We start from the raw sequence: 72,089 nt of genomic DNA, 5'->3' as shown, positions 1-72,089 counted from the left end.
TCGACCCCGGTAACTCTGACCAGCCTTCTGCCTTGCTACAACGTATTTGGATTTCCCTTGAACTGTACTTCTGCCTTGTTTCATCCGCCCCGTTGTGTCTGTGTTTCCTCCCCCCCCAGGACTTCTGGACCACCAACCACCGGCGTCATCGGACGCATCGCTGCCACTGGGGGGGGGCACAGACCCAGCACATTGGACGGGATAACCCCTGGAGCCTTCACTCACTCCCTACTTCCCTTTTCCCTTAAGTTTTAATAAACTTTCTGGTGTGACGCAATTGTGGTCCTCTTGTCGTCTGTCTGAACCGTGACAAGGTCGTCTTGTAAATATAAAATGGTGTCGTCCGCGTATTGTGAAATTTTTGGAATATCCCCTCCAGGTAATATAATGCCTTTGATGTTGTAATTTGTCCTAATGGCACATGCGAAAGGACTGATAAGAACAGATTTTTTTTTTTTTTTTTTTTGGGAAAAATAATTTTTATTTTCATTTCACATTCAAATACAAGTACAAATTAAGTGCATAACGTTGTACATAACATGGGTTTACAAAAACAGTACCTTAACCATATCAAAATAGCAAAACTACTAAAAAAAGTGCTGTTCTGAGGAACCTGACCAGCTAAAAGGCCTACATTTAATAGGAGCATGTAAACAATTGCCTCTAACAATCTCCCAAAGCTGATCTTTCAAAAGAATAAAAACAATTATAGAAATAAAAACATACACATATATCAAAGGGAACTCTGAATAAACCTCAGTGTATATTGAATATTTACAAAGACTACATTTCAATTTAAACGACAGAATACAGTTATACATAGGCCTATATATAGGCTATAAAAAACGTTTACAAAGAAGGGTATATCCCTTTCCATCTATGTTTAACAGATGTGATGCCCCACTTATCTATTTCGAATTGTATTTTTTTTCCAAATATCTTGTTTAATAAATTTTACCAATCCTGTCGGTGACCACTTGATTTTTTTTTTTTTTTTTTGTGGAAAAATAATTTTTATTTTGATTTCACATTCAAATACAAGTACAAATTCAGTGCATAACGTTGTACATAACATGGATTTACAAAAACAGTACCTTAACCGTATAAAAATAGCAAAACTCCTAAAAAAAAGTGCTGTTCTGAGGAACCTGACCAGCTAAAAGGCCTACATTCAAGAGAAGCATGTAAACAATTGCCTCTAACAATCTTCCAAAGCTGATCTTTCAAAGGAATAAAAACGATTATAGAAATAAAATCATATAAACCTCAGTGTAAATCAAATATTTACAAAGGCTTAGCCTACATTTCAATTTACATGACAGAATACAGTTATACATAGGCCTATATATAGGCTACAAAAAAAAAAACGTTTACAAAGAAGGGTAGATCCCTTTCCATCTATATTTAACAGACTCTCCCTGAACCCATTCCCTCGTAAATTTCTCCAAATCATTTGGATCTTTTAAATGTACTTCTTGTAAAAAACACACAGAGAAGCAAATGGAGGACAAATGGGAAAAAACAGTCGCCCTTTTAACGGGGTTCCTAAGCCCTCTAGCGTTTATGCTAGCTATGTTAAAAAGGGACGACATGGGGAAAGGAGGGAAGCGGACAAGTATCTAAATATGACATTAATTTCCAGACTCACTTTAAGTACAGTTCCTCGTTAGGAGGCCTGTCTGGGAAACGTTGGTCCCCGGCGGGAGGACTGTCCACAAAGATAGGGTTCGGGAAAACACTTTCCTCCTCAGAATGTTCCTCCTCAGTCAGTGTGGGTGCTGGAACACCGCTGGGTGCCAGACCGCTGCTGTCGGTAGAGCTCGCGCCTGACAGGGAAAGCAGAGTCTCCTCTGCGCTGCCCGGGTTTCCCGCGCTTTTCTCCTCAGACTCCCCGCTTGCAAAACAACTGAAACGATTCCCCCCCAGGGCGGACTCCTCCGTCGCCTCCATGCGGATGAGTGGGGAAACAGGGCTCATCTGCTTCCTCTTGACAGAGCACTTCCTCCTCTCTCCCACCGTGGTCCAGCTCTCCCGGAGCAGAGGGCGCGGTGGGCTCTCCCGTAGCCTCCTCCATTTGCTTGCTCCAGCTCCTGTCCCCCGCTCCGCTCTCCTCATGAGGTGATGATGGCGCCTCACTCCCGCTCTCCTCAGACTCTCGCAGTTCTCTCTCCATCACTAGCTCCTTCACGACCTCCTCAATAGCGCGTAGCTCTATAACTTTTCCCTCATCTGCTCTTTTCCCGCTCACCGCTCTGGCGTAGGAGGGGGCTGCCTTTGGGCAGTGACGGAACAGGTGCTCCTCTGAGCTGCACAGACTGCAGCGCTTAGGCACGGTGCAATCCCTCATTACATGGCCGAGGGCCCCACAGTTTCTGCACCTTGTCTGGGTGCAGGCATCAGCGAGGTGCCCGTACGTGCTGCACTTCCTGCAAAAACGAGGCTGCCCAGCATACATGAGGTAACCCCTGTCTGCACAGATAGAAAAAGACGCGGGAGGATGGAGGTAGCCATCATGGCCGCTCTCGTCTTCCTTTAGCAGCACGCGAAACTGCCTCTTCTCTGTCCAGATGCCTAGGGCGTCCTTAATGTCTCTCACTCCTGGCAAGATGGTCACATACCGGCTGAGGTAGCACACTAACGTTTCTTCAGTGACCCATGGGTTGAACATGTGCACCGTTAGCACCCTCAGATTGTGCCTGCACAGGGACTCAACTTGAAAGCTACTGAGGGCGGGTGCTGTCGAGTTCGCTCGGAAGAGCCCTCTCACCTCCTCCAGCCTGGTGATGGTGTAGAACGACACATCATAAAACTTCTCCGGTGTGTTTTGTTGCAGACAGTGCACATCGTCTGCTGTCAGGCGTAGAGGTCCAAAAATAACTTCCTTTCCAAAATTAACTCTTTCCATCAACTTTTCTTTTCCAGTCCATTGAAAACGCAGCGTGTTCTTCAGTCCGGCGGCTGCCGACTGTGACGTGGACGATGACGACATCGCTCCACCTTCAGGATCTCCTTGGTACTGCAACTTGATCTTGATCTTAGCCAAAAGGCCGAGAAGCGATACCGCAATGCTTTCGGGAGGAAGGGGCCGTTCTCCGACACGTCAAATTCGAATATGGTTACACCAAAATGAGCTCGGTAAGCTTTCCGCCAAATTTAAAAGATAATGCTTTTAGAAAATGGTGGCATAGAATGGGAGTTGATCAACGTCGGGAATAACCACGTTTGACTGTTACAAAGTAACAAGTTGGTAGGTTCTAAAGTCACGTGGTGATCCGCCCTCCAATCGGAAATGAGAGAAAGCGTTGTTAAATTAAAACCAGATTAACAGCTCAATTGGAATAATAATATATCACGGGTGGGAGGGAAACAATTTGGAGATAATACTATTGACATAACATTTGATCTTGTATCAAATATCTCTGGTAGCATTGCTGCCACAACGGAACTGAAGCAATTGTCCACTTGGTGGCACCAGAGTTCCATCGACCGTCGCTTTTTCCAAGCTGTCCTGTGTGGTACATCAAACTGCATTTGAATGTTGAACCACTTGACTTCAATACATCATCAATGCAAATAATGTGAACAATAAAAATAGCCTAAGTCTTTTTATTATTAAAATCTTTCTGTAGAGCCTTGTATGATAAGGACATTGTGAGGAGGCCTTCATAAAGTTGCACTCCTAAAATACTAGAGGCCAAACTTCAATGATGTCCATGGCACTGGACTGCATTGCGAGCTAGGCCGGAGCGGTCCTGGCGTATGGTCCTGGCTGCCTAAATGTGTCCTCCACATTATAAACTGTACAAACATGGCACTTTTGAGTCTTACTTTTACAATTAGGCTTACTCAGTCACTACAAGAAATGTCATATCATGGACATAAAATGCCATTAGGCCTAATGAAGATACAGTATATGTAAGTTACTTGGTTGGTGACTTGTCAATCAATCTGTATGCGCATTAGGGTTCAATATTTTCCCGGTATTTTACAAATGTTCCATCCCGAGAATAAATGTATTTCCTCCCAGGTAACCCGGTTTTAACCGAGAATAAATCACTTTTCTCCCGCAAAAACCGAAAGTGTCATTCAAAAGCATTGTAAAATTGTAAACGCATATATATGTCTGGATTTGATTAGAGCTTTGATCAGCATGAACATTCAAACCTGATTCTAACTGAGCCTGATGAGCCATATATTAAATATATTTTATGAGCACTACATTAACGACATTTAATGAACCCAAGCCCCAAAAAGCCCAAATGATTTTGCCATTATCCAATAGGCTACATACATGATACACTGTAGGCACATTACGACTTTTCATGCTACAAAAAGGGTCAATTTGTCAGCAAGGCACATCAATTAACGTAGTCCCAATCAATGGCAATTGCTGAACTTCATTAGGCAACATTTTAGGTGTTTTGTAACAGATGTCTATTTCCATTCATCAAATGGCACTAATAGGTTATACATGCGGTTTGGATGCTGAAATAATTTTGGAGTGGAAGAACATGCACAGAAGTAGCCTACATTTTGAATTGATTTGTTTGACAAATCAGATGAAAATATCATGACTGGTTGTGTTTATGCCACAATAAAAAGGTAATTCATTTTTACCGTAATGTTTAATTGACTACTTTATTATTAGGCACATTAAATATGTTTTCGTGCGCCTCAATAGAGACCCCCGAATGCACTCTGTTTTCATCAGAACATAAATGTGTGTAATTAGTTCATTGAACCCATTCCCTCGTAAATCGCTCCACATCATTTTGATCTTTTAAATGTACTTCTTGTAAAAAACACACAGAGAAGCAAATGGACGACAAATGGGAAGAAACAGTCGCCCTTTTAACAGGGTTCCTAAACCCTCTAGCGTTTATGCTAGCTATGTTAAAAATGGACGACATGGGGAAAGGAGGGAAGCGGACAAACTATCTAACTATGACATTAATTTTCAGACTCACTTTAAGTCCTCTTTAGGAGGCCTGTCTGGGAAACGGTGGTCCCCGGCGGGAGGACTGTCCACAAAGATAGGGTTCGGGAAAACACTTTCCTCCTCAGAATGTTCCTCCTCAGTCAGTGTGGGTGCTGGAACACCGCCAGGAGCCAGACCGCTGCTGTCCGTAGAGCTTGCGCCTGACCGGGAAAGCAGAGTCTCCTCTGCGCTGCCCGGGTTCCTCGCGCTTTTCTCCTCAGACTACCCGCTTGCAAAACAACTGAAACGATTCCCACCCCCCCAATGGCGGACTTCTCCGTCGCCTCCATGTGGATGAGTGAGGAAACAGGGCTCATCTGCTTGCTCTTGACAGAGCACTTCCTCCCCTCTCCCACAGTGGTCCAGCTCTCCGGAGCAGAGGGCGCGGTGGGCTCTCCCGTAGCCTCCTCCATTTGCTTGCTCCAACTCCTGTCCCCCGCTCCGCTCTCCTCATGAGGTGATGATGGTGCCTCACTGCCGCTCTCCTCAGACTCTCGCCGTTCTCTCTCCATCACTAGCTCCTCCACGACCTCCTCAATAGAGCATAGCTCTATAACTTCTCCCTCATCTGCTATTTTCCCGCTCACCGCTCTGGCGTCAGAGGGGGCTGCCTTTGGGCAGTGACGGAACAGGTGCTCCTCTGAGCTGCACAGACTGCAGCGCTTAGGCACGGTGCAATCCGTCATTACATGGCCGAGGGTCCCACAGTTTCTGCACCTTGTCTGGGTGCAGGCATCAGCGAGGTGCCCGTACGTGCTGCACTTCCTGCAGAAGCGAAGCTGCCCAGCATTCATGAGGTAGCCCCTGTCTGCACCGATTGAAAAAGACGCGGGAGGATGGAGGTAGCTATCATGGCCGCTCTCGTACTCCTTTAGCAGCACGCGAAACTGCCTCTTCCCTGTCCAGATGCCTAGGGCGTCCTTAATATCTCTCACTCCTGGCAAGATGGTCACGTACCGGCTGAGGTAGCACACTAGTGTTTCTTCAGTGACCCAGGGGTTGAACATGTGCACGGTTAGCACCCTCAGATTGTGCCTGCACAGGGACTCAACTTGAAAACTACTGAGGGTGGGTGCTGTCGCGTTCGTTCAGAAGAGCCCTCTCACCTCCTCCAGCCTGGTGATGGTGTAGAAAGACACATCATAGAACTTCTCGGGTGTGTTTTGTTGCAGACAGTGCACATCATCTGCTGTCAGCCGTAGAGGTCCAAAAATAACTTATTTTCCAAAACGAAATCTCTCCATCAAACTTTCTTTTCCAGTCCATTGAAAACGCAGTATTCTTCAGTCCAGCTGCTACCGACTGTGAAGTGGCAGATGACGACATCACTCCACCTTCAGGATCGCCTGGGTACTGCACCCGATCTTGATCTTAGCCAAAAGGCGAAAAGCTATATTGCAATGCTTTCAGCAGGAAGGGGCCGACATGTCAAATTCGATGATGGTTAAACCAAAATGAGCTCGGTAAGCTTTCTGCCAAATAACAAAGATAATGCTTTTAGAAAATGGTGGCATAGAATGGGAGTTGATCAATGTTGGGAATAACCACATTTGACTGTTACCAAGAAACAAGTTGGTAGGTTCTAAAGTCAAGTGGTGATTCGCCCTCCAATCAGAAATGAGAGAAACCGTTGTTAAATTAAAACAAGATTAACAGCTCAATTGGAATAATAATATATCACGGGTGGGGGGTAAACAATTTGGAGATAATAATATTGACATAACATTTGATCTTGTATCAAATATCTCTGGTAGCATTGCTGCCACAACGGAACTGAAGCAATTGTCCGCTTGGTGGAGTTCCACCGACCGTTGCTTTTTCCAATCTGTCCTATGTGGTACATCAAACTGCATTTGAATGTTGAACCACTTGACTTCAATACATCATCAATGCAAATAATATGAACATAAAAATAGCCTAAGTCTTTTTATTATTAAAATCTATAATTTAACAGATTCTCTGTGTTCGTATTCCATATTAACCACTCTCCATTTGTGATTTTCTGTGTTCATATGCCATATTAAATCACTCTCCATTTGTGATTTTCTGTGTTCGTATGCCATATTAATCACTCTCCCTTTCTGATTTTCTGTGTTAGTATTACTTATTATCCTCTCAGGGTTTTGTTTATATTATGATAGCATCCAATAATAGAGCATCAATTTCCCTTTGGTTCACTGGAACAAATGTTCATGAATAACTGAATGTTTGTCCTTTCTATAGTCCAGTCCAGTGGCCTGCCTGTTGGTAATGCTGCAATGATGGATCGTATTCCATCTCGGTGGTTGGACTGAAAAGACACACTGACTGCACCCTGTCTGTCTGTACCCTGTCTGTCTGTCTGTACCCTGTCTTCCAGTACCCTGTCTGTGTCAGTCTGTACCCAGTCTGTCTGTCTGTCTGTACCCTGTCTGTCTGTCTGTCTGTCTGTCTGCACCCTGTCTGTCTGTACCCTGTCTGTCTGTCTGTCTGTCTGTCTGTCTGCACCCTGTCTGTCTGTACCCTGTCTGTCTGTACCCTGTCTTCCAGTACCCTGTCTGTGTCAGTCTGTACCCAGTCTGTCTGTCTGTCTGTACCCTGTCTTCCAGTACCCTGTTTGTGTCAGTCTGTACCCAGTCTGTCAGTCGGTACCCTCGGTCTTACTGCCATGTGAGGAAGGCTGTCAGTTCATCCCTTGCATGCGTTGAGTGAACCCATGCATAGCATGCAAAGACTGTGCACTGAACCAGGGGAAGGGTTCAAACCCCCAGGACCACAAGCCTGTGTCTGACTGACCCCTGAACCTTGACCTGGTGACCTTGCTGCCTGACCAATAGGGAGACACACCAACCTTGGGTGCCGGAGATGTGGCGGCCTGCAATAGTACATCCAGGTCCATATGGAGCAGGTTAATAACCCCTGCTGGGGCCAAACACTGCCACACACACACACACAGGACAGAGATAAGCACTGGGATTACTGGGATATGTTACTAGGAAGGTCCTGGAGATGACTGGCGAGGTGTTACCGGTTGTAATGGTTGCAGAGATATAGATAGGCAGGTGAAAAGGTAGGTGGAGGATGGATGAAGAGGGTGATGAGGGTGAGGAGAAAGGAGAATATGGATGAAGAGGGTGATGGACTGACCAGAGAATGAGAGGAGGTGAGATCGTCAGAAAGGGGTGGCTGGAGTGATGGATGGATGGAGAAAGAGAATAAAGAAAGGAAAGCCGAAAACAAGGGGGAGAGGAGGTTGGAGACCAGACCATCCCTAGGAAAACAAGGGGGAAAGGAGGTTGGAGACCAAACCATCCCTAGGAAAACAAGGGGGAGAGGAGGTTGGAGACCAGACCATCCCTAGGAAAACAAGGGGGAGAGGAGGTTGGAGACCATCCCTAGGAAAACAAGGGGGAGAGGAGGTTGGAGACCAGACCATCCCTAGGAAAACAAGGGGGAGAGGAGGTTGGAGACCCGACCCCTAGGAAAACAAAGGGGAGAAGAGGTTGGAGACCAGACCATCCCTAGGAAAACAAGGGGGAGAGGAGGTTGGAGACCCGACCATCCCTAGGAAAACAAGGGGGAGAGGAGGTTGGAGACCAGACCATCCCTAGGAAAACAAGGAGGAGAGGAGGTTGGAGACCCGACCATCCCTAGGAAAACAAGGGGAGAGGCGGTTGGAGACCAGACCATCCCCTAGGAAAACAAGGGGGAGAGGAGGTTGGAGACCAGACCATCCCTAGGAAAACAAGGGGGAGAGGAGGTTGGAGACCATCCCTAGGAAAACAAGGGGGAGAGGAGGTTGGAGACCAGACCATCCCTAGGAAAACAAGGGGGAGAGGAGGTTGGAGACCAGACCATCCCTAGGAAAACAAGGGGGAGAGGGGGTTGGAGACCAGACCATCCCTAGAAAAACAAGGGGGAGAGGAATTTGGAGACCAGACCATCCCTAGGAAAACAAGGGGGAGAGGAGGTTGGAGACCAGACCATCCCTAGGAAAACAAGGGGGAGAGGAGGTTGGAGACCAGACCATCCCTAGGAAAACAAGGGGGAGAGGAGGTTGGAGACCCGACCATCCCTAGGAAAACAAGGGGGAGAGGAGGTTGGAGACCAGACCATCCCTAGGAAAACAAGGGGGAGAGGAGGTTGGAGACCAGACCATCCCTAGGAAAACAAGGGGGAGAGGAGGTTGGAGACCAGACCATCCCTAGGAAAACAAGGGGGAGAGGAGGTTGGAGACCATCCCTAGGAAAACAAGGGGGAGAGGAGGTTGGAGACCAGACCATCCCTAGGAAAACAAGGGGGAGAGGAGGTTGGAGACCATCCCTAGGAAAACAAGGGGGAGAGGAGGTTGGAGACCAGACCCTCCCTAGGAAAACAAGGGGGAGAGGAGGTTGGAGTCAACGAAGGTCTGTGGCTGGGGGGTGAAACTGTAAGACAGGTAGAATCTAGACAACAGCATCACTTCCTCCTATCAATTCTCAAGGTTCATTATAACTAAGTGAACCCAGTCAAAGGAGCATCACTTTGGTTTGCTTAAGTTTTATTTTGTTCCTCTACTGAGTAAATAACGTTGCATTGTAGTCAGGTGGCAGTCAGTGCCGTTTAAGATGAGGGAGGACGATTTTTATTTATTTATGAGCATGGCCTAATTTCTATTACAGCATATTGGATGACTGTCACTCATATTCCATTCACCCAGTTCAATGTAACATCTATAGGTTAAGGCTACTACATGATACTCACATTTTCCCTATACCCAGCATGAGGTTGCTACAACCGAGCCTATAAATGTAAGTTTGCAATGTTGGTGCACACTGGTCGAGAGAAAAATGTGAGGTGACAGACAGTGACACATTGACAGACAGTGACACATTCTATACCGCCTTGCACACTCTTCAAATCAAATCAAATTGTATTTGTCACATACACGTGTTTAGCAGATGTTATTGCGGGTGAAGCAAAATACTTGTGCTTCTAGCTCCGACAGTGCAGTAAAATCTAACAAGTAATATCTAACAATTTCACAACATATACCCAATACACACAAATCTAAGTAGTTTTTCCCGGCTGTATGTAATGATATAAAACACTTTCTGAGCTAATCATGTAAAACATAATACATAAAAAAATAAAATAGAGCAAAGTTTCCTAAGAGCTAGTCGGCGCCAGGTACATCCATCTCTTGCCTGCATCTAGCTGATATAGTGTGTAATCATTAGTCCAACAGTTGCATAGAAGAGTTTCCATTGGACAAATTCAGGTATGTTTATCCCCGTTTCGTTCCGTTTGCTTCCGTTTAAGAAAAGGTTTTCAACAGAATCGGCGGAATGAATACACCCCTGATCACACGTAAACACAGTTCACTTTCATATCAGCCACGTTGTATTCCTTCTTGCGTCTATGCGATCTCCTCCTCTCACCTTTTCCTTTGCTTGTGGACACCAGCTGTATGTGACCAGAGGAAAAAACCTTTCCAAGCCAAACCATATCATAACCGCTACACACGGCCTACATCGTTGTCACCATATTAGCTAAAGTAATGTCATAGCTAATTATTAAAACCAAAAGCTTACCTTGACTTGGAAGAGTTCCAGTGTTGTGTTGGATAGTCATAGCCAGCTAGCTAACATAGCGTCCCTCTGTTTGAGCCGGGTGTTTGAGTAGTCTAAACTAGCTAGCTGCATTTGCTAGCTGTGAAAGTGAAAGTGAAAAAAAATGACGAAATATCTCTCTCTCTCTCTCTTGCTTCTCATACATTTTTGAAGAAATTAATTTGTTCAAAACTGTTCAACTATTGTATTTTTCTCTCTTTGAGTCAACTAGTCACCACATTTCATGCACTGCAGTGCTAGCTAGCTGTAGCTTATGCTTTCAGTGCTAGATTAATTATCTGATCCTTTGATTGGGTGGACAACATGTCAGTTCATGCTGCAAGAACTCTGATAGGTTAGAGGACATCCTCCGGAAGTTATGATAATTACTGTGTAAGTCTATGGAAGGGGGTGAGAACCATGAGCCTCCTAGGTTTTGTATTGAAGTCAATGTACCCAGAGGAGGACAGAAGCTAGCTGTCCTCCATCTACACCATGGTGCTACCCTGCAGAGTGCTGTTGAGGCTACTTTAGCCCTTCATTGCAAAACAGTGTATTTTAATCAATTATTTGGTGACGTGAATATATTTAGTATTGTTTTATCTAAAAAGGAAAACGTTTTAAATGTTTCACTATTTGTATTTTTATGAAATTGACTGAAGATGGTCCTCCCCTTCCTCCTCTGAGGAGCCTCCACTGTTTTAGTCATATCTGTAGTCGGTCTGAGCAGGCAGTGTTGGGTCAACGTTTGGTTCTGCAGTTGGTCAGTATGTGTGGAAGTATATCCAGACTTGCTCTGCTTCTGGTGCTGTGGGGTCTATTCACAGCTGTTGAAGGTAAGAGAGATATTGCATGATCTATTTAATTTGTACCCTAACCCTAAGTACACAGTAACAATGAGTAATGACAGTACTTGTTACACTGTACTTACAGGAGTTAGACCTACACAGTAATAAGGACACTGTATTGTAAAGTGTAACCAAATTGTTCACTACAGTTTTAATAGTCAGTAAGAATAAACTGTCCTTTTTACTTCACTACCAGTAGCTACTAATGCTCAATCAAACCTATCTCATGAAACAATAGACTCACAATCTGTTTTCTTCCTGTTTACAGAGACTCAAGAGAAAACATTGAGAACAGGAGGAGCAGATGCCACTCTTCTCTTCCCAAACCAAACACTTACAGTGCATTCGGAAAGTATTCAGACCCATTGACTTTTTCCACATTTTGTTACGTTACAGCCTTATTCTAAAATGGATTAAATAATTTTCCCCCCTCATCAGTCTACACACAATACCCCATAAACAAAACAAAAACAGGTTTTTAGAAATGTTTGCAAATTTATTTTTACTTCAGCCACACCAGAGTTGCTACACTCACCAATGAGTTCCAAACATTTACATTACATTTTTTTTTACATTTTAGTCATTTAGCAGACGCTCTTATCCAGAGCGACTTACAGTTAGTGAGTGCATACATAATTTTTTTATACTGGTCCCCCATGGGAATCAAACCCACAACCCTGGCGTTTCAAACGCCATGCTCTACCAACTGAGCTACACCCCTGCCGGCCATTCCCTCCCCTACCCTGGACGACGCTGGGCCAATTGTGCACCGCCCCATGGGTCTCCCGGTCGCGGCCGGTTACGACAGAGCATGGATTCGAACCAGGATCTCTAGTGACACAGCTTACACTGCGCTGCAGTGCTTTAGACCACTGCGCCACTCGGGGACCCGAGTGGGATCAAAACTGCCTCTGGAAGCAACTTCAGCACAAGAACTGTTCGTCGGGAGCTTCATGAAATGGGTTTCCATGGCCGAGCAGCCGCACACAAGCCTAAGATCACCATATGCAATGCCAAGCGTTGGCTGTAGTGGTGTAAAGCTTGCCGCCATTGGACTCTGGAGCAGTGGAAACGCGTTTTCTGGAGTGATGAATCACGCTTCACCATCTGGCAGTCTGACGGACGAATCTGGGTTTGGCGGATGCAAGGAGAACGCTAACTGTGCCAACTGTGAAGTTTGGTGGAGGAGGAATAATGGTCTGGGGTTGTTTTTCATGGTTCAGGCTCCTTAGTTCCAGTGAAGGGAAATCTTAACGCTACAGCATACAATTACATTCTAGATGATTCTGTGCTTCCAACTTTGTGGCAACAGTTTGGGGAAGGCCCTTTCCTGTTTCAGCATGACAATTCCCCCGTGCACAAAGTGAGGTCCATACAGAAATGGTTTGTCGAGATCGGTGTGGAAGAACTTGACTGGCCTGCACTGAGCCCTGACTTCAACCCCATCGAACACCTTTGGGATGAATTGGAACGCAGACTGTGAGCCAGGCCTAATCGCCCAAAATCAATGTCTGACCTCATTAATGCTCTTGTAGCTGAATGGAAGAAAATCCCAACAGCAATGTTCCAACATCTAGTGGAAAGCCTTCCCAGAAGGGTGGAGGCTGTTATAGCAGCAAAGGCGGGACCAACTCCATATTAATGTCACACCCTGATCTGTTTCACCTGTCTTTGTGATTGTCTCCACCCCCCTCCAGGCGTCGCCCATCTTCCCCATTATCCCCAGTGTATTTATACCTGTGTTCTCTGTTTGTCTGTTGCCAGTTCGTTTTGTTTCGTCAAGCCTACCAGCGGTTTTCTCCTTGCGCCTGTCTTTCTCAAGTTCCTGTTTTCTAGTTTTCCCGGTTTTGACCATTCTGCCTGCCCTGACCCTGAGCCTGCCTGCCGTTCTGTACTTTTTGGACTCTGATCTGGATTACTGACCCCTGCCTGCCCCTGACCTGTCGTTTGCCTGCGCCTTGTTTTTGTTATAAACTTTTGTTACTTCAACACTGTCTGCATCTGGGTCTTCTCCTGAAACAAGATAATTAATGCCCATGGTATTGGAATGAGATGTTCGACGAGCAGGTGTCCACATACTTTTGGTCATGTATTGTACGTGTTTGGAGTTGTTCCAGGTTATAAATAGGCTATATAAATTCACCCCAAAATATATAAACATTGATTATTATAAATGTAGGGCCTATAGGTTTGTCTCATCTTTCAAAAAGAATGCAATATAGACAACGTTATTATGAACGTTTAACAGGTTTTTATTTTAACTGGGCCCTATAACAAATACATACTGCTTTAACAACTACTTACCCGTTGAGCAGTGGATGGAGTTAGTGAGAATCACTCAATTCTGTTCTCTGTATGGTGCAAAACCTAATCTGCTACACTGACTATCAAATCCGTGTTTAAACTGAACAGACCGGGTGTGATATGTTCCGCCTCTTCATGAGTGACGTCAGTTGAATGAGCGCTGCAAAACTACTGTATCAAACCCGTTTCTCTACGACCTCTCTCCCTAAAAGTATATTTAGGCGACCCCTAGTGGCAATTGTTTGTAAAGGTCTCTTGAGTAGCAGAAGAATCAAAGACGATTCACTTTTAAAGCATTACCAGCAGAAAATGTATGACACGTTAAATAAAAACGTACATTACAACATTGTTTAAACATTTTATTTATAAAAGTAGAAAACACACACACAACCAAGTACATTACAACATTGTGTATTTTACAGCATTTGATATATAAAAAGTGAAGAAAGAAAACAACACACACACCATGAAAGTAGTCTACATGATGACATTGTGTAGGTTATAATATTATAACACACACCATGACAGTAGTCTACATGATGACATTGTGTAGGTTATAATATTATAACACACACCATGAAAGTAGTCTACATGATGACATTGTGTAGGGTTATAATATTATAACACACACCATGAAAGTAGTCTACATGATGACATTGTGTAGGTTATAATATTATAACACACACCATGAAAGTAGTCTACATGATGACATTGTGTAGGTTATAATATTATAACACACACCATGAAAGTAGTCTACATGATGACATTGTGTAGGTTATAATATTATAACACACACCATGACAGTAGTCTACATGATGACATTGTGTAGGTTATAATATTATAACACACACCATGACAGTAGTCTACATGATGACATTGTGTAGGTTATAATATTATAACACACACCATGACAGTAGTCTACATGATGACATTGTGTAGGTTATAATATTATAACACACACCATGACAGTAGTCTACATGATGACATTGTGTAGGTTATAATATTACAACATTTGATTTATATTAAAGGGAAGAATAAAAACAAGTCTAGTGTGGATTTATCATGTTTCATCATTAACCAACTGCTAAATATATTTACATACATACATACTGTATTTACCCATACAATAACCAGCAGGCCTATCTACAGTGGGGGGAAAAAGTATTTAGTCAGCCACCAATTGTGCAAGTTCTCCCACTTAAAAAGATGAGAGAGGCCTGTAATTTTCATCATAGGTACACGTCAACTATGACAGACAAATTGAGAAAGAAAAAAATCCCGAAAATCACATTGTAGGATTTTTAATGAATTTATTTGCAAATTATGGTGGAAAATAAGTATTTGGTCACCTACAAACAAGCACGATTTCTGGCTCTCACAGACCTGTAACTTCTTCTTTAAGAGGCTCGTCTGTCCTCCACTCGTTACCTGTATTAATGGCACCTGTTTGAACTTGTTATCAGTATAAAAGACACCTGTCCACAACCTCAAACAGTCACACTCCAAACTCCACTATGGCCAAGACCAAAGAGCTGTCAAAGGACACCAGAAACAAAATTGTAGACCTGCACCAGGCTGGGAAGACTGAATCTGCAATAGGTAAGCAGCTTGGTTTGAAGAAATCAACTGTGGGAGCAATTATTAGGAAATGGAAGACATACAAGACCACTGATAATCTCCCTCGATCTGGGGCTCCACGCAAGATCTCACCCTGTGGGGTCAAAATGATCACAAGAACGGTGAGCAAAAATCCCAGAACCACACGAGGGGACCTAGTGAATGACCTGCAGAGAGCTGGGACCAAAGTAACAAAGCCTACCATCAGTAACACACTACGCCGCCAGGGACTCAAATCCTGCAGTGTCTGACGTGACCCCCTGCTTAAGCCAGTACATGTCCAGGCCCGTCTGAAGTTTGCTAGAGTGCATTTGGATGATCCAGAAGAGGATTGGGAGAATGTCATATGGTCAGATGAAACCAAAATATAACTTTTTGGTAAAAACTCAACTCGTCGTGTTTGGAGGACAAAGAATGCTGAGTTGCATCCTGTCACGGATGTAGCCGAAGCTGCTCCTCCTCCTTGCTCGGGCAGGCTTCGGCGTTCGTCGTCCCCGGAGTACTAGCTGCCACCTATCTAGGTTTCAGCAATCGTCTAGATTGGTCTGCTTTGTGTACACCTGTTTCCCATTAGTGTTGATGGTTTCCCTTTATAACCCCTGTCTGTCATTCGTTTGTTGTGTGTGATTGTTCTCCGTTTGTTTTCGGCAGGACTGTGTATTGCGATTATTGTTCCTCCCTGTTTTGGAGGTTTTGTTGTTTTGTACTTTTCATTACGTTTATTAGTAAAGTACATCTGCCAGTCTCTCGGTGTCCTGCGCTTGACTTTGTTCACCGCATACACGTTTATCCTGACACATCCAAAGAACACCATACCTACTGTGAAGCATGGGGGTGGAAACATCATGCTTTGGGGCTGTTTTTCTGCAAATGGACCAGGACGACTGATCCGTGTAAAGGAAAGAATGAATGGGGCCATGTATCGTGAGATTTTGAGTGAAAACCTCCTTCCATCAGCAAGGGCATTGAAGATGAAACGTGGCTGGGTCTTTCAGCATGACAATGTTCCCAAACACACCGCCCGGGCAACGAAGGAGTGGCTTCGTAGAAGCATTTCAAGGTCCTGGAGTGGCCTAGCCAGTCTCCAGATCTCAACCCCATAGAAAATCTTTGGAGGGAGTTGAAAGTCTGTGTTGCCCAGCGACAGCCCCAAAACATCACTGCTCTAGAGGAGATCTGCATGGAGGAATGGGCCAAAATACCAGCAACAGTGTGTGAAAACCTTGTGAAGACTTACAGAAAACGTTTGACCTGTGTAATTGCCAACAAAGGGTATATAACAAAGTATTGAGAAACTTTTGTTATTGACCAAATACTTATTTTCCACCATAATTTGCAAATAAATTCATACAAAATCCTACAATGTGATTTTCTGGATTTTTTTTCTTCTCATTCTGTCTGTCATAGTCGACGTGTACCTATGATGAAAATTACAGGCCTCTCTCATCTTTTTAAGTGGGAGAACTTGCACAATTGGTGGCTGACTAAATACTTTTTTCCCCCACTGTATGTGTGTCAGCCATTCAGTCCACTATTCAGTACCCACAATGCCTATGGATAGAGACGGTCTCTGAACCACACAGATGTGTGTTAGACAGTGTGGTAGTCACTCAGTTCTCTAAAATGTTCCTAAAATAGAAAAGTCAAAACTGTCAAGTGTTGACAGCTATGGTTTAATACAAACAAATAGCTGAACAAGGTGTTTAAAATACAATTAAAGTGATCATTATACAGTATACTTTTATTTAATCAATTTCAGAATAAGGCTGTAATGTAACAAAATGTGGAAAAAGTCAAGGGGTCTGAATACTTTCCGAATGCACTGCATTCTGTATAAAATAAGGTAATTTAAAAATTGACTGAATGGAGTATCCTATATTAGTGACATGATTAACATAACAACAATGCAAATCATTTGCATGTATTCAGTCACCATGACTACCACCACAGAACATCATTCCAGAGCTTCTTGTTGAGAGAATAAAATAAAAGAGGACTTAAACCTACTTCTCTACAACATCTTGTGCTTGTTGCATCATACACTTGGCTGAGGAGCTGAGGGAGTGTAACCTGAAACACAAAAATTACATTTTGGAGTGATGTTTTGAATTTTGGGGGTTATTGTGACACATTATAACATTCACAATCATCTCTGTTTCAAGCACTCTACCAGGATGATAAAAATAAGGTTGTACAAATACTTACATTTTGAATGGACTGGAGATTGTTGTGGTCCTGCAATAAAAATAAAAATTGGCAATGATAATGAGAAGAGCCAAATCATCTGTTGTAAAAGTGTACTAATATAACTACTTTGTGGACATTTACAGTTACATATTCTCCAGGGATTACATTTGATGCTGAAAAACAATTCAGTGTTCTACTCTATTCCTTACCTACAGTAAGTACAAACACTGTTTACTTGAAATCATAAACCCTACTGTTAATTAGAATATGTGTCTTACTGTTAGATTAGACCTCTAGATTTCAGGGTCATCATGTTGAGGGTTGACTGTTGATAGTTCTTCCTGATCTCTGTCATGGGCTGTGGGATTTGGGCTAAAGATTGTTTTTGTAAGTTTGACAATCAATGTCAAATTAATACTGTATTTTCTCTTTGTCATCTGGACAGTAAAACTTACCTTCTTATTTTATTTCTCAGTTTGCACCACCACAGTGCCACAGCTCCACAGCACACAGCAATGAAACACAGAGAACCCATCACTGCAGCAATCACTGTTGTCTTACCTGTGAAAGATGACAAAATGAGAATGGTACAATTCACAGATAAGAGTGTCAGAGATTAGTTGTGGTCATTAGATTAATGACTTACCACTGATCCTGTCACCATCAGTGACCTTAGGTAGACCTAGCACAGAAAATACAGAAACAATACTTCAGAATGACACCAGCATGTTGATTGTTACTGTAGGCATGTACAGAACCATTTCTCACCAGCAAATGGAGCTTGAGTTCTAGCTGGAATAACCATGGATATGTTCTTGGTGACACCTACAGAGAACAGTGAAACCATACAGCCAACCCTCGTGTCTTTGTCAGGTAGACTGAATGCTGCCAGCATGGAAGTTATGGTGACACTGACAGTTCCATTGGGATGGGTGACATTGGCCATTGTGGAATTTTCTAGAATTTCTGTGTCTTCCCAGGTCACTATAGGAGCAGGTCGTCCAGTAGCAGAACAGGACAGAGTGGTGTGACTGTTGTTGGTTTGTGTGATGAGGAGTGAGGGTCCATACAGCTCTACAGAACAACAACAGACACAGATCACAGTGAATGTAAATACTATAATGTTTTCATGTACATTATTTACTAAATGATTCCATTTACATTATTTACTAAATGATTCCATTTTGATAAATTATTGCAAGACATTGGATGTATGATCTGATAAAATGGCTGCCTGAAGTTCTGAAGAAGTTGTTCTGGGTCAGTCATTTACAGTACATTATGTTATCAGTTTTTACCATTGACTTGGAGGCAGGTCCTTCCACTGATAGGTCCATCTGGAAAGGTGTTAAACAGACACTTGTAGCAGGACTCATCTCCTCTTGACACTCCTCTGATGATGATAGAGCAGTTCTGCAGTCCCTCGTCTTCAAACTCCACTTTCCCCTTAAAAGGTGGGTTGACATTAGGACCGCGTTTACTGTAGGTGGCCACATTTTCAATCGCTCCAGGTGTCACTTTTTGCCAGGTGACTTGCCGCACGTCTTTGGGTGTCATGAGCTCACAGTTTAAGACTGCATCTTCTCCCAGGGTTGCTGTGACAACCTGCTGTGTTCTCACCAGCTGAGAGAGCCCTGCATGAAGACAGTTACACACTACTTAGTACTTACTACATTACAAACTCACACAAACACACATAATCAGTTGGTAGAACACGGTGCGTTGTGGGTTTGATTCACGCTGGGACCATATTCTAAAACAAATGTATGCACTCACTGTATTGTAAGTTGCTTGGGACAAAAGCATCAGCTAAAAGCCATATCTTTAAAATATATATTGTATCGTTTTGTAGCACAGGGCTTTGACTTTTTCTTTTTTTGATGATTTATGTTAATACAACATGCAGGAGGGCCAAAATGTCAATTGTATGATTTAGAGGCAATTTGTGTTACGTTGTGTTATGTTACTTTACGTTGTGTTATGTTATGTTGCGTTATGTAATCATGTCTTGTGTTGTGTTGTGTTTTCTTATGTTATGTTATGTTGCGTTGTGTTGCGTTATGTTGTGTTGTGTAATGTTATGCAACTGTTTGAATAAAGAAGAGCGAGACAGAAAAACATATTTGTGTGATGTCATCATGTGTGATGTGCAGAAAGTTTCACTTTACTGAAAGCAGACAATTACCACTCTATTATTAGGCATTTCATCACTTTACCTAATGCAATGAAAGATGAAAACCAATCAAAAATGACTTTATAGAGCAGCCATACTCAACTGGCAGGTCACGGTCCAGATCTGGACCTAGAACGGGGTCAATATAGACCGTGGTCCAGATCCACACCTAGAACGGGGACAATATAGACCGTGGTCCAGATCCACACCTAGAACGGGGTCAATATAGACCGTGGTCCAGATCCACACCTAGAACGGGGTCAATATAGACCGTGGTCCAGATCCACACCTAGAACGGGGTCAATATAGATCGTGGTCCAGATCCACACCTAGAACGGGGTCAATATAGACCACCGGTCCCAAGTCTTTTTTAGACACTCAGTCAGGCTTTCAACTTAGTTAGGAAGGTGTTCCTCATATTTGGTATTGTCAGTGTATATACAGGCAGTTTGTGGGACTGGTAACAGGGAAAGACTGACTCGGTAATGCTGTTGAAATCTAGTTATTGAGGAGAAACGACCACACAGGATTTTTGTACATCTTGCAAGCCAAGGATGACAAGGCTTGGGTGACTGCAGGTCAAGTTGTCCCTGTGTCCCTTTGTGGACAACAGGGGGAGGAGGTACCATAGAGCCTGTGCTGGCAGGTTAAAGGAGAGTAACACAAAGCATGAGTTTATAAAAACAACTTTGAATTAAGTTTTTGTATGTTTATTCTGTTAGTAGGTGATTGATATTAACATGTAATATTCTAAATAAAACATTTTCCTCTAGTGTTATTATGAAAGTGCAAATATTGATATAGTTGTTGAGGTATGCAGCACTCTAATTCACAAGGAAAATAGAGAATTTCAAATAAAAAATTGTAAATGCATTTTTTTAGCACATTTGTGCATTTATGGTTGGTTAAGACGGGACCCACGAGTGCACTTTGATAGCCTATGCAATAGCTATTCAAGATAGGTTCAAGTCCTGGCTCTGGCTGGGCCACTCAAGGACATTCAGAGACTTGTCCCGAAGCCACTCCTGCGTTGTCTTGGCTGTGTGCTTAGGGTCGTTGTCCTGTTAAGAAGGTGAACCTTCGCCCCAGTCTGAGGTCCTGAGCATTCTGCAGCAGGTTTTAAGGATCTCTCTGTGCTTTGCTCCGTTCATCTTTCCCTCGATCCTGACTAGTCTCCCAGTCCCTGCCGCTGAAAAATATCCCCACAGCATGATGCTGCCACCACCATGCTTCACCGTAGGGATGGTGCCAGGTTTCCTCCAGAAGTGACACTTGGCATTCAGGCCAAAGAGTTGTTTCTTGTTTCTCATGGTCTGAGTGTCCTTTAGGTGCCTATAGGTCAACTCCAAGCGGGCTGTCATGTGCCTTTCCTGAGGAGTGGCTTCTGTCTGGCCACTCTACCATAAAGGCCTGATTGGTGGAGCGCTGCAGAGATGGTTGTCCTTCTGGACGGTTCTCCCATCTCCACAGAGGAACTCTGGAGCTCTGTCAGAGTGACCATCAGGTTATTGGTTATCTCCCTGACCAAGGCCCTTCTCCCTTGAAAATGTTTGGTGCCCTTCCCCAGATCTATGCCTCGAGACAATCCTGTCTCGGAGCTCTATGGACAATACCTTAAACCTCATGGCTTGGTTTTTGCTCTGACATATACTGTCAACTGTGGAACCTTAAATAGACAGGTGTGTACCTTTCAAAATCATGTCCAATCAATTGAATTTACCACAGGTGGACTCCAATCAAGTTGTAGAAACATCTCAAGGATGATCAATGGAAACAGGATGCACCTGAGCTCACTTTCATGTCTCATAGCAAAGGGTCTGAATACTTATGTAAATAAGGTATTTCTGTTTTGTTTTTTAAGAAATTTGGAAAGAAAAAAAATCTAAAAACCTGTTTTGTTTTTGTTGATTGATGAGGAAAAACAAATTTCAATTTTACAATAAGGCTGTAACGTAACAAAATGTGGAAAAAGTGAAGGGGTCTGAATACTTTCCAAACTCATTTTGCACAGCGTCACATCCATAACGGAGAATGTCACAACGGTACATTTTCTCTCTAAAGTATATATGACCATTTTTACATGTTCATCATTGTTGTTTTAGTGTGTAGCCAAGCCTTACTTTCAGTGGCTATCAATATTTTACCATAAGATTTTGAGATTCACAGACTTTTGCTGATGTGTCCATTCTCCCAAAAATGCCTGTCCATTTCCGTCACATCCATAATGCATGTTTTGTTGTTCCGTTACTTCAAACTGGTATTACTTAGAATTGTGTCGTTTTGTGTCTACACTTCCCCTATAGGGTTCTACAAATATACACATTAACATTTTCCTTTATGATAAGTCAATTAGCCATTTTGTTTCTCATGTTGTGTGTGAATGTCACATCCATAACGCTGGAATTGCCCTGAAGGGACTAAACAACTGCATAAATACATATGCAGTATTGTATCAATCATTTCAATTCCCATGTTATATGTTTGTCCATTTCAAAGGACTCTTGGAAGACTAGCCCTTGGTGGGTTAAAAGAGATCCTAATAAAATTAATGCTGCATTATGTAACATTTTGGGAGAGCTGACCAAATTCACATAGAAAAGTGTGTTATAGATCTGTCATTATTAAAAGCAAGTCTAAGAAGCGGTATAACTATTTTATGTGAGCTATTTCTATGCTTCCCGTTTTTAACTTTCGTTTTTGCATCTTTTACTTTAGGTTTGGTACACTAGTTTCAAACAGCTGAAAATACAATATCTTTGGTTATTGAAAATATATTTCAAAGCGGTTTAGATGTTACCTATATTCTCTACACTAAACATTGCTTGTTTTGTCACATAAACTGAAATTAGGCGAACTACTCAAATTTTTGCAACCAGTAAATGGCGGAGTGATTTCTGCATAGTGCACCTTTAAATGAAATAAAATCAACCTCTGAGAACTACAATGTAAAAAATAATCAAGGTGGCCCAACTCAAGATCTTTTGGTAACTAGTCTGACAGCCTTTTAAGTTAAATCAACTTTTTGGAGAAGCGTTGCATAAGCCTCACATTTTAAGTTAAACTTTTCTAGCTCAATCAGACAAGTTGGCAAAACTTTGTTCCAACTTAACTAGACAAGTTGGATTAAGGTTCAATCAACTTAAAATCATGTGTTTGATAGATGTTTGTATGGAAATTATTTTGTAGGTTGTTATATTTGTATTAAGTTTGAGACAAGTATGTTAATGTTGTACTTAGACTCCACCTTGACTCCGTTCCAGTTTCAGTTTGTCACGCCCTGACTCAGAGGACGCTTATATGTTGAGTCAGGGTGTGTATATTCTTTGTTATATATATTCTATGTTGTGGGTCTATTATGTGTAGATCTATGTTGGCCGGTGTGGTTCCCAATCAGAGGCAGCTGTAGCTCGTTGTTTCTGATTGGGGACCATACTTAGGCAGCCTTTTGGCACTAGTGGGTTGTGGGATCTTGTTCCGTATAAGGTTTGTTGTGTGTTACCTTAGGACTTCACGTGTCGTTGGTTTATTGTTTTGTCGTGTGTTTATTCGGTATAATAAACATGTATGCATATCACACTGCGCCTTGGTCCGTCCCGTCCTTCAACGAGCGTGACAGAAGATCCCACCAGACCTGGACCAATCAGTGTGCCGAGGAGGAGCAGAGAGGATGGACTTGGCAGGAGATAAGAGAGGATCTGGCAAGAAAGATGGAGGCCCTGAAAGGGATCAGGGTGGAGAGGCAACCCCAAGAAGATTTTTGGGGGGGCACACGGTGTGGACGACGAGGCCGCAGGAGGCCGCGATAGGGCGGATCTGTTGGTTAGGAGAGGAGGCCACCAGATTACGGGGGCTATTGGTTCAGACGGAGCAGAAGGAAGGTGTAGAGGCACGGCGAGAGGAGCTGGTTAGGCAGCAGAAGGAGCTGGGGTTAATCAAGGAACCCAGTCCTGCTCCTCGCACCAAGCAAGTGGTGCGTGTCGCCAGTCCGGTCCGGCCCGTTCCTGCTCCTCGCACCAAGCCAGTGGTGCGCGTCGCCAGCCCGGCCCGGCCTGTTCCTGCTTCTCGTACCAAGCCAGTGGTGCGCGTCGCCAGCCCGGCCCGGCCTGTTCCTGCTCCTCGCACCAAGTCAGTGGTGCGCGTCGCCAGCCCGGCCCGGCCTGTTCCTGCTCCTCGCACCAAGCCAGTGGTGCGCGTCGCCAGCCCGGCCCGGCCTGTGCCTGCTCCTCGCACCAGACCAGTGGTGCGTTTGTCCAGTCCGGCACGGCCCGTGCCCGTTCCACCAGTGCCTAATCCGGCACCGGTCAGCTGCTCCACTCCGGAGCCAGAGCAGTCCGCTCCACCGGTGCCTGATCCAGCTCCGGTCAGCTGCGCCACTCCGGAGCCAGAGTGCCCACCCGGCCCCTACCCTGTTATGTTTATGTTGTGCGGTCGGAGTCCGCACCTTTGGGGGGGTACTGTCACGCCCTGACTCAGAGGACGCTTATATGTTGAGTCAGGGTGTGTATATTCTTTGTTATATATATTCTATGTTGTAGGTCTATTATGTGTAGATCTATGTTGGCCGGTGTGGTTCCCAATCAGAGGCAGCTGTTGCTCGTTGTCTCTGATTGGGGTCCATACTTAGGCAGCCTTTTGTTCCGTATAAGGTTTGTTGTGTGTTACCTTAGGACTTCACGTGTCGTTGGTTTATTGTTTTGTCGTGTGTTTATTCGGTATAATAAACATGTATGCATATCACACTGCGCCTTGGTCCGTCCCGTCCTTCAACGAGCGTGACACAGTTATTATCCAATTCATTGACTGGCCAGTGTTTTATTTCTATCCTGACAACAAATACACTTTTTTGCTATATCTGATGTAATGCATCATATGTCAGCTACTGAAATATATATTTTAATTGTGAACTGGTCCCTGACAAGTACATTTATTAAAATAAAGTAAAATACAAATTGCAGAGAGGCACATTGGGAAATATGTTAATAGAACACATGTATTTTGAGCCAACACAGTATTTTAGGTTGAGATTTTCAGCAAATTCAGACTGTTTTATTCAAGTATTCCATGTCAGCTCAACAATCTCCCAATTCAAATGTCCAGTCAACTTGGATATTTAAACTACATGGACTTTTTCTAAATTGCAGTTTTAACAGTATAGAACAGGAAGATGCTGATGTTTGTAAACTGATGGTGACCGGACCTGCCATTCACCAGTAAAAAGGAACCTTAGCTTCAAACAATGTTTCGAATTAATTGTATACCTTTAAGGTCTATTTGCAGTTACACCTGATGCATAATGCACCTATACATTTAGTGTAGTTCATATGAAAACTGATATAACTCACCCTCAGCAAGGAATAGCAGCAGAACAGAAAGGCAACTTTTAACACGAGCCATGGCAGCAATCTGTAGCTAGGTGAGGCTAGGTGATGTAAATGGACGTCTGGATGATGTGCGGCAAAGTAGTATTTCCAGCTAGGAACCGTTTTCAAGGGATGCATTGTGGGAGGCATGGTAACGTAGTCCGTTGGATAGTTTAAAAACTAACAAGCTCTGTTCTGCAACCTTGTTGGCCAATTTTGAATTTGTTTTGGGAACTCCTCCAATAGAAATGAAGACAATTTCTAGTCTCTACAGCTCCTCCAGTGCAAGTGAAAGTAAACAAAACGGTATCTGGAGAACACCGTTGCAAGGTTGGGGGTAATAACATTATGCATCATCATGCATAGCTAAGTGAATCTAATGGCGAGATTAACTTAACCTATATGAAGGTTTTCCCCTTGTGTGTGTCAGTGCCATTGCTTGCTCAAAGATGTACAGTGGGGGAAAAAAGTATTTAGTCAGCCGCCAATTGTGCAAGTTCTCCCACTTAAAAAGATGAGAGAGGCCTGTAATTTTCATCATAGGTACACGTCAACTATGACAGACAAAATGAGAAAAAAAAATCCAGAAAATCACATTGTAGGATTTTTTATGAATTTATTTGCAAATTATGGTGGAAAATAAGTATTTGGTCAATAACAAAAGTTTCTCAATACTTTGTTATATACCCTTTGTTGGCAATGACACAGGTCAAACGTTTTCTGTAAGTCTTCACAAGGTTTTCACACACTGTTGCTGGTATTTTGGCCCATTCCTCCATGCAGATCTCCTCTAGAGCAGTGATGTTTTGGGGCTGTCGCTGGGTAACACGGACTTTCAACTCCCTCCAAAGATTTTCTATGGGGTTGAGATCTGGAGACTGGCTAGGCCACTCCAGGACCTTGAAATGCTTCTTACGAAGCCACTCCTTCGTTGCCCGGGCGGTGTGTTTGGGATCATTGTCATGCTGAAAGACCCAGCCACGTTTCATCTTCAATGCCCTTGCTGATGGAAGGAGGTTTTCACTCAAAATCTCACGATACATGGCCCCATTCATTCTTTCCTTTACACGGATCAGTCGTCCTGGTCCCTTTGCAGAAAAACAGCCCCAAAGCATGAAGTTTCCACCCCATGCTTCACAGTAGGTATGGTGTTCTTTGGATGCAACTCAGCATTCTTTGTCCTCCAAACACGATGAGTTGAGTTTTTACCAAAAAGTTATATTTTGGTTTCATCTGACCATATGACATTCTCCCAATCCTCTTCTAGATCATCCAAATGCACTCTAGCAAACTTCAGACGGGCCTGGACATGTACTGGCTTAAGCAGGGGGACACGTCTGGCAATGCAGGATTTGAGTCCCTGGCGGCGTAGTGTGTTACTGATGGTAGGCTTTGTTACTTTGGTCCCAGCTCTCTGCAGATCATTCCCTAGGTCCCCCCGTGTGGTTCTGGGATTTTTGCTCACCGTTCTTGTGATCATTTTGACCCCACGGGGTGAGATCGTGCGTGGAGCCCCAGATCGAGGGAGATTATCAGTGGTCTTGTATGTCTTCCATTTCCTAATAATTGCTCCCACAGTTGATTTCTTCAAACCTAGCTGCTTACCTATTGCAGATGCAGTCTTCCCAGCCTGGTGCAGTTCTACAATTTTGTTTCTGGTGTTCCTTGACAGCTCTTTGGTCTTGACCATAGTGGAGTTTGGAGTGTGACTGTTTGAGGTTGTGGACAGGTGTCTTTTATACTGATAACAAGTTCAAACAGGTGCCATTAATACAGGTAACGAGTGGAGGACAGAGGAGCCTCTTAAAGAAGAAGTTACAGGTCTGTGAGAGCCAGAAATCTTGCTTGTTTGTAGGTGACCAAATACTTATTTTCCACCATAATTTGCAAATAAATTCATAAAAAATCCTACAATGTGATTTTCTGGATTTTTTTTTTTCAATTTGTCTGTCATAGTTGACGTGTACCTATGATGAAAATGACAGGCCTCTCTCATCTTTTTAAGTGGGAGAACTTGCACAATTGGTGGCTGACTAAATACTTTTTTTCCCCACTGTAGCTGTGAAGTAAGTCTCTCCCGACAGCCGTTTGTTGACTGGCCCAGCAAATTGAGTGTGAAATCAAAGATGAGGGTGGCGTCTGAACTATGCTCCACACAGCAAGCAGATTTGATTTGAAAGTATATTATACATGTGCAGCCAAGTGATCGTGGGAAAGACATGTAAGATATTCATGTGTCGAGGGGGAAATTGACTGTTTGTGTGTGTTGTTTTGAGATTAATTGATACTGTATATCGTTTTTTTCTGTCAAACTCTTGACACTATTTTTTTCTGTCAAATTATCAGCTACTCTTTAGAGGATTTTCCTGCACAGCAGGAAATGCAAACATGTAGTGTATTTGAAGTTTAAAAAGGCTTCTGAAGTTAGTAATTTCCACTTTAAAATGTCAACTTGATTTGCCCTAACGAAAAATGTATCATCCCCTACAAAAAATGTCCATGATTTATAATCCACATTTCCTGTTGCTGAAGGATTATTTTCCTGCTGTAGGAAACTGACCCAAATTAAGATCCTACACCTGTTTAAAGCAAAAGATGGATACAAAAAAGCTGTCTGCTGGAAAACCTTGGTAGTGTATGGTGAAGTGGGCTGTGGTACTCATTAGAATTTCCTGTCTTTTTCAGTTTTTTACCTTCTCATTTAAAACATCGTCTTTGTGTTTATTTCCATGGTTTTTACACCAAAAGGTGATTTACATTACATTACACAACATTTCCACATGCAGAAAGCTATCAATAACGTGTTATCTATCTGAAGTAAAAGTACACAATGATGACAAATGGCAATAGAAATAAGGTAGTTATGATTATTTATTCAATGTTACAGTGAAATACTAACAGCTGATTTTCCAGAGGGAAGCGAAAAACCAGAAACCCATTTAAGGCAATGTGGGATAAACTGGAAAGACAATCGAGCAAGCTCCTGGAAAATACAAAAATCTTCAACATAAACTTTTTAAGTTACTTTAAAGTTGACTGAGGACAGGCCTAGTACTAAAATACTGTACCTTTATTCAAAAGTGAATTATCACAAAATACATAATTTACAGCCTAATCATCAGACACAGGAACTTTTTACATATAATTCAGGGGTAGCCAAAATGGCTCTTAAAGTGGTTGTGCACGCTTTTTGCTCCAGCCCAGTTCTACCACACCTGATTCAATTGGTAGAGCATGGCGCTTGTAACGCCAGGGTAGTGGGTTCGATCTCCGGGACCACCCATACGTAAAAATGTATGCACACATGACTGTAAGTCGCTTTGGATAAAAGTGTCTGCTAAATGGCATATTATTATTATTATATTATATTATATTATTCTACTATTCAAGGTTTTGATAAGCAGCTGACTAGTAGAATCGTGTGGTGTAGAACAGTCAGAAGTTACAAATATCACAGCTGAGCTGCAGCAAAGAGTGCTTCCTCTGAAGTTCTATGGCTGTGTTTACACAGGCAGCCTGAGACCCCAAATCTGATTTATTTTTTTCTGACTGTCCACACTCAGTTTAACATGTGACCCATATCAGATTTAAGAAATTCACACTCTGAAGAAGCACACAGATGCAATTCTCATTTCCTGTCGCTGTTCCTTTACATTTTGGGGTGGTTGTCATGGTAATGTCAGGTGCAAGAACAAAAAAAATCAGATCTGAGCGTTCAGACGGAGGTCGCATTTGGAGGATGGGGTTTGTATCAGGATTCTGCTCCACATATGGAGGTGTTATAAATAGGAAGACAAAAGATCTGATTCCATGTTTTTTTTTGCTGTTTACACATTAGGGAAAATAACAGATAGGTATCATATATGCAAATAACTGTCAAAAGATCTGAAATGGGCTGCCATAAAGCATTGTTTACACAGGCAACCCAATTCAGATATATTTTTTAACTAATTGGTCTTTTGACCAATCAGATCAGGTCTTTTGCACATAATTGGGAAAATATCAGAATGGGGGTGCATGTGTAGTACCTCAGAAAACCATGAGTGTATGAAAGCCAACATGACATTAGATACCATACTTACCTCATCCACCCCAGGAACTCGCAAATGTTTTAGAACATTGTGTCTGTAATCTGCTGAATCCCCTGTATGCTTTCTATACTGCAGCTTCTTTCCATGATCAACTGGAAGCATCAATAGATGATGAAGTGTGATGCCTCCCACAATTAATAAATAAATACATAAATACACAAATATATAACATTTAAATAAATAAATAACATGTTTAAGATTATTATAATTAGGTGTGTGTTTATATTGATCCTATTTCACACAGTGTGTATTATAAGCATGTGGTCCTCTGTAGCTCAGCTGGTAGAGCACGGCGCTTGTAACGCCAAGGTAGTGGGTTCGATCCCCGGGACCACCCATACACAAAAAAAAAAAAAATGTATGCACGCATGACTGTAAGTCGCTTTGGATAAAAGCGTCTGCTAAATGGCATATTATTATTATGTCTGAATTGGAAATGTTATTTTGTTGAATATCCCAACTCCCCCTGAGACACCAGCCAGGGTGTGCCATTATCAACGGAGACCCTGGAGCAATTAGGGTTAACTGCCTTGCTCAAGGTCAAACTATCGACCTTTGGGTTACTGGCCCAACGCTCTAACCGCTAGGCGACCTGCCATAGTAGTTCCTGTCCAAATAAGGTAACTAGGTGTGGTGAGGGGCTCAGGCGTTCCAGGGGACATCATCTCTGCAGCAGGCCAAGGCACCTCCAACTGCAAGAGAAACAGAAACTGGTGCCATAACAGGACAGAGTGGTGTGACTGTTGTTGGTTTGTGTGATGAGGAGTGAGGGTCCATACAGCTCTACAGAACAACAACAGACACAGATCACAGTGAATGTAAATACTATAATGTTTTCATTTACATGATTTACTAAATGATTCCATTTACATGATTTACTAAATGATTCCATTTTGATAAATGTTTGCAAGACTTTGGATGTATGATCTGATGAAATGGCTGCCTGAAGTTCTGAAGAAGTTGTTCTGGGTCAATCATTTACAGTACATTATGTTATCAGTTTTTACCATTGACTTGGAGGCAGGTCGTTCCGCTGATAGGTCCATCTGGAAAGGTGTTAAACAGACACTTGTAGCAGGACTCATCTCCTCTTGACACTCCTCTGATGATGATAGAGCAGTTCTGCAGTCCCTCGTCTTCAAACTCCACTTTCCCCTTAAAAGGTGGGTTGACATTAGGACCGCGTTTACTGTAGGTGGCCACATTTTCATTCGCTCCAGTTGTCATTTTTTGCCAGGTGACTTGCCGCACGTCTTTGGGTGTCATGAGTTCACAGTTTAAGACTGCATCTTCTCCCAGGATTGCAGTGACAACCTGCTGTGTTCTCACCAACTGAGAGAGCCCTGCATGAAGACAGTTACACACTACTTAGTACTTACTATATTACAAACTCACACACACACACACACACACACACACACACACACACACACACACACTGGGACCATATTATAAATATATGTATGCACTCACTGTATTGTAAGTTGCTTTGGAGAAAAGCGTCAGCTAAAAGCCATATCTTTAAAAGATATGTTGTACCATTTTGTAGCACAAGGCTTTGTCTTTTTCTTTTTTTGACGATTTATGTTAATATAACGTGTAGGAGGGCCAAAATGTAAAATTTAATGATTTAGAGGCAATTTGTGTTACGTTGCGTTATGTTACTTTACGTTGTATGTTATGTTGCGTTATGTAATCTTGTGTTGTGTTGTGTTGTGTTTTCTTATGTTATGTTATGTTGCGTTATGTTGTGTTGTGTAATGTTATGCAACTGTTTGAATAAAGAAGAGTGAGACAGAAAAACATCTTTGTGATGTCATCATAAAATGTGCATAAAGTTTCACTTCACTAAAAGCGGACAATGACCACTTTATTATTAGGCATTTCATCACTTTAGCTAAACCAATCAAAGATGACTTTATAGAGCAGCCATACTCAACTGGCAGGTCGTGGTCCAGATCTGGACCTAGAACGGGGTCAATATAGACCGTGGTCCAGATCCACACCTAGAACGGGGTCAATATAGACCGTGGTCCAGATCCACACCTAGAACGGGGTCAATATAGACCGTGGTCCAGATCCACACCCAGAACGGGGTCAATATAGACCGTGGTCCAGATCCACACCTAGAACGGGGTCAATATAGACCGTGGTCCAGATCCACACCTAGAACGGGGTCAATATAGACCGTGGTCCAGATCCACACCTAGAACGGGGTCAATATAGACCGTGGTCCAGATCCACACCTAGAACGGGGTCAATATAGACCGTGGTCCAGATCCACACCTAGAACGGGGTCAATATAGACCGTGGTCCAGATCCACACCTAGAACGGGGTCAATATAGACCACGGGTCCCGAGTCTTTTTTAGACACTCAGTCAGGCTTTCAACTTAGTTAGGAAGGTGTTCCTCATATTTGGTATTGTCAGTGTATATACAGGCAGTTTGTGGGACTGGTAACAGGGAAAGACTGACTCGGTAATGCTGTTGAAATCCAGTTCTTGAGGAGAAACGACTACACAGGATTTTTCGTACATCTTGCAAGCCAAGGATGACAAGGCTTGGGTGACTGCAGGTCAGTTGTCCCTGTGTCCTTTTGTGGACAACAGGGGGAGGAGGTACCATAGAGCCTGTGCTGGCAGATTAAAGGAGAGTAACACAAAGCATGAGTTTATAAAAACAACTTTGAATTAAGTTTTTATATGTTTATTCTGTTAGTAGGTGATTGATATTAACATGTAATATTTTAAATAAAACATTTTCCTCTAGTGTTATTATGAAAGTGCAAATATGTATATAGTTGTTGAGGTATGCAGCACTCTAATTCACAAGGAAAATAGAGAATTTCAAATAAATATTTGTACATGCATTTTATTAGCACATTTGTACATTTATGGTTGGTTAAGACGGGACCGGAGTGCACTTTGATAGCCTATGCAATAACTATTCAAGATACTGGTGATTTCTTGGTTCTTTGAGGTACACTGCATTTTCAGATGACAACAAAAGAATTATGATGAAGTATTCAGACCCCTTCACTTTTTCCACATTTTGTTACGCTACAGAATTATTCTAAAATTGATTTTTTTATTTAAATCCCTCATCAATCGCCACACAATACCCCATAATGACAAAGCAAAAACAGGTTTTAGAAACTTTTGAAAATGTTTTTTTTAAAAACAGAAATATCACATTTACATAAGTATTCAGACCCCTTTACTCAGTACTATGTTGAAGCACCTTTGGCAGCGTTACAGCCTTGAGTCTTCTTGGGCATGACACTACAAGCTTGACACACCTGTATTTGGGGAGTTTATTTTCAGATCCTCTCAAGCTCTGTTGGTTGGATGGGGAGCGTCACTGCACAGCTATATTCAGGTCTCTCCAGAGATGTTCGATCGGGTTCAAGTCCGGGCTCTGGCTGGGCCACTCAAGGACATTCAGAGACTTGTCCCGAAGACACTCCTGCGTTGTCTTGGCTGTGTGCTTAGGGTCGTTGTCCTGTTGGAAGGTGAACCTTCGCCCCAGTCTGAGGTCCTGAGCATTCTGTAGCAGGTTTTAAGGATCTCCTTGTGCTTTGCTCCATCCATCTTTCCCTCGATCCTGACTAGTCTCCCAGTCCCTGCCGCTGAAAAATATCCCCACAGCATGATGCTGCCACCACCATGCTTCACCGTAGGGGTGGTGCCAGGTTTCCTCCAGACGTGACGCTTGGCATTCAGGCCACAGAGTTCAATTTTGATTTCATCAGACCAGAGAATCTTGTTTCTCATGGTCTGAGAGTCCTTTAGGTGCCTATAGGTAAACTCCAAGCGGGCTGTCATGTGCCTTCCTGAGGAGTGGCTTCTGTCTGGCCACTCTACCATAAAGGCCTGATTGGTGGAGCGCTGCAGAGATGGTTGTCCTTCTGGACGGTTCTCCCATCTCCACAGAGGAACTCTGGAGCTCTGTCAGAGTGACCATCAGGTTATTGGTTACCTCCCTGACCAAGGCCCTTCTCCCTTGAAAATGTTTGGTGCCCTTCCCCAGATCTGTGCCTCAACACAATCCTGTCTCAGAGCTCTATGGACAATTCCTTAGACCTCATGGCTTGGTTTTTGCTCTGACATGTACTGTAAACTGTGGGACCTTAAATAGACAGGTGTGTGCCTTTCAAAATCATGTCCAATCAATTTAATTTACCACAGGTGGACTCCAATCAAGTTGTAGAAACGTCTCAAGGATGATCAATGGAAACAGGATGCACCTGAGCTCACTTTCATGTCTCATAGCAAAGGGTCTGAATACTTATGTAAATAAGGTATTTCTGTTTTTATTTTTAAGACATTTGGAAAGAAAAAATATCTAAAAACCTGTTTTTGCTTTGTCCTTATGGGGTATTGTGTGTAGATTGATGAGGAAAAACATTTATTTAAACAATTTTACAATAAGGCTGTAACATAACAAAATGTGGAAAAAGTGAAGGGGTCTGAATACTTTCCAAACTCATTTTGCACAGCGTCACATCCATAATGGAGAATGTCACAACGGTACATTTTCTCTCTAAAGTATATATGACCATTTTTATATGTTCATCATTGTTGTTTTAGTGTGTAGCCAAGCCTTACTTTCAAAGGGGCTATCAGTATTTTACCATAAGATTTTGAGATTCACAGATTATATTATATTATTATTATATTATTACTTTTGCTAATATGTCCTTCCTCCAAAAAATGCCTGTCCATTTCCGTCACATCCGTAATGCATGTTTTGTTGTTCCGTTACTTCAAAGTGGTATTACTTAGAATTACGTCATTTTGTGTCTACACTTTCCCTATAGGGTTCTACAAATATACACATTAACATTTTCCTTTATGATAAGTCAATTCTGTGAGCCATTTGGTTTCTCATGTTGTGTGTGAATGTCACATCCATAACGCTGGAATTGCCCTGAAGGGACTAAACAACTGCATGACTACATATGCAGTATTATATCAATCATTTCAATTCCCATTTTGTATGTTTGTACATTTCAAAGGACTCTTGGAAGACTTGCCCTTGGTGGGCCAAAAGAGATCCTAATAAAATTAATGCTGCAATATGTAACGTTTTGGGCGAGCTGACCAAATTCACATAGAAATGTGTGTTATAGATCTGTCATTATCATTGAAAGCAAGTCTAAGAAGCGGTATAACTATTTTATGTGAGCTATTTCTATGCTTCCCGTTTTAAAAAAATCAAGATGGCCCAACTCAAGATCTTTTCGTAACTAGTCTGACAGCCTTTTAAGTGAAATCAATTTTTTGGAGAAGCGTTGCATAAGCTTCACATTTTAAGTTAAACTTTTCTAGCTCAATCAGGCAAGTTGGCAAAACTGTTCCAACTTAACTAGACACGTTGGATTAAAGTTCAATCAACTTAAAATCATGTGTTTGATAGATGTTTGTATGGAAATTATTTTGTAGGCTGTTATATGTGTATTAAGTTTGAGACAAGTATGTTAGTTTTGTACTTATAGTCCCCCTTGACTCCTTTCCAGTTTCAGTTATTATCCAATTCATTGACTGGCCAGTGTGTTTTTTCTGTCCTGACAACAAATCCACTTTTTTGCTATATCTGATGTAATGCATCATATGTCCGCTACTGAAATATTTATTTAATCGTAAACTGGTCCCTGACAGTACATCTCTCGCATGTGTGCCAGCATGCACAACCAAGTGATTGTGGGAAAGACATTCGTAATATTCATGTTTCAAGGGGGAAATGGACTGTTTGTGTGTGTTGTTTTTGGGTTAATTGATACTGCATAGTTTTTCTTCTGTCAAACTCTTGACACTATGTTTTTCTGTGAAATTCTTTTTTTGCTGAGAATGTTCCTGCACAGAAGGAAATGCAAATGTATAGTGCATTTGAGGTTTAAAAAGGCTTCTAAAGTTAGTAATTTCCACTTTAAAATGTCAGACTTGATTTGCCCTAACAGAAAAATTGATCAACCCCTACAAAAAATGTCCATGAATTATAATCCACATTTCCTGTTGCTGCAGGATTATTTTCCTGCTGTAGCAAACTGGGTCAAATTAAGATCCTACACCCATTTAAAGCAAAGGATGGGTACAAAAAAGCTGTCTGCTAGAAAACCTTGGTAGTGTATGGGTGAAGTGGGCTGTGGTACTCATTAGAATTTCCTGTCTTTTTCAGCTTTTTACCTTCTCATTTAAAACATTGTCTTTGTGTTTATTTCCATGGTTTTTACACCAAAAGGTGATTTACATTACACAACATTTCCACATGCAGAAAGCTATCAATAATGTGTCATCTATCTGTAGTAAAATACACAATAATGACAAAAGGCAACAGAAATGAGGTAGTTATTGGTATTTATTCAATGTCACTGTGAAATACTAAGAGCAGATTTTCCAGAGGGAAGCGAAAAACCAGAATCCCATTTAAGCCAATATGGGATAAACTGGAAAATTATTCCCTGATCTCTTTTAACAAGACAATCGAGCAAGCTCCTGGAAAATACAAAAATCTTCAACATAAACTTTGTAAGTTACTTTAAAGTTTACTGAGGACAGGCCTAGTACTAAAATACTGTACCTGTAAGCAAAAGTGAGTTATCACAAAATACATAATTTACAGCCAAATCATCAGACACAGGAACTTTTGTACATATAAATCAGGGGTAGCCAAAATGGCTCTTAAAGTGGTGGTGCAGGCTTTTTGCTCCAGCCCAGTTCTACCACACCTGATTCTACTATTCAAGGTTTTGATAAGCAGCTGACTAGTAGAATCGTGTGGTGTAGAACAGTCAGAAGTTACAAATATCACAGCTGAGCTGCAGCAAAGAGTGCTTCCTCTGAAGTTCTATGGCTATGTTTACACAGGCAGCCTAACACCCCAAATCTGATTTTCTTTCTATATCCAATATTTTTTTCTGGCTGTCCACATTCAGTTTTACATGTGACCCATATCAGATTTAAGAAGTTCACATATGGAGGTGTTATAAATATGAAGACAAAAGATCAGATTCCATGTGGTCTTTTTGCTGTTTACACATTAGGGAAAATAACAGATAGGTATCATATATGCAAATCACTGTCAAAAGATCTGAAATGGGCTTCCATAAAGCATTGTTTACACAGGCAGCCCAATTCAGATATATTTTTTAACTAATTGGTCTTTTGACCAATCAGATCAGGTCTTTTGCCCATAATTGGGAAAAGATCAGAATGTCAGCATGTGTAGACGCAGCCCAAGTACCTCAGAAAACCATGAGTGGATGAAAGCCAACATGACATTAGATACCATACTTACCTCATCCACCCCAGGAACTCGCAAATGTTTTAGAACATTGTGTCTGTAATCTGCTGAATCCCCTGTATGCTTTCTATACTGCAGCTGCTTTCCATGATCAACTGGAAGCATCAATAGATGATGAAGTGTGATGCCTCCCACAATTAATAAATAAATACATAAATACACAAATATATAACATTTAAATAAATAAATAACATGTAAAATATTTGAAATGTATTACAACTCTGATATCACAGTGATGACCCAAGGTGTAGTGATTAGTATAATAATAATAATTAGGTGTGTGTTTATATTGATCCTATTTCACACAGTGTGTATTATAAGCATGTCTGAATTGGAAATGTATTTGTTGCATATCCCAACTCCCCCTGAGACACCAGCCAGGGTCTGCCATTATCAACGGAGACCCTGGAGCAATTAGGGTTAACTGCCTTGCTCAAGTTCAAACTAGCGACCTTTGGGTTACTGGCCCAACACTCTAACCGCTAGGCTACCTGCCGTAGTAGTTCCTGTCCAAACAAAGTCACTAGGTGTGTTGAGGGGCTCAGGCGTTCTAGGGGACATCATCTCTGCAGCAGGCCAAGGCACCTCCAACTGCAAGAGAAACAGAAACTGGTGCCAGTAAAATGTTTCATATTACAATATTTTCAGACTCCAAGTAACGACACAGAGGAGATCAAATAACCCCCATCTCTCTCTCTCACACACACACACACACACACACACACACACACACACACACACACACACACACACACACACACCTACCTAACAGGGATCAGCAGGTTTCCAAGTCAGTTGCTCTGTGTTACAGCTGCCATACACACTTAGTAATAATAAATAATAAAACATTTGTAGAGGATTTTATTTGACTCTTCCACACAAAGTAACCTGATAATGTGAATAGGAAAACAACCTGGTATTTTCTAGGTTCAGAATAAAGAGTTTGAATGATCCTCCTTGATCCGTTGTTGAAGTCAAATTATTTATATTGTGGCATAGAAGAAGTTTCAGTTTCAGAGTCAAATGCTTTTTCCATGTCGAGGCTAAACCAGAATGGAGCTCTTCTTTTCAATGTCTATATTGTTCATGATAGGGAGGGTTCTTCTTATGTTATCTTGAGTTTGTATATTTTGTATAAAACCAGCTTGATGTAAAAGTCTATGCTCAACTTGTAGAAGCCTAACTTGAAACTAAAAGTACAGACAGACATACAGACAGACAGACAGACAGACACAGAGAGAGAGAGAGAGAGAGAGAGAGAGAGAGAGAGAGAGAGAGAGAGAGAGAGAGAGAGAGAGAGAGAGAGAGAGAGAGAGAGAGAGAGAGAGAGAGAGAGGCAGACAGATACATATTTACATACAGATAAGTAGGTTAACTGAGCACCAGAGCAGACATTGTGCGGTAACTCTGCCTCAGACTTGACTTCAGGGTTATCAGGCTCTGTGCATCAAAAAGGAGAACATTTGATGACGTAATCTAAAAGCAGTCAAATCCCATATTCCACTGGAAGGTACAGCACATATTCCAGCATAACAGCATTAATGGTTTTCAGGAAAAACACCTGTAAGTTTGACAATCAATGTCGCAGTAAAACTGTACTTTCTCTCAGATATCTGAATAAAAACCAGATCTTCCTCGTCTGACCCAGCTAAAGATTACTGATTTCTTTTGGGGGGGAGAAGGTAAGTTTGGGTAAACAACATGATATGTTATAAATAACATTACCTGTTATTTTCATACATTAAAGAGACACAATGAACCAATCACTGAACCTGTGGATAAAAGATATTGATAGTGACCAGTACAATGGTATGATTCACAGGCAAAGCATAAGAGGGCAGGTAAATATGTTGACTATTAAAATAATGAAATAGGTTGACTATGACTTGGCACTATAATAATAAGAATCACTGAGTTTCCACTGATCCAGATATTGGAGATGTGAGATTGACCTAGCCCACAAAACATAAACACACACACATACAATACAAACACATGCAAACACGGTCATCAGCATGCCAACATGTTTATAATCATGCCAATGATTATGTATGTATTGACAAACCATGGCCTCTTTCACCAGCCAATGAGAACTGATCACTGACTGGAATCACCATAGAAACCTCCTTAGTGGCACCACAAGAAGACACCACACACTTAACCTTGGTGTCTTTGTAAGGTAGACTGGACACTGTTGCAGTAGTTGTCAGGTGACAGTTCCATTAGGATGGGTAACACTGACCATGGTAGACTTTTCCAAAGCAACGTGTTCTGTGTGGTCCCAAGCCACTATCGGAGCAGGTCGTCCGGTGGCAAAACAATTCAATGTTTTCTACTCTATTTCTTACCTACAGTAAGTACAAACACTGTCTACTTGAAATTATAAACCCTACTGTTAATTAGAATATGTGTCTTACTGTTAGATCAGACCTCTAGATTTCAGGGTCATCATGTTGAGGGTTGACTGTTGATAGTTCTTCCTGATCTCTGTCATGGGCTGTGGGATTTGGGCTAAAGATTGTTTTTGTAAGTTTGACAATCAATGTCAAATTAATACTGTATTTTCTCTTTGTCATCTGGACAGTAAAACTTACCTTCTCATGTTATTTCTCTGTTTGCACCACCACAGTGCCACAGCTCCACAGCACACAGCAATGAAACACAGTGAACCCATCACTGCACCAATCACTGTTGTCTTACCTGTCAAAGAGGACAAGATGAGAATGGTACAATTCACAGATAAGAGTGTCAGAGATTAGTTGTGGTCATTAGATTAATGACTTACCACTGATCCTGTCACCATCAGTGACCTCAGGTAAACCTAGCACAGAAAATACAGAAACAGTACTTCAGAATGACACCAGTATGTTGATTGTTACTGTAGGCATGTACAGAACCATTTCTCACAAGCAAATGGAGCTTGAATTCTAGCTGGAATAACCATGGATATGTTCTTGGTGACACCCGCAGAGAACAGTGACACCATACAGCCAACCCTGGTGTCTTTGTCAGGTAGACTGAATGCTGCCAGCGTGGAAGTTATGGTGACACTGACAGTTCCATTGAGATGGGTGACATTGGCCATTGTGGAATGTTCTAGAATTTCTGTGTCTTCCCAGGTCACTATAGGAGCAGGTCGTCCAGTAGCAGAACAGGACAGAGTGGTGTGACTGTTGTTGGTTTGTGTGATGAGGAGTGAGGGTCCATACAGCTCTACAGAACAACAACAGACACAGTTCACAGTGAATGTAAATACTATAATGTTTTCATGTACATGATTTACTAATTTATTGCATTTTGATGAATGGTTGCAAGACATTGGATGTATGATCTGATAAAATGGCTGCCTGAAGTTCTGAAGAAGTTGTTCTGGGTCAATCATTTACAGTACATTATGTTATCAGTTTTTACCATTGACTTGGAGGCAGGTCGTTCCGCTGATAGGTCCATCTGGAAAGGTGTTAAACAGACACTTGTAGCAGGACTCGTCTCCTCTTGACACTCCTCTGATGATGATAGAGCAGTTCTGCAGTCCCTCGTCTTCAAACTCCACTTTCCCCTTAAAAGGTGGGTTGACATTGGGACCGCGTTTACTGTAGGTGGCCACATTTTCATTCGCTCCACTTGTCATTTTTTGCCAGGTGACTTGCCGCACGTCTTTGGGTTTCATGAGCTCACAGTTTAAGATTGCATCTTCTCCCAGGGTTGCTGTGACAACCTGTTGTGTTCTCACCAGCTGAGAGAACCCTGCATGAAGACAGTTACACACTACTTAGTACTTACTATATTACAAACTCACACACACACACTTCTATCAATCTTTAGGATACAATACAGTGTATGGAGTACAATATTGTGGTGTAGTACTCATAATGGTCAGAAGGAGGAGTATGGAGGTAGGGGAAGTCCAGTCTAAAATAATAAATAATAATAGGTCATTTAGCAGACGCTCTTATCCAGAGCGAATTACAAGAGCAATTAGGGTTAAGGGCCTTGCTCAAGGGCACATCGACAGATTTTTCACCTAGTCGGCTCGGGGATTAGAACCAGCGACCTTTCGGCTACTGGCCCAACGCTCTTACCCACTAAGCTACCTGCCGCCCTAGTCTAGGCTGGAGGAAGTTATTAAGTTATGAATGAAGACACCTGTAAACTGACTGCAGTATGGGTTCATGTGTTGAATTATTAAAGTAACAAACTACAGAACGTGTTGACATCAGTTAATATAAGGAGCTATGGCTTTAGATCAATCCTCTTAGTTTGTTCAGTGACTTTCACTCCACTATACAGTTTATACAGTGACTTCCACTACACTATACATGCATTTCACTGCACTACTATAATTTTATTTATCTGTATAGCTTTTAATGCATCTGTATAGTTGAAGATACATTTAGTTATGAATCTAGTGTCGTGAAATAAACAGGTTTGAACAGCAAAGCACTACATTTCACACGAAAAGCAACAGTATCAGCAATATTCTGTCAATAAAAAGCTGACAAATGCAGCATATCAGGCATAAAACTGATTAGCTCACCTTTAGGGAGGACTATTAGAAGAATAAACAGGTAGTTGTAGAGTGCAGGAGACATGGTGAACATGTGAGTTCTCTTATAGTCACTAGAGAGTAAAGACAGGGATTTTGAATTTCCCTCTTTCGTGTGTCCAACCCACATGGGTTTGAATGAACCTATCACATATGGACGTTTTTGGCAGAGGCCCCTCCCCACACAGTAAAAGTGAAAGTAAACTCGGCTGGTGCAAGTTTTTCTACCACAGTGTAAGCCAATGTCAGAACTATTGTTTTACCTGTTTTAGTCGAGAAGGTTAAAGGAACTCTTCTCAGGACATAAAACAGATAGGAGCTGAAATAGTACATACATAGCCAAGTGAGCCTGGCACAGAGCTATAACAAGCTACCTTGATGTTAAATGGTGATTTTACTGTAAACAGAGCTTAACAAGCTACCCTGATTTTAAATGGTGATTTTACTGTAAACAGAGCTACAACAAGCTACCCTGATTTTAAATGGTGATTTTACTGTAAACAGAGCTATAACAAGCTACCCTGATTTTAAATGGTGATTTTACTGTAAACAGAGCTATAACAAGCTACCCTGATTTTAAATGGTGATGTTACTGTAAACAGAGCTATAACAAGCTACCCTGATTTTAAATGGTGATTTTACTGTAAAACAGAGCTATAACAAGCTACCCTGATTTTAAAATGGTGATTTTACTGTAAACAGAGCTATAACAAGCTACCCTGATTTTAAATGGTGATGTTACTGTAAACAGAGCTATAACAACCAACCTTGATTTTAAATGGTGATGTTACTGTAAACATAGCTATACCAACCTAGCCTTTAATGAGCCAGTGATGCTTCCCTCCTACAATATTTCCCAAAATGAACCATAATTTACAGTATACTGCATTAAATATACAGCAAAACAGCATTATTATTATTTTTGGTATTGAAAACTACTCAGCAATTGCTAATAGTGAATATGTCATTATACAGTTGAAGTCGGAAGTTTACATACACTTAGGTTGTAGTCATTAAAACTCGTTTTTTCAACCACTCCACAAATTTCTTGTTAACAAACTATAGTTTTGGCAAGTCGGTTAGGACATCTACTTTGTGCATGACACAAGTAATTTTTCCAACAATTGTTTACAGACAAATTATTTCACTTATAATTCACTGTATCACAATTCCAGTGGGTCAGAAGTTCACATACACTAAGTTGACTGTGCCTTTAAATAGCTTGGAAAATTCCAGAAAATGATGTCATGGCTTTAGAAGCTTCTGATAGGCTAATTTACATAATTTGAGTCAATTGGAAGTGTACCTGTGGATGTATTTCAAGGCCTACCTTCAAACTCAGTGCCTCTTTGCTTGACATCATGGGAAAATCAAAAGAAATCAGCCAAGACCTCTGAAGAAAATGTGTAGACCTCCACAAGTCTGGTTCATCCTTGGGAGCAATTTCCAAATGCCTGAAGGTACCACGTTCATCTGTACAAACAATAGTACGCAAGTATAAACACCATGGGACCAGGCAGCCGTCATACCGCTCAGGAAGGAGACGCGTTCTGTATCCTAGAGATGAATGTACTTTTGGTGCGAAAAGTGCAAATCAATCCCAGAACAACAGCAAAGGACCTTGTGTAGATGCTGGAGAAACAGGTACAAAAGTATCTATATCCACAGTAAAACGAGTTCTATATCGACATAACCTGAAAGGCCGCTCAGCAAGGAAGAAGCCACTGCTCCAAAACCGCCATAAAAAAAGCAAGACTACGGTTTGCAACTGCACATGGGGACAAAGATCGTACTTTTTGGAGAAATGTCCTCTGGTCTGATGAAACAAAAATAGAACTGTTTGCCATAATGACCATCGTTATGTTTGGAGGAAAAAGGGGGTAGCTTGCAAGCCAAGAACGCCATCCCAACCGGTGAAGCACGGGGGTGACAGCATCATGCTGTGGGGGTGCTTAGCTGCAGGAGGGACTGGTGCACTTCACAAAATAGATGGCATCATGAGGAAGGAAAACGATGTGGATATATTGAAGCAACATCTCAAGACATCAGTCAGGAAGTTAAAGCTTTGTCGCAAATGGGTCTTCCAAATGGACAATGACCCCAAGCATACTTCCAAAGTTGTGGCAAAATGGCTTAAGGACAACAAAGTCAAGGTATTGGAGTGGCCATCACAAAGCCCTGACCTCAATCCTATAGAACATTTGTGGGCAGAACTGAAAAAGTGTGTGCGAGCAAGGAGGCCTACAAACCTGACTCAGTTACACCAGCTCTGTCAGGAGGAATGAGCCAAAATTCACCCAACTTATTGTGGGAAGCTTGTGGAAGGCTACCCAAACGTTGACCCAAGTTAAACAATTTAAAGGCAATGCTACCAAATACTAATTGAGTGTATGTAAACTTCTGACCCACTGGGAATGTGATGAAAGAAATAAAAGCTGAACTAAATCATTCTCTCTACTATTATTCTGACATTTCACATTCTTAAAATAAAGTGGTGATCCTAACTGACCTAAAACAGGGAATTCTTATTAGGATTAAATGTCAGGAATTGTGAAAAACTGAGTTTAAATGTATTTGGCTAAGGTGTATGTAAACTTCCGATTTCAACTGTATATTACAGCATACCAACTGATATTTTGTGTTTTATATGACTTGCTATTTTTGCTTTAACAAAGGCTTCTAAACTGACAGTGACTACAGGGCAAAACAGAGCAAAGGACATCCACTCAACCATTAAAGGTTTGAGACTTGCTGCCACTCTGATCTGTCCCCTATATAAATTAAATTGTTGGGAACCACTCCCACACATCAGTTAAATTTACATTTACATTTAAATTTGTACTCACTAGTGTTGAAAAGGTTTTTTGCGGTATAGTACTGTATTCTGAAGTACAGTAAATTACTGGCAGCAATTGGCCAGTAGGGTTACTCGAGAGTTTCAGGACAAGGTTGGTAGAATTCCTACAGTATATTCCTGTATTATGTGGGCGTACAGCATTCTCAATCACAGGTGCAACAAGTATAGCCTCTTACAAGGGACGGCTTAAAATATGTTAATGCACCAGACTCTTTCCCACAATGCAGCATAATGAATTCCGTAAAAACACGTTTAAGGTATTTTACTGTACATTCTACAGTGTTTTACTGTTGAAATGACAGAAAAGCCTTACAGTCTGCCTCCTCTCCTATCCCTTACAATCCAAGCAGCTATTCTTCGCGCACATAGAACCTAACGCTTCAATATAGCCTAAATATTGATACTTTTAATTTTTTTTATTAACTTTTCTATGTGACAGAAACACAACCAGTCACAATGCTTTCATCTGATTAGACTACTTCAAAAGTATCCTGTAGGCCTGCGTATGTTCATCCAAAATATAATTCCAGCATCCTCAAAATGGCTCGACATTAACCAAGTTTCCATCCAACCTTTTCATGTGAGTAAAGTAGCCTACATATCGGGTAAAAAATGTTCACGACATCATGAGAAAGCATTCAGTTTATCAGGCTACAGATGAAATAAGTTATAAGTTCACAGGGTGGTGAAAGTGCACAGTGTTGAGCTTGATGCTCCTTTCAATAAATATTGAGGGTCTTATTCTGGTGACATGATGATCGATGCTTGGCTGCCATTTGACAAATAAAAATAATCTTGCACTTTGTCCACAATAATCCATCATGTAGAGTAGCCTACCTGCACTGTATCTGCAAGGTGTTGGTTAGAGCGCACGTGCCATTAACAAAGAGGGCATATTCTCTCTAAGGTGTCATTAACAGAGTGGGCACATTCCCTCTAACGTGTCATTAACAGAGTGGGCACATTCTCTCTAACGTGTCATTAACAGAGTGGGCACATTCCCTCTAACGTGCCATTAACAGAGTGGGCACATTCCCTCTAACGTGCCATTAACAGAGTGGGCACATTCTCTCTAACGTGTCATTAACAGAGTAACGTGTCATTAACAGAGTGGGCACATTCCCTCTAACGTGCCATTAACAGAGTACTTTTTCATAGAAGTAAAACAACAGTTAGAGGATAAATAGTATGCTTATAGTGGAAAGCCTACAAGGGGAATTTACACTGAACAAAAATATAAAGGCAACGTGCAACAATTTCTAAGACTTTACTGAGTTAAAGTTCATATAAGGAAATCAGTCAATTGAAATAAATTCATTAGGCCCTAATCTATGGATTTCACATGACTGGGAATACAGATATGCATCTGTTGGTCACAAATACCTTAAAAAAAGGTAGGGGCGTGGATCAGAATCAAATACATTCTAATAGGTATACTATACCTTGAGTAGAATGGAATCTACTTGCTAAAGTTAGCTAGCTTATTACTTGTTAGCCAGTAACATTTGTAAAACGAATAGCAGACTGCAGGAGCCAATATTTACGGTATTAAGTCCAAGGACACACACACACACAAACACACACATACACACACACACACACACAGCACATGGGGGTTTTGAATTGTATGAAGACAGAAAGGTGAGAATCTGCTACCTGCTACCGTTCATCCAGTACATAACCAGTCCCAAACAATACAATGTAAGCTGAGATATGACAAACCAGCTCAACTCAGATGAACAAGTCAGAATCAGCTTTATTCGACATGTACAGGAATTTGACTGTGAAATGCTGCTGCCACAAACTGAATATACAGACAGACGGACAGAATATACAGACCAAAACATATATAGATGCAGAATTTCCACAGATCCACATACAGTATGTACACTTTGAACACTAAGCTACATTATAAATTATGCATGTAAGAGATGTGCAGAGTGCAAAGAGAAATGTGCAGTTCTGGGATGATAGTGCAGGGTGCATAGTCTGTGGATGAATGGCGCAGAGTGCAAAGTCCATGGATGAGAGGATCATCGTGGACCAGGTGGTTGGTTGGTGAGGGCCACGGCGCGGGGGAAGAAACTGTTCAGGTGGCGAGAGATTTTGGTCGTGATTGATCTGAACCATTTGCTAGAGGGGAGTCTTTGGAAGAGGGGGTGACAAGGGGGGGAAGGTGTCGGCGATGATCTCTCCTGCACGCTTCCTTGCCCTGGAGTCGTGCAGGACCTCTGTAGGCTCTGCCCTAATGTATGTGTTCTCTGTCACCTGGAGCTGCGTGGAAGATGGTCCAGGAACAAAAGGACAATGACCAATGACTAGTCAGCCCTTCCCCCTCTGAGGGGCCTAAAATGTATCTCTGTTACAGTGGACTGACTATTGAATTAGTGCTAGAATAATACTATAGTATCCATGTTTGGTATCTATCTGAAACTTGTTCACGGAGGATAACTCTGCTACTATCTATATGGATGTATTATCTCTGTGGTAACTTGTTTCTGTACAGGGTGAACTCCTTTAATACTCTCAAAGAGGTTATATTCTGTCTCATTTACATTGGTCTCATCCCCACACAAGCCTTTAAATGCTGTGACAACCTGTGGAGATTAGGCCTGGGAGTGTTTAGGTTACTGTAAACCTGGTATCGTTTGATTGCTCAATGGTGGTTGGTTTTGGGTTGAAAGGTTACACCTTCAGATGTTATAAATGGAACGTAATGCCTTTTGTTCTCTCATCCTGTATTTTCAAGGCTTCTGGGCCTCTGGCCTAGTAAGCATCTCTTTGTTCATGTTTTGTCCTGTAAATGAACCTTAGGATCTATATGCCTAGAATGATGCTTTAATGTCAGTATTGCCTTGTAACTTAAGCTTTATGCCTTGTACGTGAACCCATTCATTTTACAAAGTTATTAAATAATACTTGCTTTGATATTCACTTCAAATGACCATTCATTGATCTTAGTCAACTAAACGCATAATACTTGATTGCACATGGTTCAACTGTAGTCTCTTGCATATTGCTAATTATCTTTATGGAGTCAGATAAACATTTTAATAGGCTAATTGCTTAGTCTTATTACTAGTCGCATGTGAGGTATTTATAATATCATTCAGACCCCTTGACTTTTTCCACATTGTTACGTTACAGCCTTATTCTAAAAAAGGATTACATTGTTTCCCCCCTCACCAATACCCCCATATTGACAAAGCAAAAACAGGTTTTTAGACATTTTTGCAAATGTATTAAAAATAAAAAACAGAAATACCTTATTTACATAAGTATTCAGACCCCTTTGCTATGAGACTCGAAATTGAGCTCAGGTGCATCCTGTTGCCATTGATCATCCTTGAGATGTTTCTACAACTTGATTGGAGTCCACCTGTGGTCAATTCAATTGATTGGACATGATTTGGAAAGGCTCACACCTGTCTATATAAGGTCCCACAGTTGACAGCGCATGTCAGAGCAAAAACCAAACCATGAGGTCGAAGGAACAGTCCGTAGAGCTCCGGGACAGGATTTTGTGAAGGCACAGATCTGGGGAAGGGTACCAACACATTTCTGCAGCATTGAAGGTCCCCAAGAACACAGTGGCCTCCATCATTCTTAAATGGAAGAAGTTTGGAACCACCAAGACTCTTCCTAGAGCTGGCCGCCCGGCTAAACTGAGCAATCGGGGGAGAAGGACCTTGGTCAGGGAGGTGACCAAGAACCCGATGGTCACTCTGACAGAGCTCCAGAGTTCCTCTATGGAGATTGGAGAACCTTCCAGAAGGACAACCATCTCTGCAGCACTCCACCAATCAGGCCTTTATGTTAGAGTGGCCAGACGGAAGCCACTCCTCAGTAAAAGGCACATGACAGCCCACTTGGAGTTTGCCAAAAGGCACCTAAAGGACTCTCAGACCATGAGAAACAAGATTCTCTGGTCTGATGAAACAAAGATTGAACTCTTTGGCCTGAATGCCAAGCGTCACGTCTGGAGGAAACCTGGCACCATCCCTACGGTGAAGCATGGTGGTGGCACCATCATGCTGTGGGGATGTTTTTTAGCGGCAGGGACTGAGAGACTAGTCAGGATCGAGGGAAAGATGAACGGAGCAAAGTACAGAGAGATCCTTGATGATAACCTGTTCCAGAGAGCTCATGACCTCAGACTGGGGCGATGGTTCACCTTCCAACAGGACAACGACCCTACGCAACAGTGCGGGTAGGTTCTGTGGGTAGGTTAGTCTACACAATTAGATTATTATGGATAAGAGCGAGAACCTTCTTATTTGTCAAACGGTAGTCAAGCATCGGTCATCATGTCACCAGATTAGGACCCTCGACATTTACTGGAAAGGAGCATCATGCTCATACCGTGCACTTTCACCAACCTGTGAAGTTCATCATAACTTATTTCATCTGTAGCCTAATAAACCTCATGGTTTCCTGAGTCATAGTGGGAGGACCACACAACATATCATCGCGTGACTCCAAGTTTACTTCGATATGATAGTTATTATATCAATGTTTGCGCTTAAAGGCGTTTCCACCGCCATTTCTCTCATAATTAATTTTACCGACACAAAATGATCCCACCGTGTCGAAAGAACAAATTATATGTAAGCATTTATAACATTTTATCGAAACTTCCTAATTCCATCACAGCTGTCGTGATATTTCTTTATATGGTATGACTTTACACGCAAAAAAACTGGATGGAAACGCGGTTAATGACTATCACATACATTCAGTATAGAACCATATTTCTATCCAATAGACAGCAGCTGGTCATCATCATTATCTATGCGTGACAAATGTCCCATTTAGAATGCCTTCATACAGCGTCAAAGAAATTAGAGGAACTATCAGTACCAGTAATGATTAAGTTACAGGGGTGATTGGTGGACGTCATCGTTACCTGGACTGTGAAGAGACACACACAAAGGTATAGACACATGCATACGCACACATTGTGATATTGTTGTATGGTGGTATTAAACATTTTATATTGTAGATAGGTAGTGGTGTAATAATGTTATATGATGTGTTTTAACATGTTTGGACCCCAGGAAGAGTAGCTGCTGCCTTGGCAGCAGCTAATGGGGATCCCTAATAAATACAAATACTGTACCTGCAAGAAGTCCCCAGAGTGCCGTGAATAGAGGAGAGCCAAGGTACCGACTTGGAACAGAATGGACTCTTGTATCTTCAGCTGAGCAGAGAACAACGTCACCACCACATATTAGAGCCTGTGGACCTGCATGGAAAGAGGGATGGAGAGAGAGATTGTTGTAACTGCATTTATTGTAACTGCACAAAAACTGACGGAGTAAATTATCCAATTTTTATTTAATATCAGATTGTATCTCAAAGTATGCGGTTTACAATATTGGCTATTATTTGGTTCAGAGCCTGACCTCTGCGCACCTACAAAAATATAGATTTATAAACCATACATACGCATGTTTACAATTATAACTCAGACCTGTACTGAAACTGTACGCTCGTGAACTCCGCCTGAAAACGCTCATCAGTCAGCTGTGAATGGTCCTGGCTCACCCCCCAAAAATACTAATCGGCCCTTTCCTAAATTATCCATGGATGGAGATAGGGATTTGGACTTGTGGTTTTACTTAATTCTCCGTACTGGCTAATGATTATAACAGCGATTCTGATCCAACCATTAATTCATACATTGTGCCCCTGGCCTGAAAGGATGGAAGTTCAACATGAAGCTAGATGTAGTACGCCAATGTTAACTAGCTGGTGTAGTGTATTGAGATTATGACGTTGTTAATGTTTTAAGTGGAACCAGAGAGAATGTTGATTTTAGTATCAAGAGGGAATGTTTTAGTGTAACGCCACATACAACAGACAGGAAGTGTGTTGTAGACAGGGGAGACTGGTGATTGGCCAGAAGAGGGAGCATCTTTTTGCATTGTTTATAAATAGGGGGAAAAACGAAGGAGAAGGCAGAGCAGCCATTCTGAGGCGTCGCTCTCCGGGTGTCATGTCACCTGTCACTTATGCTAAAGCTTGTGATCTGAATAAACTTATGATCAAGGATTCAGTATGAGCGGACTCCTTTGTTTATCAGCAATAATTGCCACCACTCACTCGACACGACAAATGGCGCCCAACGTGGGGCTGGTCTGCAGTTCTCCTTTGTTCATTTGTAGCCGCCAAGCTAACTCAAGCTAACTCGGTCTGAAGTCACGACCAGACCAGGGTGAGTTTTTCCTCGCAAGCTTTGTGAGATTGTTAGTTTTGATACTGCTTGTGTACACTGGAGAGGTGTACCATACGACCGTGCCTCGTGGAGTTATTGCTGATTACTGGGGGTCTGGCTAATCATTATCAATTGTTGCACTGGTAGACAGGGCAACAAGGGGGAGGGTAGGCTTGGAATTTTAGAGCAATCGATGGTAGAGATATTAACGGCAGATATTGGCAGAATGAAGTCAGGAATACGTATGCAATATTAGAGCATTGTGAATCTGGAAAGACCCCCAGCGGGGGCGACTCGCAGGAGTGGGCTACAAATCCTGGGCGACGTATTAGACTTTGTCAGGTTGGTTCTGGGAACCATGAGCTGGACGATGATATTGTATGTTATGCTCATCTTATAGTTGACGGATTATTCGTTTGGGGTAACCGGCTCATATAATTATCCAGAACTCAAGGCAGCATAAAGTTAGGGCGGAGATATGGATAATGATGGATAATGATTTGGGCACAATGCAGGATATTTATTTGTGTGGTAGGCCGCAGTTAGCTAAAGGCTAAGGCTAATTCTAAATGCTTGATTGTGTTTCAGGCCACATGGTACATAGCGGCTAATGATAATGCTAATGCTAAATGCTAATTGTGTTGCGTGCTACATGCTAACGGATATCCTTAGAGACCCCATTGCGATGGATTAAAGTCTCTTAAACTTGTCTCTGTGTGTGTAAGTCAGGTTATATGTTTTGTGAGCGCTGTTAAATGTTGTTTGACTATGAGGGGGAAACGGGAGGTACAGCTGGACTGTTAACTGTCTGTTTGGGGGAGAGATCTAAAATCTCCCTTCCACGGGAATCGTATCATTGAATGCATTTGCGCATGCGTTTAATTTTGCGACACTACACTACAGAAAGGGGGAGTTTATGGCACGAGATTAGGACACGTTTTGGTTTACGGTACTAAACTACAACACGTTTTTGCTAATGGGTCATATTTGCTGTTGCGGGCTGCAGGGGGAGACAGGGAGACACAGACGTGGGAACAAAGAGGAGAGATTTTAACACGAATCTTATAGTTTAAAGCGACTGCGGTTTGAACATGAAACTATTTGTTGAGATGTAGTGAATTTATACATTAAATATATGTTGACGGAGTATAATGAATTAAATTAAATGACGGATTAAAATAAAATAAAAATGTTTTTGGAGCGATCTATTTAGTTCTGAGTTTAGTCTTAGAGTGAATAATGGGTGAACGAAGGAATGTTGAATATGGTTGAGATAACTCAGTGATTGCATTAACTACTAAAATGTTATTCTGTGTCTCTGTTTTTCTGTCATATGAGAGGAGCAATACGATACGACAGGAGAGAGGAGGGGCTAACGTGTGACTGACGTGCGTCACGTGACAAGGTGTGACGCAGGCAGAGGATCAGATATCAGGCTAGTTCACAAAATCATCCCTTACAAAATATGTGATGTTATGACAATTTTACATAGGCTTGGCAAATGATTCATTAAAAATTGCATTTGGAGGCTATGTGCATCACTTGAGTTAATTACAGATGTGTTGGGAATCGAGGACTGACATTATTCTGTAAATTTAAGATAATTAGGGGTATAGAGCAAGGGTTACAGGCTTTGTTTTTGGGATTGCTTTGAAGTTGACTAACTTACATTTACTTGCATTTGATGGGTTGTGGTAAGATAGCCAACACTAATTGATAAATTGGTGATATAGGAATAAAAATGGGTTTTAATTATTCATGATTTTTAATTGATTTATTTAAAAAATAATTACAGGGGGAAGCCATAGGCTATATAGTCTAAAATAAGATAATTCATAATAAAGGAATATAAAAGAGTAGTTACAATGGGGAGAAAGGACAGCAAGGCTATATGAAGGTGATTACACCGATTGATATAGTACAAAATAGTGACCCTTTAACTAAAGTATTGCGAGGTTATCCGGCAAGTGAAACAAAAGTTGCCCTTCATTCTCAAACAAAAAAACTGATAAAAGATTCCAGCGATAACATAAACAAAGCTATAGAGATAAGGCTAAGGGAGTAGAGCTTAGGGATGTTTATCCTCAGCTTCCAGTGATCATCCAGGAGGGTAATTGTTGCGTCAGACAGGAAGATGAATAATAGATAGAGGACAAGCAGAAACGACGATAAAGGTGAATCCAAAACTCCAGAAGGAAGAAAATGTGATGTCTGGAAGAAAAGAGGGAGGTTAAGGAGGATGGAACTTAAAGAAGATGAGGATGATGAAGATGAGTGATTGAGAAGAGGTCATGGGTGGATATGACTCTGTGATCAGAAGGAAGTTGGCAAGAGAGGAAAGAAGAAGGATACTAGAGATTTGATCTCTGATAAAAGCAAAGATGAAGAAAGCGATGACGATTTGGAGATTAAAGGTGCTTTATGTTCAAGAGGATTTTATCCTACAATGACTAGCAAAGAAGAAATAGAGATATAGACCGATGTTTATCATGCCTGGATAAAGCAAATAGTTTAGAAGAAGTAACACAGCTGAAGATACAGAAGAGGAGAAACTGCTGAGAAAATAATCCCAAGAATTGGAGGAGAAGAAGAATACATTGAGGCCAAGCAGCTGAAGAGAAGTAAGAAGATGATATTTTGAGGACAGAACTTAGAATATAAGCTGTTGAAGAATCCTGATATGTCAACAACAAAGAACAGGACGAAGAAACTCTGAGAAAACTCAATCATACAACTGGTGGAGAAGAGAAGCTTTGGTTATGAAGAATCAGAGTGAACCAAATCAACAATCACTGTTACAGCTTCAACTGAACAATATCAAATGCAATTGTACCAGCCAAGGGGGGTACCAAATGATCCATATCCACAGCCAGTTTCTGGACAGACACAGAATTGGAGAGGAAGAGGACGAGAAGGCTTAGAAGGAGGAGGAAGATTTCAGCTACACTTCCAGCAACTTTCAGAAGACTGTTATAATTATGGACAGGTTGGTTACTTTACCTGTGAGTGCAACAAGTCAGGAGGAAAAACAGAGAACATTTTTAAGGAAGATACAGGGGCAATTCAAGATCACCTGTTCTCCAGGTGAACCCTAAAGATTCTAGAGTGCCTAGAAGATCCGGAAGGGGGGTGTCAGCTGATAGCATCGATTAGAGAAGAAGAGAAAATATCCAACAATTGAAGTAAAAAGCACCGACCATTAGAAGTGATGGTGAATAGTGGAAAAACTTATCTGTGTTCATCCTAAAGAGGTTAAACATCTCACTATGTAAAATTAACTAATTAGGATAGGGATTTGAGGTAGTAAAACAGTTAATTACTCTTAAGATACTAATATTAGAGCATATACCTATTGCATTGTTGGGAAGAGATGCATTGTTTAAATTGAACTGTACAATAGGATGTACACTAGACGACTGTCTGGTAGAGGATTTTAAAAAGTAGGGTTTTTGGGAATCATATTTGCTTAAAAAGATAATATCATAGGAAGGATGATAATCTATTGGACAATCTGTCTGGGAAATAAAGTGAAAAGGGGTGACTGTTATTCGGGGTTACATTCTTACACCAAGGGATTTCAGGCTAGGCTAAAAGGTGTTTAGTCGTTTGCCAAGTCTGTGTGTGAAGAAGTCAGAAGCAGGTGGGGACTTTCCCAATCACATATTCTAAAAAATTTGGTGGTAAAGGGATTTTGTGAATAAATCAGTGGAAAAGGTTTTTAAAGGTTATGAGAGAAAAGATTAGATTAAAATAAGTTAGGAGAACTAGGTTGAAGGAACTCTAAGACAGTAAGCTAAGTTTCAAAGTTAGTAGTAAGAGATAGAGAACAGTAGTGAAGGACACTTTAGAGTAGGAAGATCAAGGTAATTGTAGGTGTATTTTTTTTATAATCAAAAGTTTGAAAGTCAGGGATTAGAGAGAGGACTGAGAGTTGGGAAAAAGTGACACTAGTGGTGATAGATGGAAGTACAAGCAAAGACAACTTTTCTTTGGGGAAAAACTAGAAGTAACTAAGGACATTAACACTTCAGTCTATTATAACAACAGTGAGAAGCAATTTAACTCTTTCAACATTGATAGTTATTAAAGCCATAAATATATCGCATTTGATTATAAGGGAACCAATAGCTCCAGTACCAATTTTAGGAAAAAAAAATACTTATTGGGGTTAGGATGGGGACGTTCCTCCCACATGGAGAGATAATTATGGAGAAGAAGTATACTTATCTAGTGCAAGCATTAGAAGTTGTTCCGGTTAAGAATTATTGGTTAAAAGGCTATGTAATTCGTAAAGTGACGCTTATAATGGAAGAGTTGAGGTCTGTTGTAGCCTCCACAGTCATTGAGGGAGTTCAGGAAGAATAGAGACAATATAGATTCATCTGAAATAGTGAAGGAAACTATCATGGAAGTACAGGATGAGGTCTTTGATTTTAATGACAGACAAGGAGAGGTATCTGATCAGTACCGCTCGTTAGGGGAGAGAGAACCTAAAGGGGAGTGGTTTGATTCTTCTGTTGTGAAAAATTAGAGATAGATGGGCAGGTTCCAGCAGCTCATTCGGTAAGATCAGTGATGAATCTTGAGGGTCCATGTCTGTTGAGAATTCCAGTCAAACATGTTAGAGACGGTCGTTCGACCTCTATCAAGTATGTGTCAATCTTATGCTTTGTCATGACTGTGGTAGCAGCAACAGTCAGTAACAGATAAAATAATGTCGTTGTCAAAACATTTGTTTAAGCCTAGGGTTAGGTGGTATTGGGTTAAGTGAATTAACTTGGGTGCATTTGGTAGATGGAAAGTAAAATCAGGTAACAGCAAACCCTGAAACATTTGAGGTGTAACCATTGAGGGCTAAAAGTTGTTTGGTTCTAATAAAACATATGAGGTAAGGGGTATGTTTATGGGAATATCAGATTGTGATGGTTATATGATAACTTTGGGTATGCATGACCTTAAGGGTAGTAATGACAAATAAAAGCAGGACTTTGATGGTTAAAATGTTAGCTTTTGCCTGACAATGTGACTATGGGGAATTTTAGAGATATTTGGAGGGTTTGTGGTGATAAAGTATATATATTCTTACCCTATGGATAGACAGGATGTTGTTACATGTCAACGTTGAAGCTTCCATATGAGGTTTCTACCATTATAAGAGGGGTAGCACCGGACACAGAAATCTGAAGTTATATTTGAAATTGGATGAAAAGAGACATGGCTACATGTCATAGTCTTCAAGCCTATTATTGAAGGATAAATCTAAGGGAGAAGGGGGGACTTTTTCCATGGTATGGTGTAACATTTGGGAAGATCATATTGATAATATTAGGTATACTTTGAGTCCACATAGTTCAGATATTATAACTAGGGTTATATATGCATTGAAGAATATAAGGGATGCGTTTGGGAGATCTGAGAAGATTTGGTTGCAAGATCAGGTAGGCCAGTAGGGGCAGTGATGGGTTACATTTAATGGCAGCTTTGATAACACTGTGTGATGTTTGTAATTTGTTACTGACCTTTGAGAAAGCTATGATATTGAGATAGGTTGGAGAGTGATGCCTGGAGACAACACTCAGATGCCGGTGTTGACTGTTCCTGATCTGGATAAAGATGGACAAGTGGAACTGATGAATAAATATCATTCTTTTTGATTATTTGATCATTTTTCAAAAAAAAACATTTCTTCAATATTGGTGTGATTTTTAGTATGATTTTATGAATCAAGGGGGGAATGGGTTTATGTGATTCATACATCATTTATATATCATTTTTATATTCTTAGTGGATATTGATGTTTAATTTGAAAGGGTTGTTTTGCAAAAGATACTGTTTGGTCTTTCCTTTTCTTTCAGAAGCATTTGGGGAACATATGGAGATTGAAATACTCAAACATGGACAATATGAAGGGACAATATGACTGGAGGAGATGAAACAAGGAGGGTGTGGCCGATTCCATCATCAACAAATCCATTGGAAGAGGAGACTACGGGGAGATGAAGTGTAGGGACTACATTCCAGTGTCTGCAATGAAATATAGACATGTGTAATACATAATTGTGTCATATTCTTAGGTATTAATTTTTGTAGAATGATGTTTGATGTTATTGAATACATGTGAGGATCTTAGATGTTTTTGTTTATTTCGTGAATGATTAGGGACAGGGAATTTAGGCAGGGAGAGGTTCACTGTAAGGTCCAATGGGTTGACCAGCCTTACAATGAATATTTATTGGATAGGATTTTGTTTGCAGGGGCTTACATGTGTATTTAATTGCATCATAGTTTCAAATGCATTTACATGGGTTATGAGTTTATCTGGAGTACCGAAGGTGGTTGCCTGGGGCAGAGGGACCGTGAGAGAATTTTACTGTCTTGATTGATGGATGGAAGGTTGCCGGACAGTTTTTCGCTCTTACACTCCATAAAGATTTGTTCATATTTCATAGTAATGTATTCACACTTCATAAACAGTTGTTCATATTTCATAGAAAGGTATTTACACTCTAGAGGAGAATGTTTTTGGTTTAATGTTAAAGATACTCAATAAGATAAATTGTTACTGGTCATAATCCTATTCTGTTTGTTTTCGAGACTTTTAGTTTAGTCTCGAAGGAGGGAATATGTAGTGTATTGAGATTATGATGTTGTTAATGTTTTAAGAGGAACCAGAGAGAATGTTGATTTTAGTATCAAGAGGGAATGTTTTAGTGTAACGCCACATACAACAGACAGGAAGTGTGTTGTAGACAGGGGAGACTGGTGATTGGCCAGAAGAGGGAGCATCTTTTTGCATTGTTTATAAATAGGGGGAAAAACGAAGGAGAAGGCAGAGCAGCCATTCTGAGGCGTCGCTCTCCGGGTGTCATGTCACCTGTCACTTATGCTAAAGCTTGTGATCTGAATAAACTTATGATCAAAGATTCAGTATGAGCGGACTCCTTTGTTTATCAGCAATAATTGCCACCACTCACTCGATACGACACTGGCCTGGCGTATCGTTGCCCATGAAAGGAAGTTAGTCTAGCGAGCAACTATTTTAGCCAGGTAGCCAAGGACAACAAAAACTAAAAGCGTGTACTGTATGACAGAGTCATAGACCGTTTAGGCAACATGAAAGAAGATGGCATTGCTGGCGTTTCTCTACAAGTAGGGTGAGTCAAATTGTTTTTCTGCTTGCACAAACGCACACACACACACACACACAGAGAAATCAGTACCATGGACAGCCACATCATATTTAGCTTACGTTGATTGGACTAAATCGTTTTTGGTATATTTAGTTGTCACTGTATTAGACTAAGCACAGGTGATTAGATGTTGAAATGTTGTAGTTGAAAAATGGTACTGGAATAGTGGAGGCAGCTCCTGTTATTCTTTGAGACTTGCGGGAACTCTCCGTGGTTCTAAATCAATAGTTGTTCAGTAGAAGCATTACCTTGCTTGACCATAATGTAGGCCACGTAACTGTTTACTACATGCAATATGTTTTGTGGACTTCACTGGACAGAGTTTGCTCTCCGGTGTTGTAATTAAATACAGGTGTGGTTGAATTTATTCAGCCACGGTGTATTCTTATTGTCTTGGCCTTTAGGCCGATATATCACGGTATCAAGGCATATGAACAGGTTATAGCGCAAACAATGCAATTATCACAACACATAGGTTGGAATATGGCTTTTTTCTGGATTGGCTTCCCCAGTGATTTTACCCGCACACGCATTCTGAGGTCTATTTTATAAGTACCCAGTGTTTATAAATGAGGCCCCTGGACTTTATTGCCCTGTTGCAGATGTATCAATAAGGCATTGGTATATAAAGGTAATAATTGAATGATTATACTAATGTGATATCATAAACATAGCACTTGGTAGGTTCAAAACCTGGAGGACCAGATCTAACCATCACTTACATACACTTGATATAAACCCCCTCAGTCTTGGGGTAATGTCAGAATCTATCATTGTTGCTAGAGTAGGGAAGATGACCTCTTGACATGTAGTTTAATATATGTGGTGGTTGCACTGCATAGCCCCTAGACACAGCCCAAGAGATGTATTGTCATTGTGAAAGTAACCCATAGAAGCTAGAATACATTTACACAGCACCATTTCCTCTTCTCGGCTGTCTCGAGATTATGTGACTGGGTCTAAACTGTCAAAGGACCATCACTTTGATGTGCTTAAGTTTAACTTTTGATCTGTTGTAGGTCTGAGCAGAAAATATTGGACTAACGTTTGGTTCTGCAGTTGGTCATTATGTGTGGAAGACGTGCATTCAGGCTTTCTCTGCTTCTGCTGGTGTGGGGTGTGTGCACAGCCTTTGAAGGTAAGACGTGTCCTTTTCTCAAACACACAGCATGCATGTACAGTTTGTACAACACTGAAAAAGGAAAGAGGTAATGTCCTCATATTTCATTTGTGAAATGTTAATGCCATTAGCATTACCTCGTATAACAAAAGGAGTTCCACTCAGCACAATTTGAACTGCATTTAGGGAAGCAGCAACATTTGAGTCAGAATATTGTCATTAATTTATATATGTGTAATTATTTTTTATGCACCTTTCTCTAATGCAATAAATTGTGCATTGCAATTGTAATGCTAGTCAATGCAAAACAAACATTTTAAATGAAACAATACACTTACAACCCATTTCCCTTCATGTTTACAGAGATTCAAGTGAAAACATTGGAAACAGGAGCAGATTTACACACTCTCGCCTGCCCAAACAAAACCATTCATGAAATGATTTATGTAATATGTAAGATAGATAGAGTGATAAGTGGTGGGAATGAGTGTCAAGTGTCCTTTCGGTTTGACCAAAATGGTACAGACAGCACTTGTGACTCCAGAGTCACACTACAGACAGAGAGTGGTGGAATGTTTCTATCCATCACCAACATTCAACCATCTGATGAAGGGAACTACACCTGTGAGTGTGTAAATCATGGAGGAATAAATGTTTTGCACCTCAACGTTTCTGTCAATGGTAAGTGTTTGGTTTGCGTGTCAGTGCAATAGATACAATCTGTAATACACATTTAGCTTGTACTGTGAACGTTTGGTCTCATTTAGTCATATCTACTATCTCAGTCCAAGTGAATTGGATTGTATCAAAAATAGTCTTAAAATGGAGCATCTGTCAACAATGTTAATGACGAGGGTGGAGGAAGAGAAACAAGACTTCTAGGATCACAATGAGTTCTTCCCTTTTATCTTTCAGGACCCCATGTCACAAACAACCTTTCTTTCCATTTCATGATAATAACAGCCTTTGCAGGATTTGTAGCCGTCGTTGTCGTTGCTGGAATAATCATGAGGAAATGTCATCTCAGGTAAGACATTCTTATTAGCTTGTTAAAAGAAGAATTTATGGGTATTTGACATATTTGATCATTTAATTAATCAATTACTTTGTTATGGGGGTACTGTAATAATATACTGTAAGTGCAATCTCAAATAACAATCTGATCTACAATTCACATAGAGAACTATGGGCCTCAGAAATATGCGGTAGGCTATAGATCCAAGATTTGTTTGTGCTCTCTTGCCAACTAAATGTCAATGGTGTGACAAAGAGCTGGCAAGATCTGAGATCATATGAATACCCAAACGTATGACATAGGCTACTTGACCTACGTTTAAGTCTGACTCGATAAGGTTATTTTAGGTCACTAATAACTGCAATGTTGAAGCTTCTCACTTCCTGCCTTGTCAAAAATGAGTGTTGGAAAAACAAAGCATACACTGGCAGGCACAAACACACAAGTAGAAACATTTTGCTCCAGAAAGCATCCGCTGTGTAAAACCATGTGATGCTATGATCATTCACTAGTCTTCTCTTCTTTTACACAGCAGGAGAACACAGCAGAAAGCAGGGAACACCTTTAAAGAGGTGATGCAACAACACTGTCTTTTCTGTCAGGGCTGTAATTGCTTGATGTTACCTGGAGTCGTAAGACTGTCAGGGCTGTTATTGCTTGCTGTTACCTGGAGTCGTAAGACTGTCAGGGCTGTTATTGCTTTCTGTTACCTGGAGTCGTAAGACTGTCAGGGCTGTTATTGCTTTCTGTTACCTGGAGTCGTAAGACTGTCAGGGCTGTTATTGCTTTCTGTTACCTGGAGTCGTAAGGCATCTGCAACCTATGCTCTTTCACATTTTCAATTGAATTTGCCAACATTTTAAAATATTTCCACAGCCCCATATGACATTTTTCAGTGTAATATGGTGACATAAGTTAATGTCTTTGTAGGAGGAGCAACAGGACATTGAGCCCTACAGCATGTTAACAAGGAGAGACAATGGGCTGTACTCAACACTCCAGCTGCCTCATCCTAACCCCTGACCCTCTGGCTCCGTTGACCAATGACGACATGGCATTAGACACCTTTTTCTATCACTAGGGGTTAAATAGTATTTCACCAGCCCTGGATATACAACTGTACAGTATATCCATTTACTGTATATCTTGAATACTGTAATGCCCCTATTTCTACAGCTGATACACTTCGACTTTATATAGTTCCATTGATTGGTTGCTGACACCTGGCTGAATAGATCCTATACTGTAGATCGTCTTCTGTAGCTGTAAATATCAGCGCTTACTTTATGAATCCTGCACATTATGTTACATAGAACCAATGTTACTGTGGATAGATGATGTGGATGGATGTGATCATGTGAATCCTCTACATTACATTAAGTATAACTAATGTTCCTGTGGACAGATGTGATCATGTGCATTTCCACCAGGTGTCAGTGTATTGCATTTGTAAAATATATTCCCTGCAGTAGAGAGTCATCATCAAAACATTCTTCATGACAATGTATTTTCCTTGCTTTCAATGTTCCATCTCCGTTGATCATGTAGGCCTACATGAATTACATGTTCAAGTGAAGAGATGTAACGACAAAACTAAACCATTCATTAAAACCTCATTTCCAATAAGATCCATTACCTCTATAGTAATATGTATACTGTATGGGCTGCATGTCTCCAACCCAGCATGTCCACTCTAGAGGAAAACAAACCATTATCTACATTAGGCTTATATGATATAAGAACCCTTCAGCCTTGTGGTGGTGCAGAATCTATCATTGTTTGTGTCTAAAGAAGGAAGTGGACCTGTTGATGTGTCTGTGGTTGATCATTAGAACTCTCTGTGGTGAGTGCTCTGCAAAGACCCCAGTTACAAAGACCAAGATGCACTAGCAGAGGGCCAAGTGTTCCTGTGAAACAGTAAGACAGGTAGAAGCTAGACAACAGAACCACTTCGACCTCTCAGCTCCATTATAACTAAGTCAACCCAGCATGACTTTGGTTGGCTTTTTACCTTGTTCCTCTATTGAGCAAATAACATTGAATAGAAGTTAAGTTCTGTACTCGGTCTGAGCAGACAATATTGAGTAATGTTTGGTTCTGCAGTTGGTCAGTATGTTTGTATGTCTGGTTCTGTTTCTGGTGCTGTGGGGTTCATGCACAGCTGTTGCATGTAAGAGGGATGTATCACATGATAGATTTAATTTCTTAACATCAGTAATTTTTGCAACAAACTGTGCTTTGCAGTTCTGATGCAGTTGGTCAATAAGAAATCAACTTTACTTTTTCACTTCACTACTAATGCTCAATCTAAATCCCACGAAACAGTACACTCACAATAGGTTTCCCTTCATGTTCGCAGTGACTGAAAAAAATACATCCGTTTGCCCAACCCAAACACTTAGTGATTTATGTTTTGTAATATCAGATAGTGATAAGGGGGGAATGACTGTCAAGTGTAGTTTCGGACCGACCATAAAGACTTCACTTGTGACCCCAGAGTCACACTACAATTAGAGGATGACCGAGTGTTTCTACACTTCACCAACATACAACCATCTGATGAAGGGAACTACACCTTTGAGTGTGTACATCATGGAGGAACAGAATTGTTTAATTTCAATATTTCTGTCAAAGTTAAGTGTTTGGTCTGATGGTGTACATTACCTCTGCTTACTTCACTGAAATTCAGTGACTTTTAAATTGCTACAGTGTGATAATGAAAGTCACAGTTGACAGACATTTTATAGGTGCAAAATCCTCTCACAACCTCCCTCACAACCTCCCTCACAACCTCCTCAAACTGCAGGGTCCTCATTTATAACCGTTATGTGAATTTCACATTAAATATGTGATGAGGTGGTGTTGAAGGAGTCAGGCACAGGAGGGTAAATCACAGAATAACAGGCTTTAATCCGCAAAATACAGGTTTACGCAGAACTGCGTCAAACACACTCCAGGGCACAAAACAGGTGCACTGGAAAATACAAGGCACACGGGAAAATACTCCCATCGAACAAAATACACGAGCTCCACTGAGCTTCACTAACCTTCACAATAAACAATCACCCACAAGGACAAGGGGGCAGAGGGAACACTTATACACTGACTAATTAGAGGATTAGAACCAGGTGTGTGTGATAACGAGACAAGACAATTGTGATGGTGATTGGGGTGGCAGTGGTTAGTACTCCGGTGACGACGAACGCCGAAGCCTGCCCGAACAAGGAGGGGAGGCAGACCCCCGGCGCGCAGCACCAGCAGCGCGCCAACCCCGGCCTCGGGGACGACCAGGAGGACGTAGAGCAGGGTGGAAATCCCGCAACAGGGAGGGATCGAGGATATCCCTCACGGGACCCAGCACCGTTCCCTGGACCGTACCCTCCCACTCCACGAGGTACAGAAGGCCCCCCACGTGATGCCTCGAATCCAGGATGGCACGGACAGAGTACGCCGGGGGCCCCCTCGATGTCCAGAGGAGGTGGAGGAACCTCCCGCACCTCAGACTCCTGGAGTAGACCAACCACCACGGCCTGAGGAGAGACACATGAAATGAGGGGTTAATACGGTAATCAGGGGAAGTGACAACCTATACGTAACCTCGTTGATTCTCCTCAGGACTATGAACGGCCCCACAAACTGCGGGCTCAGTTTCCGGCAAGCGGAGGGGCAGATTCGGGTCGAGAGCCAGACCCAATCCCCCGGTACGAAGACCGGGGCCTCACTGCGGTGACGGTCAGCGTTGGCCTTCTGACGACGCACGGCGTGCTGGAAGTGAACGTGGGCAGCATCCCACATCTCCTCCGCGTGCCGAAAACCAGTCATCCACCGCAGGAGCCTCAGTCTGGCTCTGGTGCCACGGTGCCAGAACCGGTTGGTAACCTAAAACACATTGGAATGGTGTTAGGTTAGTAGAGGAGTGGCAGAGAGAGTTCTGGGCATATTCTGCCCATGGCAAGAACACCGACCACTCCCCCGGCCGGTCCTGGCTGTAGGACCGCCGGAACCTACCCACATCCTGATTTACTCGTTCCACCTGCCCATTTGACTCGGGGTGGAACCCAGAGGTCAGGCTGACCAAGACCCCCAGACGTTCCATGAACGCCTTCCAAAGCTTGGACGTGAACTGGGGACCCCGGTCGGAAACGATATCCTCTGGCACCCCCGTGAGTGCCGGAAGACGTGAGTAAACAGGGCCTCCGCAGTCTGCAGGGCCGTGGGGAGACCGGGCAGAGGAAGGAGGCGGCAGGACTTGGAGAAGCGGTCCATAACGATCAGGATGGTGGTGTTCACTTGGGAGAGGGGAAGATCAGTCAGAAAATCAATACTAAGATGAGACCATGGTCGTTGTGGAACTGGTAATGGTTGTAGCTTACCCGTTGGGAGGTGCCTAGGTGCCTTACTCTGGCGCACACCGAGCAGGAGGAGACGTACACCCTCACGTCCTTAGCCAAGGTAGGCCACTAGGTAGGGTACATCAAACGCCCGTGGTCAGGATATCTGGATCCCTCCGGGTGCTAGGGTGTAGATGGCTGGATCCGGTTGGCCAGCTGGTCTCGACAGATCAGGTTCTCTCCTCTCCAGGCGTTGGACAACCTGAAGAACCCAATCCATCGCTTCCCCCAAGCTGGCCAGCATCGTGGAATGCTCCTGGACCCGTGTCACGACTCCAGGCATGCGCTCTTCTCCCGCTGACTCCATATTCCGGTGGGTGATTCTGTGATAAGGTGGTGTTGAAGGAGTCAGGCGCAGGAGGGTAAATCACAGAATAACAGGCTTTAATCCGCAAAATACAGGTTTACGCAGAACTGCGTCAAACACACTCCATGGCACAAAACAGGTGCACTGGAAAATACAAGGCACACAGGAAAATACTGCCGTCTAACAAAATACACGAGCTCCACCGAGCTTCACTAACATTCACAATAAACAATCACCCACAAGGACAAAGGGGGAAAGAAAACACTTATACACAGACTAATTAGGGGATTAGAACCAGGTGTGTGTGATAACGAGACAAGACATTTGTGATCAGGGGCGGTGTGTTCAATAGGGCGATATGGGTGACGCACTGCCAAACGGGAAAAGGAAGGGATTTTTTTCTAATCAATTATATCACGGCAACAGTAGTTATCAGTGTTCTAATCTGATCTGACTGCCACTAAATGTCAAATCAGGCTAAAGTCGTGCTTCAAATGGCCCCGCCCGATTTTTGGGGCGATTTCAGTCAGGTTGAAAATCGCCCAGAAGTCTGTCATAGACTCCCATGTAAAATCAATTTTTTTCAAATTTCAAAGCTTTCAATACAATCTCTATGGGTGTCTGTGGGCTTGCACTTACGCGCTTTCGTCATACGTGACGTAACCATGAACGTAACTAAGAAAATAGCGGCTAGCAGCGTCTCTGTTGCGACCTGCAGTGTGGCGTTATCTTATGTTTTTAATTTGTACACTTAGTGGCGTTATTTTATGTTTTTAATTTGTACACTTAGTTTACAAACATTCTGCCAACCATGGATTTCCAGTGGTGGGTTTTGGACTGATCTTGTTGATCGTGTACATACCCGCTACTGAACGGACTAAATAATGAAAACGCTGCTGGCAGCGGAATCCAATACAGCTGGGAGACTTGGCTGGATGACAGAGTCCCAGACAGAGAAGTGGAGCCGGCCCTTCACCCTGGTCAGAGCGGACCGCGATCTGACAGTCACAGGGAAAATCGATCCTGGTAAGAGAGCGACTCTGTACCCCGACATTGAACTGCTTTCTGTGTCACTGCGACCTTACTATCTGCCCCGTGAGTTCCCCCAATTGTTTGTTACCGTTGTGTACTGTTGATAATCACAAGTTTACTGGAGAACTGAGACCAAGTAGAGACTTTGGACAGGGTGGATATGGTATAATAAAGGCAGTTTATTCAGAGGTAAAGATATCTGGAATCGCGTGCACGGACTCGTTCGTCAAACTCTTAGGGAGCTATCTGAAGAGAGCCCCAAAACATTGTGTGCAGACATTTTATACAATAAATGATGTAGGTTGAATCTAGTAGTTCTGATCTTCTGATTGGTCCTGATGAGTTGGGCGAGGTCCCCTCCACTGTTGCATTGGCTCTGAGTCGGGTTCTCTGTCTTCAAATGTTCAGCCTAAAGAGAGGGATTTTTGTGTGTGTGTGTGTGTGTGTTTAACAGTGATGATGTGTGTGTGTGTGTGTTTATCAGTGATGATGTGTGTGTGTGTGTGTGTGTGTGTGTGTGTGTGTGTGTCCTCAGAGCAAGAACTCGTGAGTTGGAAGAACTGAGAGACCTATGGCGTGGGTGTTGTCCTTGGCCACCTGCTGACAAGGCTGACAAGATAGGACTCTTTTGTCCATTGTTATAGGATAGGAACAGCATTGATTGAAAACAAACGCCCAACACAAAATGGGTCATGCACAAGATTTTAGTCAGACCAAGCTATAACATTATATATTTACTACGACAGTACATTCAACCAAAAAGCTAATATAACAAAGGCATCAGAGATTATTTATAATCTGTCACAGAAACTGGAATCCATCTCCCCAGATCAGTCAATAAATGCTTCTGGTATTGACTTATATGCTGCCCCTGTCTTCATGTTGTTGCTGGACATATCTTTTTTAAAATGTGTGTAGGTCACCTAAATCATCAGAAAAATTGCCCCTCCTGAGAATTTTTTTCAGGAGCCGCCACTGTTTGTGATGATGATTAGGCGGCAGTGGTTAGTACTCCGGTGACAACGAACGCCGAAGCCTGCCCGAACAAGGAGTGGGCAGCCTCGGCCGAAGTCGTGACAAAATACATGCATATGCCATTTCTGAAAAAGACTGCACAACTACAAAAAGAGATTTATAAACTTGGAGCACGCCATGCATGTTTCCCATTATAAATCAGACCTGTCCTGAAACTGTACTCATGTGAACAAGCATTAATACTCTGACTGAAAACGGCCATCATTCAGTTGTGAATGGTCCTGGTGCACCAAACAAAAGTGTCAAGGGAAGCCAGTTTGGATTTGGCTTCAGACCAATCACATCACAAGCCAAACGTCTTTAAAAATTATATAGTGTTGTGTTATTGTCCTTCAGTGGCTAGCTAGCAAAACATCGTCCCTTTCCTAAATTAGCCATGGATTGAGATAGGGATTTGGACTTGTGGTTTTCCTTAAAATCTCCATACTGGCCAATGATTATAACAGCGATTCTGATCCAACCATAAATTCATACATTGTGCCCCTGGCCTGAGAGGATGGAAGTTCAACATGTAGCTAGATGTAGTATGCTAAATGTTAACTATCTGGCCTCGCGTATAGTTGTCCATGAAAGGAAGTTAGTCTAGCGATCAAGCATTTTAGCCAGGTAGCCTAGGACAACAAAAACTAAAAGCGTGTACTGTATGACAGATTCATAGACCGTTTAGGCAACATGAAAGAGGAGGATGGCGTTGGAGTTTCTCTACCAGTAGGGTGAGTCAACATGTTTTTTCTACTTGCACGCAGGCACACACACACACACATAAATCAGTACCATGGACAGCATCTTTAGCTTAACTATATCGTTTTTGGTGTCTTTTATCTTTTAAGTGATTAGATGTTGAAATGTTGTAGTTGAAAAATGGTCCTGGAATAGTGGAGGCAGCTCCTGTTGTTCTTTGTGACTTGCGGTAACTCTCCGTGGCTCTAAATCAATAGTTGTTTAGTAGTCCGAAAATGTCAGAAACATTACCTTGCTTGACCATGCTGTAGGTCACTTAACTGTTTGTTATATTCAATATGTTTTGTAGACTTCACCGGACAAAAGTTGCTCTCTGGTTTTGTAATGAAACAAAAGGTGTGGTTCAATTTATTCTGCCACTGTGTCTTCTTATTGTCTCGGCCTTTAGGCCTATATATCACGGTGTCAAGGCATATGAACTAACAGGTTGTAGTGCAAACAACGCAATTATCACAACACATAGGTTGTAATATGGTTTTTCTTTCCTGGATTGGCTTCCCCAGTGATTTTACCCATGCACCCCTACTGGCGCACGTACATTCTGGGGTCTAAGTATGCAGGGTTTATAAATGAGGCCCCTGGACTTTATTGCCCTGCTGTAGAGTTATCAATAAGGCATTGGTATATAAAGGTAATAATTGAATTGAATGATAATAATCTTATATCATAAACATAGCACTTGGTAGGTTCATTTCCTGTTATTAACCTGGAGGACCAGATCTAACCATTACTTACAGTGGGGAAAAAAAGTATTTAGTCAGCCACCAATTGTGCAAGTTCTTCCACTTAAAAAGATGAGAGAGGCCTGTAATTTTCATCATAGGTACACGTCAACTATGACAGACAAAATTAGAAAAAAAATTCTCCAGAAAATCACATTGTAGGATTTTTAATGAATTTATTTGCAAATTATGGTGGAAAATAAGTATTTGGTCACCTACAAACAAGCAAGATTTCTGGCTCTCACAGACCTGTAACAACTTCTTTAAGAGGCTCCTCTGTCCTCCACTCGTTACCTGTATTAATGGGACCTGTTTGAACTTGTTATCAGTATAAAAGACAGCTGTCCACAACCTCAAACAGTCACACTCCAAACTCCACTATGGCCAAGACCAAAGAGCTGTCAAAGGACACCAGAAACAAAATTGTAGACCTGCACCAGGCTGGGAAGACTGAATCTGCAATAGGTAAGCAGCTTGGTTTGAAGAAATCAACTGTGGAACAATTATTAGGAAATCGAAGACATACAATACCACTGATAATCTCCCTCGATCTGGGGCTCCACGCAAGATCTCACCCCGTGGGGTCAAAATGATCACAAGAACGGTGAGCAAAAATCCCAGAACCACACGGGGGACCTAGTGAATGACCTGCAGAGAGCTGGGACCAAAGTAACAAAGCCTACCATCAGTAACACACTACGCCGCCAGGGACTCAAATCCTGCAGTGCAGACGTGTCCCCCTGCTTATGCCAGTACATGTCCAGGCCCGTCTGAAGTTTGCTAGAGTGCATTTGGATGATCCAGAAGAGGATTGGAAGAATGTCATATGGTCAGATGAAACCAAAAAAGAACTATTTGGTAAAAACTCGTTGTGTTTGGAGGACAAAGAAGGACAAAGGACATCTTTTTAAGTGGGAGAACTTGCACTATTGGTGGCTGACTAAATACTTTTTTTTCCCCACTGTACATGCACTTGATATAACCCCCTCAGTCTTGAGGTAATGTGTGGTCCTCTGTAGCTCAGCTGGTAGAGCACGGCGCTTGTAACGCCAAGGTAGTGGGTTCGATCCCCGGGACCACCCATACACAAAAATGTATGCACGCATGACTGTAAGTCGCTTTGGATAAAAGCGTCTGCTAAATGGCATATTATATTATAATGTCAGAATCTATCATTGTTGCTAGAGCAGGAAGTGGACCACGGCACGTAGTTTATTATTATATGTGGTGGTTGCACTGCATAGCCCCTAGACACAGCCCAATAGATGTATTGTCATTGTGAAAGTAACCCATAGAAGCTAGAATACATTTACACAGCACCATTTCCTCCTCTCGGCTGTCTCGAGATTATGTGACTGGGTCTAAACTGTCAAAGGATCATCACTTTGATGTGCTTAAGTTTGACTTTTGATCTGTTGTAGGTCTGTGCAGAAAATATTGGACTAACGTTTGGTTCTGCAGTTGGTCATAATGTGTGGAAGATGTGCATTCAGGCTTTCTCTGCTTCTGCTGGTGTGGGGTGTGTGCACAGCCTTTGAAGGTAAGACGTGTCCTTTTCTCAAACACACAGCATGCATGTACAGTTTGTACAACACTGAAAAAGGAAAGAGGTCCTGTCCTCATATTTCATTTGTGAAATGTTAATGCCATTAGCATTACCTCGTATAACAAAAGGAGTTCCACTCAGCACAATTTGAACTGCATTTAGGGAAGCAGCAACATTTGAGTCAGAATATTGTCATTAATTTATATATGTGTAATTATTTTTATGCACCTTTCTCTAATGCAATCAATTGTGCATTGCAATTGTAATGCTAGTCAATGCAAAACAAACATTTTAAATGAAACAATACACTTACAACCCATTTTCCTTCATGTTTACAGAGATTCAAGTGAAAACATTGGAAACAGTAGCAGATTTACACACTCTCGCCTGCCCAAACCAAACCATTCATGAAATGATTTATGTAGTATGTAAGATAGATAGAGTGATAAGTGGTGGGAATGAGTGTCAAGTGTCCTTTCGGTTTGACCAAATGGTACCAACAGCACTTGTGACCCCAGAGTCACACTACAGACAGAGAGTGGTGGAGTGTTTCATACATCACCAACATTCAACCATCTGATGAAGGGAACTACACCTGTGAGTGTGCATTTCGTGGAGGAACACATGTTTTGCATCTCAACGTTTCTGTCAATGGTAAGTGTTTGGTTTTGCGTGTCAGTGCAATTGATACAATCTGTAATACACATTTAGCTTGTACTGTGACTGTTTGGTCTCATGTAGTCATATCTACTATCTCAGTCCAAGTGAATTGGATTGTATGAAAAATAATCTTAAAATGGAGCATCTGTCAACAATGTTAATGACCAGGGTGGAGGAAGAGAAATTAGACATCTAGGATCACAATGAGTTCTTCCCTTTATCTTTCAGGACCCCATGTCACAAACAACCTTTCTTTCCATTTCATGATAATAACAGCCTTTGCAGGATTTGTAGCCGTCGTTGTCGTTGCTGGAATAATCATGAGGAAATGTAATCTCAGGTAAGACATTCTTATTAGCTTGTTAAAATAACAGTTTATAGGTATTTGACATATTTGGTAATTTAATTAATCAATTACTTTGTTATGGGGGTACTGTAATAATATACTGTAAGTGCAATCTCAAATAACAATCTGATCTACAATTCACATAGAGAACTATGGGCCTCAGAAATATGCGGTAGGCTATAGATCCAAGATTTGTTTGTGCTCTCTTGCCAACTAAATGTCAATGGTGTGACAAAGAGCTGGCAAGAGAGCATAAACAGATCTGAGATCATATGAATACCCAAACGTATGACATAGGCTACTTGACCTACGTTTAAGTCTGACTCGATAAGGTTATTTTAGGTCACTAATAACTGCAATGTTGAAGCTTCTCACTTCCTGCCTTGTCAAAAATGAGTGTCGAAAAAACAAAACATACACTGGCAGGCACAAACACACAAGTAGAAACATTTTGCTCCAGAAAGCATCCGCTGTGTAAAACCATGTGATGCTACGATCATTCACTAGTCTTCTCTTCTTATACACAGCAGGAGAACACAGCAGAAAGCAGGGAACACCTTTAAAGAGGTGATGCAACAACACTGTCTTTTCTGTCAGGGCTGTTATTGCTTGCTGTTACCTGGAGTCGTAAGGCATCTGCAACCTATGCTCTTTCACATTTTCAATTGAATTTGCCAACATTTTAAAATATTTCCACAGCCCCATATGACATTTTACAGTGTAATATGGTGACTATTGTTAATGTCTTTGTAGGAGGAGCAACAGGACATTGAGCCCTACAGCACGTTAACAAGGAGAGACAATGGGCTGTACTCAACACTCCAGCTGCCACATTCTAACCCCTGACCCTCTGGCTCCGTTGACCAATGATGACATGGCATTAGACACCTTTTCGTATAACTAGGGGTTAAATAGTATTTCACCAGCCCTGGATATACAACTGTACAGTATATCCATTTACTGTATATCTTGAATACTGTAATGCCCCTATTTCTACAGCTGATACACTTCGACTTTATATAGTTCCATTGATTGGTTGCTGACACCTGGCTGAATAGATCCTATACTGTAGATCGTCTTCTGTAGCTGTAAATATCAGCGCTTACTTTATGAATCCTGCACATTATGTTACATAGAACCAATGTTACTGTGGATAGATGATGTGATCATGTGAATCCTCTACATTACGTTAAGTATAACTAATGTTCCTGTGGACAGATGTGATCATGTGCATTTCCACCAGGTGTCAGTGTATTGCATTTGTAAAATATATTCCCTGCAGTAGAGAGTCATCATCAAAACATTCTTCATGACAATGTATTTTCCTTGCTTTCAATGTTCCATCTCCGTTGATCGTGTAGGCCTATAAGATTTCCAATAAGATCCATTACCTCTATAGTAATATGTATACTGTATGGGCTGCATGTCTCCAACCCAGCATGTCCACTCTAGAGGAAAACAAACCATTATCTACATTTGGCTTATATGATATAAGAACACTTCAGCCTTGTGGTGGTGCAGAATCTATCATTGATTGTGTCTAAAGAAGGAAGTGGACCTGTTGATGTGTCTGTGGTTGATCATTAGAACTCTCTGTGGTGAGTGCTCTGCAAAGACCCCAGTTACAAAGACCAAGATGCACTAGCAGAGGTTTAAGTGTTTCTGTGAAACAGTAAGACAGGTAGAAGCTAGACAACAGAACCACTTCGACCTCTCAGCTCCATTATAACTAAGTCAACCCAGCATGACCTTGGTTGGCTTTTTACCTTGTTCCTATATTGAGCAAATAACGTTGAATAGAAGTTAAGTTCTGTACTCGGTCGGAGCAGACAATATTGAGTAATGTTTGGTTCTGCAGTTGGTCAGTATGTTTGTATGTCTGGTTCTGTTTCTGGTGCTGTGGGGTTCATGCACAGCTGTTGCATGTAAGAGG

General features: G+C 41.7%; 2 protein-coding genes and 1 long non-coding RNA gene across 4 annotated transcripts; 1 reads left to right on the top strand and 2 right to left on the bottom strand.

The window, feature by feature from the left end:
* Window positions 1-16,790: 16,790 nt before the first annotated feature.
* LOC121563346 (OX-2 membrane glycoprotein-like) lies at window positions 16,791-25,180 on the bottom strand. Of its 2 annotated transcripts, XR_006659027.1 has the most exons (9): window positions 25,020-25,180; window positions 18,803-19,138; window positions 18,273-18,578; window positions 18,151-18,186; window positions 17,960-18,065; window positions 17,783-17,876; window positions 17,523-17,552; window positions 17,325-17,387; window positions 16,791-16,946 (listed from the first exon to the last, which is right to left on the bottom strand). XR_006659027.1 is itself a non-coding variant. In XM_045216452.1 (8 exons), exons 1-6 carry the CDS (start codon window positions 25,069-25,071, stop codon window positions 17,798-17,800), a joined length of 915 nt encoding a protein of 304 aa, XP_045072387.1. In that variant the 5' UTR covers window positions 25,072-25,180; the 3' UTR covers window positions 16,791-17,387; window positions 17,523-17,552; window positions 17,783-17,797. The 2 variants fall into 2 exon arrangements, 1 of the variants encoding a protein (XP_045072387.1); XM_045216452.1 differs by having other exon boundaries at window positions 16,791-17,387.
* Window positions 25,181-37,797: 12,617 nt separating this feature from the next.
* On the bottom strand, window positions 37,798-41,023 carry LOC121558989 (OX-2 membrane glycoprotein-like). Its single transcript, XM_041872285.2, has 6 exons — window positions 40,969-41,023; window positions 39,843-40,199; window positions 39,339-39,644; window positions 39,217-39,252; window positions 39,026-39,131; window positions 37,798-38,942 (listed from the first exon to the last, which is right to left on the bottom strand). The coding sequence occupies exons 1-6, from the start codon at window positions 41,021-41,023 to the stop codon at window positions 38,864-38,866; spliced, it is 939 nt and encodes a 312-aa protein (XP_041728219.2). The 3' UTR covers window positions 37,798-38,863.
* Window positions 41,024-58,887: 17,864 nt separating this feature from the next.
* LOC123485498 lies at window positions 58,888-60,698 on the top strand. Its single transcript, XR_006659026.1, has 3 exons — window positions 58,888-59,042; window positions 59,277-59,388; window positions 60,307-60,698. It is a non-coding gene; the product is annotated as an uncharacterized LOC123485498 (long non-coding RNA).
* The last annotated feature ends 11,391 nt before the right edge of the window (window positions 60,699-72,089 follow it).

This window comes from Coregonus clupeaformis, unplaced genomic scaffold, assembly GCF_020615455.1.
Source record: "Coregonus clupeaformis isolate EN_2021a unplaced genomic scaffold, ASM2061545v1 scaf0713, whole genome shotgun sequence".
In the NCBI taxonomy this organism is placed as follows: Eukaryota; Metazoa; Chordata; class Actinopteri; order Salmoniformes; family Salmonidae; genus Coregonus; species Coregonus clupeaformis.
Note: the sequence above shows the minus strand (reverse complement) of the source record. Positions and strands in the feature narration are given on the sequence as shown.

Bases quoted from the DNA above. Each gene is read 5' to 3' on its own strand.
- LOC121563346 (XM_045216452.1), bottom strand. From the start codon at position 25,071: ATGGCTCGTGTTAAAAGTTGCCTTTCTGTTCTGCTGCTATTCCTTGCT. The intron at 19,139-25,019 runs GTGAGTTATATC...GTCTTCATGCAG, and splicing joins GCTGCTATTCCTTGCTGAGG to GGCTCTCTCAGCTGGTGAGA. The intron at 18,187-18,272 runs GTGAGAAATGGT...TTTCTGTGCTAG, and splicing joins AACTCAAGCTCCATTTGCTG to GTCTACCTAAGGTCACTGAT.
- LOC121558989 (XM_041872285.2), bottom strand. From the start codon at position 41,023: ATGTCTCCTGCACTCTACAACTACCTGTTTATTCTTCTAATAGTCCTC. The intron at 39,645-39,842 runs GTAAAAACTGAT...GTTGTTCTGTAG, and splicing joins GACCTGCCTCCAAGTCAATG to AGCTGTATGGACCCTCACTC. The intron at 39,253-39,338 runs GTGAGAAATGGT...TTTCTGTGCTAG, and splicing joins AATTCAAGCTCCATTTGCTT to GTTTACCTGAGGTCACTGAT.